At 46.3% G+C, this 68,959-nt stretch overlaps 8 protein-coding genes and 1 pseudogene across 9 annotated transcripts; 6 read left to right on the top strand and 3 right to left on the bottom strand.

The window, feature by feature from the left end:
* Window positions 1-3,183: 3,183 nt before the first annotated feature.
* LOC120684022 lies at window positions 3,184-3,800 on the top strand. Its single transcript, XM_039966107.1, has one exon. The coding sequence runs from the start codon at window positions 3,305-3,307 to the stop codon at window positions 3,557-3,559; it is 255 nt and encodes an 84-aa protein (XP_039822041.1). The 5' UTR covers window positions 3,184-3,304; the 3' UTR covers window positions 3,560-3,800.
* Window positions 3,801-28,751: 24,951 nt separating this feature from the next.
* LOC120683411 (short-chain dehydrogenase PC-15-like) lies at window positions 28,752-31,599 on the top strand. The gene is made up of 3 exons (XM_039965488.1): window positions 28,752-29,440; window positions 30,324-30,483; window positions 31,040-31,599. Exons 1-3 carry the CDS (start codon window positions 28,945-28,947, stop codon window positions 31,374-31,376), a joined length of 993 nt encoding a protein of 330 aa, XP_039821422.1. The 5' UTR covers window positions 28,752-28,944; the 3' UTR covers window positions 31,377-31,599.
* A 334-nt stretch (window positions 31,600-31,933) lies between these two features.
* Window positions 31,934-33,280, top strand: LOC120681940 (chlorophyll a-b binding protein CP24 10B, chloroplastic-like). Its single transcript, XM_039963630.1, has 2 exons — window positions 31,934-32,282; window positions 32,371-33,280. Exons 1-2 carry the CDS (start codon window positions 32,068-32,070, stop codon window positions 32,918-32,920), a joined length of 765 nt encoding a protein of 254 aa, XP_039819564.1. The 5' UTR covers window positions 31,934-32,067; the 3' UTR covers window positions 32,921-33,280.
* A 3,962-nt stretch (window positions 33,281-37,242) lies between these two features.
* Window positions 37,243-39,211, bottom strand: LOC120683991 (ETHYLENE INSENSITIVE 3-like 5 protein). Of its 2 annotated transcripts, XM_039966076.1 has the most exons (2): window positions 37,995-39,210; window positions 37,243-37,847 (listed from the first exon to the last, which is right to left on the bottom strand). In XM_039966076.1, exons 1-2 carry the CDS (start codon window positions 39,105-39,107, stop codon window positions 37,557-37,559), a joined length of 1,404 nt encoding a protein of 467 aa, XP_039822010.1. In that variant the 5' UTR covers window positions 39,108-39,210; the 3' UTR covers window positions 37,243-37,556. The 2 variants fall into 2 exon arrangements, with proteins under 2 accessions (XP_039822010.1, XP_039822009.1); XM_039966075.1 differs by having other exon boundaries at window positions 37,243-39,211.
* Window positions 39,212-41,650: 2,439 nt separating this feature from the next.
* On the bottom strand, window positions 41,651-42,958 carry LOC120683994 (PLAT domain-containing protein 1-like). The gene is made up of 2 exons (XM_039966080.1): window positions 42,636-42,958; window positions 41,651-42,484 (listed from the first exon to the last, which is right to left on the bottom strand). Exons 1-2 carry the CDS (start codon window positions 42,684-42,686, stop codon window positions 41,948-41,950), a joined length of 588 nt encoding a protein of 195 aa, XP_039822014.1. The 5' UTR covers window positions 42,687-42,958; the 3' UTR covers window positions 41,651-41,947.
* A 482-nt stretch (window positions 42,959-43,440) lies between these two features.
* LOC120683995 (PLAT domain-containing protein 3-like) lies at window positions 43,441-44,350 on the bottom strand. Its single transcript, XM_039966081.1, has 2 exons — window positions 44,235-44,350; window positions 43,441-44,121 (listed from the first exon to the last, which is right to left on the bottom strand). The coding sequence occupies exons 1-2, from the start codon at window positions 44,283-44,285 to the stop codon at window positions 43,624-43,626; spliced, it is 549 nt and encodes a 182-aa protein (XP_039822015.1). The 5' UTR covers window positions 44,286-44,350; the 3' UTR covers window positions 43,441-43,623.
* A 2,091-nt stretch (window positions 44,351-46,441) lies between these two features.
* LOC120683992 (endoplasmic reticulum-Golgi intermediate compartment protein 3-like) lies at window positions 46,442-51,869 on the top strand. Its single transcript, XM_039966077.1, has 13 exons — window positions 46,442-46,788; window positions 47,326-47,399; window positions 47,695-47,778; window positions 47,925-48,005; window positions 48,330-48,410; window positions 48,991-49,083; window positions 49,208-49,387; window positions 49,497-49,564; window positions 49,714-49,765; window positions 49,899-49,952; window positions 50,069-50,161; window positions 50,364-50,430; window positions 51,312-51,869. The coding sequence occupies exons 1-13, from the start codon at window positions 46,647-46,649 to the stop codon at window positions 51,401-51,403; spliced, it is 1,161 nt and encodes a 386-aa protein (XP_039822011.1). The 5' UTR covers window positions 46,442-46,646; the 3' UTR covers window positions 51,404-51,869.
* A 484-nt stretch (window positions 51,870-52,353) lies between these two features.
* On the top strand, window positions 52,354-55,151 carry LOC120683993 (lipoyl synthase, mitochondrial-like). The gene is made up of 4 exons (XM_039966079.1): window positions 52,354-52,893; window positions 53,537-53,748; window positions 53,866-54,245; window positions 54,733-55,151. The coding sequence occupies exons 1-4, from the start codon at window positions 52,451-52,453 to the stop codon at window positions 54,853-54,855; spliced, it is 1,158 nt and encodes a 385-aa protein (XP_039822013.1). The 5' UTR covers window positions 52,354-52,450; the 3' UTR covers window positions 54,856-55,151.
* Window positions 55,152-55,961: 810 nt separating this feature from the next.
* On the top strand, window positions 55,962-57,685 carry LOC120680579 (annotated as a pseudogene).
* The last annotated feature ends 11,274 nt before the right edge of the window (window positions 57,686-68,959 follow it).

Genomic DNA, 68,959 nt, shown 5'->3' with positions numbered 1-68,959 from the left:
ACGCTGCTTCTATCTCAAGCTAAGTACGCTAGTGAAATTCTTGATCGAGTTGGCATGAGCAAGTGTAAGCCGTCACCTACTCCACTTTCAGCTTCAGAAAAATTGTCTATACATGAAGGGGTTTCTCTTGGAACTGAAGATAGCACCAAGTATAGAAGTATTGTAGGGGCACTACAATATCTTACATTGACTAGACCAGATCTCGCTTTCGCAGTAAATAAGGTGTGTCAGTTTCTTCATGCGCCTACTTCTGAGCATTGGACGACTGTGAAGCGAATCTTGAGATATGTCAAACATACTTTGGAAGTAGGGCTGAGTTTTGAAAGATCAAAGACAGCTACGTTGAGTGCATTTTCAGATGCAGATTGGGCCGGTAGTGTTGATGATAGAAGATCTACCGGTGGTTTTGCTGTATTCTTTGGACCTAATCTTGGTCTTGTTTCGTGGAGTGCTAGAAAACAAGCTACTGTTTCAAGATCAAGCACTGGAGCTGGGTATAAATCAATGGCAAATGCAACTGCTGAGTTAATCTGGTTGGAGTCATTACTAGCTGAGTTGAAGGTACAGCTACATCAACCACCCATACTTTGGTGTGATAATTTTGGAGCTACCTATTTATCAGCCAATCCAGTTTTTCATGCTCGAGCAAAGCATATATAGAAATAGATTTTTCACTTTGTAAGAGAACCAGTTACAATGAAGCAGCTGCAGGTTCGGTTGATACTTTCCAAGGATCAGCTAGCAGATGGGTTTACAAAAGCTTTACCAGTCGGCAAATTTGAAGATTTCAAGAGCAATCTAAATCTCAAAAGGAAGAGAACTTTAGATTGAGGGAGGCTGTTAGAAAGGCTGTTACTCATATATTGTGTTTTACACGCTTTGGTCTCTATATTTGTGTGGGACTCGGATAGTATAGAGATAGATTTTACTCTGTGTTTAAATATTTGTAACCGAGTCCTAAACATATACTAGCCACATCTTTGTAATGTTGTGGTCTCTTTTGGGGCCTATATAAACATGCAGCCGTGATATGTCAAGATAGGCAATCACGTTACCTCAATTTCTTTCAAGTGGGTCCAGTTCCATGCGTAAGTGACGCGGCAGTACGTCAGAGGAACCTCAGGAACTACAGCTCCCAAACCATCAAATGAGTCAACTGATCAAAACCTCCACAATAGTTAATCAACACGTTACCCGCAAAAAAAAAGTTAATAGACACGTTGCCGCAGCTGATCAAAACTGATCAAAACCTCCACTATCTGTGATTTTTTCCTGTGCTTGGAGTTTTATTGAACGGTCGAGGTCTTACGATCCAATGGTTTAAAATGGGAGGAACCAGTTATGAATAACCAAACATGTGGACTAGGAACTGTTATGTTATGGGCAAGGAACTACTTATGAAAATGATGTTAAGGGTATTGTAGTACTTTTCATATTCCTTTATCCTTTCGACAGTCATTAAATCAAAGCTTCATCGCGTCGTATGTCGCCGCCTCCGCCGCCGCCGGAGGCTAGGGCCTTGCCGGCGCATGTCCCTGGTCCGGGGATGGCGGCGCGGCACGGGCGAGGCCCTGGGCCGTCTAGGGGATGCAGCACGGGCATCATGTTCTTCGCTGTCGCCGTCGCTGCCACAGAAGGCCAGCCCGGCATCGGCCGGCGGCGGCCGGCGTCGTCGACTAGTCGAGTCGAGCGGGGAGACGCGAGGCTTGGGTGCTTGGCCAAGGACGACTCCGCGTTGATGGGCTGACCGGGCGGCCCATACTGGATACTCGTATTTACACTCCCACCCGCCCACCCCATGGCCCAAAAACGGTTCGTTGATGTACCACGATAGCCATATTGATATAGTGCAACAAATTGAAGTCAGGAGTATAATTATTAACAATGGATCGAGGACTCACCTGTGTGGTCTTCTAAGCCTCGCCGGTGCAATGTACGCGATTCCCTACTGCTCGGCGTTGGATTCCACGCCACCTAGGGACTGCTTCACGCTTGAGAGCGCCTCGCAGCCAAACCCTAGGCCCGCCGCGAGCGCCTGGGTCCCGAGCCTCTGCTGCGCGTCGATGCCGCGCAGCTGTCCGGCGACGGGTGATTGCGCAACGACGCCCTAGCCTGCGGCAACTCAGATTGGCGGATGGGCGATGAGGGAGGGGCTGTGCACTGGCCGTCGTAGTTGGCGAGACCCGCGCCGCCGGCCGTCGCAGGGAACGTCTGTGTTCTTGCCGCCGCCGCCGGCCGTCGCAGGTTGGCTGTTGTGGATGAGATGGGCATCGATGGTCTAACTAGTCAAAGAAATTTGTGCTAAGAGCTAATGACTAAACTACCCCTGACCAAAATAAAACACATGCGGCTAAAATCAAAGATCCTGATTTTTTTGACGGGGAGGAACCACTGGTTGCTCTCAAGCACCGTAACAAAGCTCCCACTATCTTAACTCACAAGCGCCACCGAAGCAGACCGCGAGTGGCAGCTGCTGTCGCAGTTCAGAGTTCGCAAGAGATTCCGGCACCATAGACGGCGGCCAGGGCTCGCAGGGCAGCAGGAGTGCAGGCCAGAGCGGATCGCAAATTTGCAGGCCACAGGCCACAGCTAATACCTCACTACGTTAGTGCACTGCACGATCAGTCATCCGTACTCATCAGCAGACAGCAGGGTCGTCGTCGTTTCACTGAAATCACGACGTGATCGCTGCTGAGGCTGTGTTTAGATTCAAAATTTCTCTCTCCAAACTTTACTATTCACCTATCACATTAAATCTTTTGTCTCATGTATGGAGCATTAAATATAGGTAAATAAAAAAATTAATTGCATAATTTTGATGTACACGACGAGACGAATCTTTTGAGTCTAGTTAGGTCACGATAGGACAACAATTACCACAAACAGACGAAAATTACTACAGTGTGCTATAGTGTCCGATGTGACCCTTTTTACCACTGTTTTACAAATCTAAACGCAGCCTGAATTGCATAGGAAAAGTTTCTCACTCCGGGTCGATTCCTGCCTTGACTGCAGGCAGTGACAGTGGGAAGCGAGTGAACGCCTTCGTCAATCATGCTGTGGTGGCATGGCATCTCACCAACCTCTGCAGTGCACGCCAAGGAAACCGTGAACTCAACCGAAGCTACAAGTCAGTTTACCTGCCTTGGATACCAAGCGTCTCCTCCTCTCTCGCTATATATACACAAGCTCTTGCCACGCTCAACACGGTGTACACAGACAGGAGAGGGTAAACGGGGCGAAAAAAACTACGGTCTTTGCTCTTTGGGAGAACCCAGGTCCGGGGCAGAGATCGAGCAAGAACATGGCGTCCATGATCAGCGGAGACTTCGCCGAGGCCTACGTGCGGAAGAACGCCTGCAGGGAGGAGGAGAGGAGGGCAGAAGCGAAGACCGCCGCCGATGGCGGCTCGGCGGTACAAGGGGAGAAGACGGAGAAGGCCGGCGGTGGAGCATCAGGGAAGAAGACTGCTGCGGAAGAAACTGGCGGCAAGGAAGACGGGGGAGGCCTCTTTGGGTTGATCAGGAAGAAGGTGCATCCCAAAGCTGCTGCTTCTTGAGGCCGTTTGAGCTGCTGCTGCTGCTGCTAGTAGGTACTACGTAGTAGCATGATCAAGCAGTACCACGGTAGGTACTTGCAGGTCACTGCAACTGCAAGCATGCAAGGAAGAATTAATTCATTCCTGGCCATCTTGTAACAATCACCCGGATTCAGCGCTCTTCCTTGTGGAATAAACCTGTATGCAAGGCAACTATGTGCGGATGTGTTTGCTTGTTTGTTGAACAAACTTTGTCCATCAATGGTCGTTTGGGAAAGAAACGGAAGAGAAATCTTTAGTGAAAGAAAAAACGAATTAAGCAGCTCACCGTTATTGATTTGAGTTTCATCTTCATCCACTGAAAAGCAGCTTAGGATTAGGCTCCAGTACAAAGTGCAACCAAGTATGCAGTCATGCTTGCTCCTGATGACTGGATTCCTCCCCCTGTACACCAATTAACTGGATGCAAATAATTCTTGATCCCCTCTCCATGCTTGCTGGAACGCTGGACCTCCTGGTTCAGCTGAAAACTAACGCGCTGTCTCACAAGTTCCAACCAGGATGCAGTGTTTGACACTTGGACAGGGCGAGACGGTGTCTTGGTGCGGCGAGATCTGTCCTCTGCGCTGGTGACCTTTCCGGGCGAGGACAGGGCAGGAGCACTCAGGACTTAAAACTACTCGGTACCTCATCGCTCACATACGCTTAGGGGGTTAAATTAAGCTAAGAAAATCACCCGATAGAGATAGAGAAATGTACCCAGGTTGTTACGCTGTCGGCCGCTTCATACAGCGCTCGCGACAGGCGTCGGCAGCAGCGGAAACGATTGATATCTGCCTCCTGCCTGCTTTGCGCGCTTAGCTTAAGCATGGAGACGTCTGCAGTGATCTAATCGCAGTGTGTGTGCCTGCGGTCTCTCCGCACTCGAGGTCTCGAGCCCGGTTGTGACTTGTGGGTGCCATCATGTGGTGGGTGCCAAGCGATGGGGCTCCTCAGGGTCGCCAACTATGCATTACTGCGCGATGTATTTATTATTTATTTATTTTCCTCTTTTTCTTTTTTTATTCTAAAGCTCATATACAATCAAATGTTCCGTGACATGATCTATTTGTTTGTTTTGTAGATTAAATTGTTCCGTAACATTTATCCATTTGTTCGCGATATTTATTTTCTGTTACTTATTCTATATAATCAAATGTTCGCAATATTTAATATTTCATTCATTGTACATAATTATTTGTTCGTTTTATTTACTTTTGTATTCGTCAAAATAATTATTTGTTCGTGTTGTTAAATTATTTATTCTCAGGATACGAAATTAATTATTTAGCATAAAAGAAAATATTTTTAAAAAATATCGTGCAAACATAGACAGTTGTGGTCTTATTTTGAAAATCTTGTCATAAGAAATATAATGGTGCAATCCAAATTTAATATAGATGCTTTGTTTAAAAGTTATAACTTTTAATTTCAGATTTGCATGCATACGAGTGATGTCAGCACTTTTATCTCTTCTGCATGCATACAAAAGTTCTATCCTATTTTGCAAGCGACATGCACAACAATCTCTATTACTAATGGATCGGCCTAATATAATTTAACACAAGAATCTATATGCTTCAGGCAATAGTTTGCTGAAGGACCGAAGCCGGCGACCAGAGGGGGGGTGAATGGGAGCCGATCAAAATTTCTTCGAAATTCGAATCGTCGGCTTATGTCCCAAAATCACCCAAACCATCAAGCGTTCTGACCCAAGGTTTGGAGTAGCTATTGAACAGCTAAACCAACACAAAAGGTCTCGAACGAACGAGCGAAAACACAAAGCTAATCGGAAGCGAATCGGGGAAACTGCAGAACTGATCTGCCAGAACCGGTCTGACCGGTGTACTAGACCGGTCTGACCGGTCGCGGCAGTTCAAAAACAAGCAGACCGGTCTGACCGGTCTCGCCTACCGGTCTGACCGGTGGCACCCAGAAAACCCCCGAAAACTTGGATTCAAACGGTGAAACTCGATCAAACGACCACGAAAATCGATGAAACTTGGGGGATTGCTTCGCCCCTACCCCGTGAACATATCCCCAAAAGATCTCGTCCCAAAGATCAACGAATCGTGAGAATTATGGGGGAGATCAAAAGAGATTGGGGTTTTCTCAAACACTCAAGAACTTCAATTCAAAAAGCTCGTGATTCCAGAGGGTTTAGAACAGGGTTAAAAATACGGGAATCACAGCAAGGAACTCGTAGCCTCCTCACAATCAAGTGCACCAAAAACGAAATCAAAATCCATCACACAAGGGCACAAAACGAGGAGATGGGATTGATTCAAAAAGCCCAGAGGGCACTAGGAGGTTAGGGACTCCTTTCCCAATCAAATCCACACAAGGTTTCACAAATCCATCAACCAAATCTATTCTAAAGAGAAGAACAGAGGGAGAGGAACACAGGGGCGGCGGCCTGGGAGAGAGAACAATTCACGGACGAGTTACAAAAGCCGCACTTGACCTAACACAAGTGAAGGGGTATTTATACCCGCGGGACCGGTCAGACCGGTACGCTGGACCGGTCAGACCGGTTGGTTAGACCGGTCAGACCGGTACCAGGGACCGGTCAGACCGGTTGGCCTGCAGCACCCCCTGTACAACGATCTCATCCGACGGCCGAGGTTCTTTCTTCGAAACGAAGTCTTCTCCGCGATGCCGCCGTCTTGATGAAGATCCAGTCCGCGGTTTTTGAGGGTCCGCGAAACCCGGGTAGGTGGCCGGTTTTGAGAAAACCGCCAAAACCTCACGCGCGGGAAGATTCCCGCCTCCACGCCGTGGCCCTAGACGCCGTTCCCGCCTCAGCCTTCTGACGGCCCTAGACGCAGCCCGACGCCCATCACCTCCTCGCCCTGCAGCGAGGCCCTAGACGCCGTCGACGCCCGTCGCCTCCGTCAGTCCCGAGACCGACGCCCGTGCCTCCACAACTTGGCGTCTTCAACCGCCGTCCGCCTCCTTGGTTTTGTGGCGCAAACCAAGAAACCCGCCTTCCGTCGCCGCTTGAGCCCTCGATCCAGGAGTGGACGCCACAGCTGCCGCCCGGTCCAAACTCCGGTCCCGGCTGCCCTTCACCGCCGTCCACCGCACGGTCCATCGGCCACAGCACCTCCACGGCAGCTCCCCGTCCACACTCGACGCCCGTGTACCTGCAATCCAAAGAACAAGCGCACGATCACACCGCACGGTTGACAATTCACTCATCACAAGCAGGATAGAGTACTCTCGTTCCTCAATCTCCCCCTTGATGAGTGCATTGTCAACACACCACAAACGAACCAAGAGAAGTGAAACCAAAGAAGCAGAAGTGAAGAACTCAAGCAAGTGACAAAAAGCTCAGAAAGGCAAGAACAGTCACTTACTCAAGCAAAGATCGATCCCCTAAGATAAGGGCAAATGCTCGACGCAATCGATCAAAAGCCAAAACATGACTCCTCAAAGACAGAGGTAACGCTCGACGCGGACATGGTGGTACAATCGCAATGGGACGCCTGATATTTAAAAATATTAAATAAAATTTAAATATTAGACTAATTCGTGAAACGAATCTAATCAGAATAATTAATGATTAATAGATATTCACTATAGCAAATTAAAGATTAATTCATCTTACAAATTAGCACCTTCATTGCAAAAAACTTTATAATCAAATTTTATTAAATACTTAGCGAGATGATAGGGCTAAACTAATCCGTGGAAACAACAGCCCTTTAGACCAAAATAAAAGTTACTTTACAATGTTTTCTCTCTTAAATTAAGGGTGTGTTTAGTTGGTGAAAAAAGTTTGGATTTTGATACTGTAGCATATTTCATTGTTACTTGACAAATAATGTATAATTATGAGCTAATTAGGCTTAAAAGATTCAGCTCATGCTAATCAGTTAGACTGTGTAATTAATTATTTTTTTAACTGTATTTAATGCTCCATGTATGTGTTCAAAGATTCGATGTGATAGGTACTGTGCAAAAAAAAATTTGGAGGCCTAAGGCAGTGGATGCCATCGGCTCTACTCACACGTACTCCTGACACTACGGTCGATGTCCCTCGAGTCCCCATATTCTTCGCTGCTCTGCGGTAGCTGCACCGCCGGCACTACGGTCGTCGGCGCCATTTGCACCATTGCCTCCGCAGTAGCACCCTCGTCCCCGGCCCTCGCAGGCTCCGGGACACGGGTATCTTCCACCACTGGCGCCCCTGGCGCCTACTCCTCCTCCGTGGCACCCTCGACCCCAGCCCTCGAGGGCTCGGGGGCGGGGGTCTCCTCCTCTCTCTGGCCGGCGGGGCGCTCTTGTGCGTCCCCACCAGCTCCTCCTTCTCCTACTCCCGGCAGGGCGGTGCTCTCCGCGTCACCCCGACTGGCTTCCTCCTCGGCGTTGGCCTGGGCGGCCGCCGCAGCACCGTCCTGACCGGCGCCGCCTCCTTCCTCCTGTGCTCGGGCCTGTTGGGCCTCCAGGGCCCCCCCGAGCCACTACTTCTCGGAGCTTTACAGCCCCCGCCTCTAAGACCGGGTCCACTATTTCATGAAGTGCGTACTCATCTTCGAAATCACGTTGAAAGGGATCCATCTCGATCCCTATGCAAACATATTGATGTAGGCGCGGCCCGATCTTCCGAGAGGTAGAGTAAATTCGATTGATAGAGTACGTGACGTTGGCGATCCGACTTCTAATCAAACACGAATTCGAAGCCTGCAACCGTTACACCACAGCTCTGCTGGTTATCAACCAAGCACAACTTGATTGACCTCACCGAGAAAGCTTTTCCTGCAAGCCAATCGAAGGACACTAATCGACAAAGTCGAGGAGAGCAAGAACAGGGGCCTTTGATCAATGTGTAAGGACTTGTCGCCACAGATACAGCGATGCAATCTCTGTTTCTCGAAGAAAAACACAAGAACTAAACAAAACCCAAGTCTAAGCGACGGCGGCTACTGAGTTAATGGAAGAACTAGGGCGACCTAGGGTTGGGGGCGGCTAGGGGGCGCCCACAACATGGGCTGAAGGCCCAACACGATACACGGGCCACTGGCCCAAAAGAGGTGGCGCAGCACCTTTCCAGATTCTGGACGTCGATTTGTTTTGTGAATTTCCGTTGACTCCGAGTAGCTATGGACCTTAATCTGGCGGCGTTCGAAAGGTTATGAAATTATATTTCCAACCATATAAAGATCTCCTTAAACGGACTCTATTTGTGGCCGTGGTGTCATTTTTGGTGCAGACTGTTTCTGAAATCCGAGAAGGAAACGAAGTCCAAGTTGTAGATGAGTCGGACTTCAACGTGTACGTATCCGATGCAGCGATGTCCTCATCATCCTCCCCTTCTTGAATTGGAGTCGTTCTCGACTCGATCCCATTATCAATCTCCTGCAAAAGGTTAGTGACAGCAAGATGCATGGTGCAAGACATAGGAGCATTTGGAAAAGATTTATATCGACAAAGTATAGTATAGTAAGGTGCATCATGATTATCACAAAGCTCAGTAGCAGCAGATGTAGTAGCAATATAAACTCCTTCTTTCAATTTAACTCCATTTGTTTTAGCATCCGAAGATTCATTGCTAACAATTTCAGCAAGCTCTTTAAAATGTTTCCTAATATCAGCCGGCGATAAAGGAAGCAAAGTAATTTTTTTGTCCTTATGCATGAGAGTATATGTATTAGTTCTACCATGGTGTGTAGCATCAGTATCAAATTCCCATGGTCGTCCTAACAATAATGATGATGATTGCATAGGTACAACATCAAAATCAGCATAGTCACGATAAGAACCAACAGAAAAGTGTATGCGTGCTGATTTAGTTACCTTAGTCTTACCACAATTGTTGAACCATTCTAGGTAGTAGGGGTGAGGGATAGAACGAGTGGTCAAGCCAAGCTTCTTGACCAAATCTGAACTCACCAAATTGCTGCAACTTCCGCTATCAATTATGGTGAGAACACAACAATCCTGAACAATGAGAAATATGTGGAACAAATTTTTGCGTTGGAGCTTCTCCTCAACCTCATGTTCTGCTTTAGAAGTCAACACACGCTGCACAAGAAGACTAGGAAAATCTGCCGTTGCAGCTATGGAATCAATTGCCTCACCCTATCTTCCTCCGAATCTGCAACAATGTTAGCTGCAAGAACAAAATCATCCTCAACATCACTAGAACTTACATATCTATTACCATCAGGTGCAGCGATGAAAGCACGAGTACTTGGATAATCCTTCATGACATGTCCCATTCCCTTGCAGCGGTGGCACACGATGTTTGCAGATCTACTCGAAGAACCCTTTTCCAAAGTAGTATGCTTCTTGTGTTGTTGGGTCTGCACAGTAGACACGTTGCTTACCTCAGAAGCGAGCGCAGGAGCTGGTGGTGTTGCTGGTGGCTTAGCAACTAGCGTCTTGGGCTTCTCAACGTCGGAACGCTGCTGAAACGATCTCCCAGTCTTGGACTTGAAAGTTGGTCTTGGCGGCGTCCCTATACTTCTCGTTCTGCCTTAAGAGCAAGATGATACAATTGGGAAAAATGAGTCCATTCTTTGTAATCGAGAATATTTTGAATAGCACAATTTAAACTACCAAAGAATCTAGCACTAGTTTCCTCATCATCCTCACGAATACCACAATGTGCTAGATCAATAAGCAATTCCTGGTAATATTCCTCTACTCCCTTATCACCTTGTTTTAAAGTTTGCAATTTTAAACGTAAATCACGTTGGTAATAAGAGGAACAAAATGAGACTTCATGTGATGTTTTAAAATAGGCCAAGTTTGAGGCATGGCAGCAGCATTACCAGCATTGCAAAGATCATTCCACCAAAACAGAGAAAAGCTAGTAAATTCACTAGTAGCAAGTCTAACTCTGTGCTCAAGAGGAACTAAATGAGAATTAAATTTTTGTTCAACAGCAAGTTCCCAATCTAAATAAGCCTCAGGATCAGCAGTGCCAGCAAAAAAAAATTATAGTAAATTTGGCTTTAGCAAAAGGATCATTATTACCATGATTTTGATTACCTCCAATACCTTGACGATTGCGCCGAAGACGGTCCGCAACACGAGCATCAGCATCGAGGTCGGCGTCCTCATCCTCGTCGTCGGCATCCTCATAAGGTTGGCGTCGGTGTCGCCGTGGAGGGGGACGTTGTTCAACATGTTCAACCCGGGTGACCAGGTTGTTGTTAGTGCGCATCAGCTCATCGAACTTCCCGTCGATGTAGGTGCGCTGGTCATCAACAAGTATCTGCAGTTCATTCTTTGACACACACTCATTGAAGTCCGTAGGTGACTCTCCTCCTGTCCCTGACATGGTTAGCAGATAGCAAAAGACAACACCAAAGTATTATCCCTATCAACTAAAAGGTACAGGGTGGTGGTGACAGTGGAGCACAAAATCTCAAACGGCTTACCACCGTCTTGCAAGTGTTCTTACCAAAGCCAAATAGGATGGTACAATTTGTTGTCGAGCTGGGTGTAACAGTTGTAAGATGAACCTGTGCTGATCAGAAGAATATGTGTAGCTTGGGCAGGCACAATATGGTAGCAAGGGATTAGCAATAAACACAACAGAGTAGCAAAGTTCAATAAGTATCCAAGGCACAAGTAACAATTGCTAGCTAAGATATGTCCCTAGGCGTAGCACAACAAGTTGGAACAAAGAAAGATGGATAAAGCTCAAAGAACAAGCAAAACAGCACTTGCGCGATTGTTTTTATTCTTTTTACCAATTTCCCTCCAGCACTAGTAGGAATAAAAATTTCTTATTTTCTCAACTATTTTTTTTATATTTCTCTCTGAATAAGGATCACATGAGATGGAACCACAAAAATTTTCACCTTAAACAGAGGTGGGATGTGGCCTACACAAAATCAGGAATGTTTCCTGAAAATCTGAAAACAACTTCGGAGGCTCAAAACTCTATGTTTGTGAATTTTTTTGGAATTTCTGAGATCGGCCCGAAATGGCAAAGCGATTTTATCGTACGTGCAAAATTTTGTCACCTTTCTGATGTAAAAAATTGAGCCAAAACGAAGCACCGAGCGAAAAGTTATGCCCGTTTTACCGAAGGTAACTCAAGTTATGGTTTTTATTCTTCACAACTTGGCAGATCGGGTGACGGCGGCTAGGGCAAAGCTTCCCTATTCTCCAACACAGAACCACGGCTGAGCAAAGCTTCTCAGCAAGCGAACAACCTAGGGCAAAGCGTCCCTGGTGTATGCAGCAAGGGTATCGCCAGATGAAATCAAGAAGGGCTGTGATGCAAGGAGAAAATACAAGGCAGCTTGCAACCTATATAGGGCTTGCGCGGCTAGCGAGGACAAGTCAAGTAGCATGAGGGCTCGACTTGTTGGTTGGGTAAAGGTGGATGGGACGGCGGCGGAAACAAAAACAACGACGGGCGGTTGACTAGGACTACGAACAAAATAAACCAGCAACAAAACTCGACCACGGACACGAACTCAACTAAGCGAAACTGAAACGAAAATTGCAGAGGCTAAAATAGGTTATAGGACAGCGGAAAGTGTAAATTTTTTGGGCTTTTTGTGGACTCTAGGTAAAGGAACAAGATGAATCTAAAGGGGAACACGAAATTATACCTCACTGTAAACCTGAATCCTGATACCACTTGATGTAGACTAGACCCGATCTTCCGAGAAGTAGGGTAAATTTGATTGATAGAGTACGTGATGTTGGCGATCCGACTTCTAATTAGACACAAATTCGAAGCCTGCAACTGTTACACCACCGCTCCGCTAGTTATCAACCAAGCACAACTTGATTGACCTCGCCGAGAAGGCTTTTCCTGCAAGCGAATCGAAGGACACAAGCAAGAAGAGGTAAACACGCAATCTGATAATTGCAAATATGGATTAAGCGAATCACAAGAGGGGTTCAAGCACTCGAATCAAAAGGACTACTCGACACAGTCGAGGAGAGTAAGAACAGGGGCCTTGGATCAATGTATACGGACTTGTCGCCACAGATACAACGATGCAATCTCTGTTTGTCGAAGGAAAACACAAGAACTAAACAAAACCCAAGTCTAAGCGGCGGCGGCTACTGAGTTTATAGAAGAACTAGGGCGACCTAGGGTTGGGGGCGACCAGGGGGGCGCCCACAACATGGGCTGAAGGCCCAACACGATACACGGGCCATTGGACCAAAAGAGGTGTGTAGCACCTTTCTAGATTCTGGACGTCGAATTGTTTTGTGAATTGCTGTTGACTCCGAATAGCTATGGACCTGAATCTGGTGGCGTTGGAAAGGTTATGAAATTATCTTTCCAACCATATAAAGATCACCTCAAACAGACTATTTCTGGAACCCGAGAAGAAAACAAAGTCCAAGTTGTAGACGAGTCGAACTTCAACATGTACGTATCCGATGCAGCGATGTCCTCATTACATATATAATACGCGGAGTTATGTGTGATACGTGAAATTACATAAGATGCGGAGTTTTGTCAATCAGAAAGTATATCATAAATAAGTATGGAATTACGTGTTCATGATAATATTAATACATCAGAAATATATCAGAAAGTCCATCAGAAAGTACATCAGAAATACATATGGAATTACGTGTCATGATAATATGAATACATCAGATAATATGAAATTTTCAACAATAAATACATGAGTCCCCGATTTTCCATCTAATTTCTATGATTTTCCATAATTCTCCAACAATGTTCATCAATAAGTACATGATTCTATGATTTTCCATGATTCTCCAACAATTTTCAACAATAAATACATGATTCTACCATTTTCCATCTAATTTTTACGATTTTCCATGATTCTCCAAAAATTCTCAACAACAAGTACATGATTCTACGATTTTCCATATAATTTCTATGATTTTCTAGAAAATCATGCAATTTTTCCTTAAATTTCTACAAGCCTCTAAAACTTTCCTATAATATTCAAATATTTTCTACAATTTTTTACAATTTTCTATAATTTCCAACCAATTTCTACAATTTTCATATAATTTCCAACCATTTTCTAACTATGTCTACCATTTTCTAACTATTTCTAACCATTTCCTATTAAAAAAATGTGTTGATGTTGGCACTAGTTGTGCTGACGTCAGCAGAGAGCTTACGTCAGCCCTCTGCGTGCAGTGCGCGGGTGGCGGGACGGCGGGGATGGTCGAGGGCGGGACGGCGGCGGCGGTGGAGGGCAGGACGGCGCCGACGGTCGAGGGCGGGCGGCGGTCGAGGGCGAGCTTCTGCGGTGGCGCGTGACGGCGGGGCGGGACGGCGGTCGAGGGACGCCGAGCGCGGGCGGCGCGGTCGATGGGCGCCGGTCGAGGGGCGCCGGGCAAGGGGCGGCGCGGACGTGCGGCGCGGACGGGCGGCGGCGGGCCGGGGTCGAGGACAATCGGCAGTGGGCCGCCGCGGTCGAGGATGACGTCGGGCCGGTGGAGGGACGTGTCGCGCGTGGCGAGGGCCGGCCGGGGTCGAGGACGCGCGGCGGTGGCGGCGGTCTTGGACGGCAGTGGCGTGGGGCGGGACGGTGGTGCGCGAGGGGTGGCCGGCGACGACAACGAGGGCGGGGATCGATCAAATGAAATCGATCTAAGTCCCCGGGGGTTATATAGGGCGGCCACTTAAGTATCGGGTCTTGGCTCTGCCCGGTACTAAACTGCCTCGTGAGACAGTTAGTACCGGGCCTTGGCTCTGCCCGGTACTAAACTGCCTGCACCAGAATTTTCCCGCCGGTGGAGGCAGTTTAGTACGGTGCAAAACCTTGGCCCGGTACTAAAACAATAATTTTAATATTTTACTGCCATTGTTTTTGGTAATGAATTATGCATTTCTAATGGGTAAAACAATTGATAAATGAAATTAAAATAGAAGGATATAATATTTTGAACATGCAAAATTATTGTATAATACTTTTCATTAACAAAAAATTGTAGAATATAGGTATATGCGTATAAAATTTGTTTCATTTTCCTTTTATATGTTTCTGGTGTGTGACATATTTAAAAATTCATGAAAATGCTAATATATGTTATTTAGATCAAGAAAAATGGTAACATCCCTTTGCTACTATATATTACTTATGGTAACATTCTTTGGCTACTAATTGATATTACTTATGACCAAAAAAATATATTACTACATAGATCATTTGATCAAATGAACAATAAAGTCTTCTGACTTGTGCTAATATATGTAATTTAGATTAAGAAAAATGGTAATAGTGGAGTAGACAATGAAGGAGATAATATTAATGATTCAAACACAAAACGAGTAATTAATACATAGGTAGACAATACTAATTTATATTATTTATGATCACAAAATGAAAATATATATTAAAAAATCACTTCATGAAATAAATAATAAAGTAAAACATAATGGATACACAATACTATTACTCAACATTATTTAATGGAACATTTACAATTTTCTTTTTGACAAACGTCCCTTGGTCGTGATCGCGGCGTAAATAAGGAGCGTCCTCTTTGGCTAACAAGATGCTTGGGTCAACATCAACCGTGAACAGAAGATGGTCATCAAACTGATCAAAGTCTTCTGACTTGTCCGAATTATCCTCAACTCCAATGATTTTTCGTTTTCCTGGAAGAACTATGTGGCGTTTTGGCTTGTTGTCGGAGTTGGCTGAATTTTTCCTAGGCTTGCTTGACATGTCCTTCACGTAGAATACCTGTGTGACATCTTTGGCTAGGACGAATGGTTCGTCTTTATATTCATTTTTTTTAAATCCACAATTGTCATCCCGTACCGGACTATCGTTATGCCGCCTCCAGCTCTGTTCACCCATTGACACCGAAACAAAGGAATCATCAAAGGCCCATATTCTAGTTCTCATATCTCCTCTATGACTCCGAAGTAGCTGTCCTTATTTCCATCATTGCCTATTGCGTCTATACGCACACCACTATTTTGGTTGGTGCTCTTTTCGTCTTGAGCTCTTGTGTAAAATGTATACACATTAATCTCGTACCCTTGGTACTGCATGATTGTCATTGATGGGCCCCTTGCCAGCCATTGAAGTTGCTCTGCAATCATGCCGTCACCCATCAACTTTTCTCTAAGCCAAACAGCAAAGTTATCAATGTGATGCCTAGTAATCCAGGCCTCAGGCTTCCCTGGGTTTTCAGATTTTACGATATTCATGTGCTCATCCATATATAGAGCCACGAGGGATGAATTTTGTAGAACTGTGAAGTTTACTTTGCGGATTTCACTCTCTGGGATGTGCATATTAGATTTCTTCCCTAGTATGCCCTTTCCCTTCAGTCTCCCCTCGTGGCATGATATGGGGACCCCTATTGTATTAAGATCATCAATAAAGTCAACACAAAACTCAATGACCTCCTCTGTTCCATAGCCCTTGGCGATACATCCTTCTGGTCGAGAACGATTGCGAACATACTTCTTAAGAACTGACATGTATCTCTCGAAAGGGAACATGTTGTGCAGGAATACAGGTCCCAGAATATTTATCTCTTTGATAATATGAACCAAGAGATATGTCATAATATTAAAGAATGAAGGTGGAAACACCATCTCAAAGCTGACAAGGCATTGCACAATGTCATTATGTAGTTGTATGAGCTTCTTCGGATCGATTGCCTTCTGTGAAATTTCGTTGAGAAAGCACATAACTTCACGATTGCCAATCTAACATTCTCCGGTAGAATATCCCTCAACACAACTAGAAGCAATTGTGTCATCAGGACATGATAGTCATGAGATTTTAAATTTGTGAACTTTTTTTTTCTTCATGTTTAATCTTCCTTGTATATTTGACGAGTACCTAGATGGTACCTTTATACTGTTCAAGCAATCAAACATGCTTTGCTTCTCCTCTTTACTGAGAGTGTAGCTACCAGGACGTAAGTAGTGTTGTCCCTTCTCTCTTTTCTCAGGTTGAAGATCTTCTCGTTGTTTCATTTCTTTCAGGTCGCCTCTTGCTTCGAGTGTATCTTTTCCCTGACCATAAGTACCAAGGAAACCTAATACATTCACGCAAAGATTCTTTGTCAGGTGCATGACGTCAATTGCATTGCGGACCTCCAAGGCTTCCCAATAAGGTAGCTCCCACAATATAGGCTTCTTCTTCCACATCGGTGCATGTCCGTTTTCATCATTCGGAACTGGTTGGCTGCCGCGACCCTTTTCGAACACTACATGAACATCCTTTATCATCGAGAAAACATGCTTTTCGTCACGGAACATAGGCTTAGCACGAGTTTCCGATTCCCCTTTGAAATGTTTTCCTTTTCTTCTCAAGGGGTGTTTGAGGGGCAGAAATCGACGATGACCCATATAGACGACCTTCCGAGAATTTTTCAGGTACAAGCTGTCAGTTTCATCTAAGCAATGGGTGCAGGCCTGATATCCCTTGTTCAACTGTCAGGACAGGTTGCTTCGTGCAGGCCTATCGTTGATGGTTACGAAAAGCAAAGCTCGGAGGTCGAAATTTTCTTGTTTGTACTCGTCCCGCACACGTACACCTTCTGGCTTCCACAATAATAAAAGCTCATCAACCAACGGTCTTAGGTACACATCAATATCATTGCCAGGTTGTTTAGGGCTTTGGATAAGCGCCGGCATCAATATATACTTCCTCTTCATGCATAGCCATGAAGGAAGGTTAAACATACAAAGGGTCACAGGCCATGTACTGTGACTGCTCCCCCACTCACCGAATGGATTCATTCCATCTATACTTAAACCAAACCTTATGTTCCTTGGGTCGCTGTCAAAATATGGGAATTGTCTATCCACGTTTCTCCACTGAGACCCATCTGCAGGGTGTCTTATCAGCTGACCTTGCTTACGCTCTTCTTTGTGCCACCGCATCAACTTAGCGTTTGTTTTGTTTCTGAACAAGCGCTTCAAATGTGGTATTATCGGGAAATACCACATCACCTTAGCCGGTACTTTTTTCCTTGCGAGCTCACCGTCAACATCACCAGGATCATTTTGCCTAATCTTATACCGCTTTGCATCACAGACAGGACATGCATCCAGTTCCTCGTATTCACCGCGATAGAGAATACAATCATTAGGACATGCGTGAATCTTCTGTACGTCCAACCCAAGAGGGAAAACAACTTTTTTGGCTTCGTAAGTTGTCGGGGGCAGTTCGTTCCCCTCTGGAAGCATCTTCTTTACAAGTCCTAATAGCTCCTCAAATCCCTTGTCTGAAACACCGTTGGCTGCCTTCCACTGCAGCATTTCCAGTGTGGTGCCTAATTTTTTTAACCCCTGCTTGCAATCTGGATACAATATTTTAATGTGATCCTCCAACATCTTCTCAAATTTCTTTAACTCCTTCAAAGTTTCAGCGTCTCTGTGTGCATCGACCAAAACCTGACCTAGTTCGTCAGGTGGTTGTTGTTCTTCTGCAGCATTTGCTTCTGCCTCATGTATTGGTTCATCTTCAAAGACACCCGCTTCATACAAGTGAGCCCAGTCTGTGTTATCATCATTATTATCTTCTTCATTGTCTTCCATGGGAACTCCAGGTTCACCGTACTTGGTCCAAAGAGTATAGTTATCCATGAAACCCTTCTCAAAAAGGTGGACATGTAGAGTATGTCTTTTTTAGTACTCTTTTTTATTTCTGCAAATGCGGTATGGACACAACATGAAATCTTTCGACGACTTGTGGGTCTCAGCAGCATCGAGAAAAGATTTAAGACCGTTAATCCACGCCATTGTGCACCGCTGGCCGTACATCCATTGTCGATCCATCTACAAATAATATATTCTCGTTCGATAAGCAATTTCATTCAGTGGAAAAGAACTTGACAATTTTTTAATAACAAACATTTTAATTACATCCAACACAATTTATTCAATAACACATACATAGATTGCATTCGAAAACTAACACAAACATCCCAAAAACAAACATGCAACTTAAAAATTCGCACAACAACACATAGGTTTTCAACCATCCTTGCGTGGGAATGCAGAATGCTTTGACGGATTTCTAGCTGGCCCAAAAGAAGATGGCGGAGCTGGAACCTCTAGATTTGGTGGTGAGGAACCGTAACTCCGCAACAAATCCTCAAGATCAAACGGAGGTTCCTCGCCTCTTGCTACACATTCTCTATTTTTTTTCTAAATAACGGAGCACTACTCTATGAAAAGCGCTAGGTTTCTTGCACCGACGACCTACTGGAGTTGTGCCTTTCTCTCTATAAGGACAATGATCACCCCCACCGGCACCACTCCCTCCAGCTGCTGAAGCCATATTTTACTGGAAAATACTATTATTTTTCACAACATTATAAATTCTTACAATTACAATAAAATCTGAATAAATTAATTAAAATAAATCACATTAATTTGTAAATTGATTAAAAAACTCTTACAATTACAATGCAAATATTAATTACTATTACAATTACAATGATCAGACTAATTACTCTTACAAATAACAATGAAAACATATAAAAAAGGCGAAGAATTACACTCACAATTACAATTAAAATATGTACATCATTATATCCTCATATTCGAATTGCACAGGTACTTACAATGAAGTCTGAAATGTAATCAAATTAGAGTTGTTATTGAGGCATTAGTCATCATTGTGTGCCGTGCTATGTCACAGCTCTGTCTAAGCCCTTATTCTTCGTTGGTCCTGACCTCACCCTATCTACATAATGAAGGGTCTAGAAAGAGCTGTGACAGAGCAAGCACAATGTGACTAATGTCCCAATAGCAACACTACTTCGTTTACATTTCACACTTGCTGGTAAGTGTCTGTGAACTACAATGCAAAATCACATTAATTCTCAATCAGAAAAACCTGAATAAATTAATTGAAATAAATATCTAATTAATTGAAATAAATATCTAATTAATTGAAATAAATCTCTATATCTCCTTTTTATTTTGACACCCTTCAGTTTCAGGCGAACACTCTTTTCAATATCCAGAAATCATCTAGTAGAAAAAAAAATATTTCAGAAAATGTATATGTCAGTAACCTCGGCCCTGCGGTGATGAGAATGCCTTTCGGGGAGACACGGTGTGGTACAAGGATGTCACCAATCGGCCAGTCGCAGCACCAATATTTCCGGTTAATAGGAACACAGCACTTGGCACAGGCAGCGTGCTCGTTGATATGCTCTCAGTGCAACAACGGTGAAAGAGCATCTAGGTTTCTAGTGGGTTTTGGAGTATTGATTGACAACACGATTAAAGAACTAACTTATTTGCATGAGTTTATGAGCAGGAATTTAGTTATGAAATTGGTATTAAATGAGATGGCTCATGTGTTGCAAGCAAGTGTGTTTATCCCATTGGTATAATGTGTATGTGACAAGCAAAACAAGAAAAGTAAAATAGAGCAAGGTATTCATGGTTGATATAAAGGCTCTAATATTTGTGAAGGCTTGTTAGACTTATGATGGGACTCAAAGTGACAAGTAAAGGTCTTGAGAATGAGATATGATATGTTGTTGCATAGTCTCAAATTGGAAAGAACTTGTCACTTGTGATAAATAGTTGTTAACAAAAGAAGCAAGTAAGGCAAAAGTGAATGAGACATGAATTTATGCATAGATGATGTCTCAAAATGGAAAGCTTGCATATGCAATTGAATTGAGAATTCAAATTGATAAAGAAGATTTCATGATTGACACAAATCAACATGAGTTCAAGATGAACGGCTAGGATAAAGGTAGAGGACCGAGAGGCGTATTTCAAGAGGCTACGCAACCGACGGCTTGGGGGGGACAAAGAAACCGATACGGGTCAAAGGCCGGAGATCCTAGAGTCATGGAGAGCTCTATGTTGAAGAGTGTCATTATTCAAGTGAAGAAGGTGACTTGTGAATCAAGATGGTTTTCACTCCTATGCAAATTGAAGATTCAAAATCACTAGCTCAAAGCGGGTATGCTCAAAAGAATGAAGATGTTGATGCCCTCACGGTATTGATCGAAGAAAGGATGGCATGATCAAAGTGTGAAGCTCAAGTTGTGATTGTGGTAATTGTATATTTCATTTATGCACTTGAGTATAGGTAAAGAAAGGATGGCATGATCAGAGTGTGAAGCTCAAGTTGTGATTGTGGTAATTGTATATTTCATTTATGCACTTGAGTATAGGTATGTCGTACTATCAAAAAGGATGCAACATCAGTAGGTTTAGACAATACCAAAAGTGCTCAAATAGTCTCTAGAGAGAATAGCCAAAGTGAGAGAGAGCTAACTGCAGAAAACAGTGAGGGACCGGTCTGACCGGTCTGGGCAGAAAAACCTCCCAACGGCTATAATTTCAAAGTGACCGGGGTGAGGGACCGGTCTGACCGGTATGACACAGACAGGGGCAACGGCTAGTTTTTGTGAGAGGGGTATTTATACTCCATGACTTCACCCATTCATGGGTGCTGATGCCTTAACTTCCAAAACACATTTGAGAGCCTTGTGAGCACTTGGAGAGTCCTCCCCAACCTCTCTTTGTGAGAGTTGCTTGATTCAAAGTGAATCCTTGAGTTGGGTTGAGTGAATCCATTCCTAGAGAGTCATTTGAGCAAGAGAGAAACATCCCGAGCTTTGAGCACTTGAGGTTGCGTCGGCCAACTTGATTGAAGCATTTGTTACTCTTGGAGCATCGGCTCCTAGATGGCTAGGCGTCGCCGGCTAGCTCCCAAGCTTGTGGTGAGCAGCGGCAAGTTTGTTGCGGCTTCAATCGTGTGCCAAGAAGGCGCATTATCATATAGTGGAGAAGAGGAGATAGCTTGATCTTGGAGTCACTACGAGCTTCCTCAACGGAGAGTAGGGTTCACACGTGGGTGCACGGGGTGAATCCGAACTTCGGTCAAACAAACCACTGTGTCTCTTGCATCATCTTCATTCTGGTTTGATTTACTTACCTTGCATTTATAGTCTTTGAGTTTGAATTGTGCTTCCGCTCGATCTACTTGGTTGTGTTCTACTTGTGTGTAGGCAACTCTTTATTTTGTTAGAAATACTCTGCAAAAGATACACTCCAAGTTTCATATAGGTTCAAGCTCAAGAAGGGGAGTTTTCCTTGCTGCAGGCCTGTCTGCCTGATCAGACCGGTCTAACCGGTCTGGTGGACCGGTCTGACCGGTCCAGGCAGTCCCAGCAGGGATTAAGTGCCGAATTTTGAAGAAATGCCTATTCACCCCCCCCCCTCTAGGCTACGACTTCGTGTGATCAAGATCCTTTCAAACGGCCAAGCTGACTGTGTCAAATGCTGTCTTCATATTAATCGGAAGTGCTGGTGATGCGACCAGCCGATTCGCGACTTCCATATAGTGCATCGTGTATCTCCGAAAGGTAGTGCCATCACTGTTGGATGAAGATTAACGACGTATACTTGTTTCGAAATAAAGATTTTTTTAGCTTCTAGATGGTTTCAATGTGAGCCTGAATAAATACATCACTAGAGTGTCAAAATAATCAATTCATAATAAAAAAATCTATTATAATTCTTTCATTAATTCATTATAAAAAAATTAACTATCCACATTATGGTCATATCTGCTACAATCACATGAAGTGTCTACACTCATTCTAAAAATTTCTACTATCCACATGCTCATCTGAATCTAAAAATAAAAAATATACTACGGTCATTTCTAATATATAGAAAATAATTGAAAAATATGTCTATAAATTATCCATATTCAACCTAGCCAATAAATCTACTCTCACATTCAAGTCATCGGTTCTATATATCTCAAATCATTGCATAAATCAAAGAAATCATGCTCATCCTCACTACTTCCAAAAGTCAAAAAATTTCTCTAACTATGGAGCATAAAACGAAGAATAAAGACAATCAATGAAAAGCGGATGAAGTTGCAAACCTTTGGCGCACTTGGATGACTAGAACACTCACTAAAACTAGAAAAAATGGCGGCAACTCTCTAAGGGCTAGTTTGGAAGCCCATTTCCCCACCGGGATCCCTGTGATTTCCCGAGGTGTGAAACCCATGGGGCAAGCTTTCCTGGGGCAATCTGGCACAGCCTTTGGAAGCCCGCGGGGCGAGGAATTGCAGCCCACTTCCCTGCGTTTTCCACGGGGAAGATATCCACGACACGTGAGGCCGGGAGTGCTTCCCCGGTTCCTCGACCCCTCGCTTCTCGTCGTCACTGTCTTCACTCGTGAGTCGCGATGCCGCCGCCGCTGCCTCCCAAGCGACCTCCCCCTCCGTCTCCCAAGCACCCCCCCCTCCGCTGTCGTGTCCGCGAGCAAGACCCCCACCCCGACGCCAGCACTTCGGCCTTCGTCCGCATCTCCTCCCGAACTCCGCCGTGAATGAGATCCCCGCCGCCGCTGTTGTGGATCCACCCTCCGCCCCTCTATCATGGCCTTTGCTGTGCCTCTCTTGCGAGCCTGCACCTCCTCCTCTACTTGGTGAGTCCGGCACCTTCGCCTCCGCTCGCATCTCCTTGGCCGCTAGGGTTTCTTCTCACATCACCTCCCGGTTCTTGTAGATATTGGAGAGGAAGAATCGCAGGCATGCATCCACTAGCGGAGATGACCTGATGGATTTGGTCCTAGGTGTGGATAATTCAAGGATCTTGTCCTTCTGTAGCACTTGAGCGCGGCCGGTGGATCGTCAAGATCCACAAGGTAAGCTTGCTGCTCCCTCGAGTCACATTGTTTGTTTGCTTTTCAAATTGCTGCTTGTGATTCATGTTCATATCTGCTTCTCCTCTCGTTTATTTGATGCATTCAGATCTGCTCGTGATTTTGTTCCTTTTATTTATTTGTTCAAGCATATGTGCTTGATTTACTTGCTCATGGACACCACCAACGCTACCACTAAATCAGAAGAAAATGCCAAGATCTATTTCTATAATATTATTTTTTGTCCATGAGTCTGTTATCAACTTGGGGACCAATTTATATGTGTTTGTACACCAAGTTATTACCAATTCAATGGCCTGAAGAAGGCTAGTACTTACTAATTTTGACACATACAATTTCTTTTTTACTTATTAAATGACTCTACTCTTCACCAACAGTACACTAGAACAATCCTTTTTTGTGTGCATAATTGTTTGCACATTAGCAGGTTGTCATCCTTGCACTGCAAATCGCAGTTTCCTTGAACTAAATTCACAAACTATTTTTCTGTCATATATCAAGTACAATGGCTGTCCTATCATCTTGGCTGTGGTTATGTGAGTCTGCAGCTATGTTACACTGATACGGATACACCACACTGTTGGCGTATCCGTGCAACGAAGGTCTGCAGTATCAACATTTCATACAAAAAAAATACAGTACTAACTACTGAAAACAGAGGCTGCAAGATCGGTTTTCTGGAACCCAGTTGACATTTGTTGATGTCTTTCTGTAATAAAAAGAAAAATTGGTTCATACAAAGAAGCTGCAAGTTGTTGACTAGTTATTGGACAGATCCATTTTGCCTGATTATTAGATGTAGCAGTAATTATTTTCAAGTTTATGAATTGTTTAGTATATCTGCAGTTTTTTGTTGCTTGTCACATGCCGACTTTGGCTCTTATAAGTTCACAGTACATTTTGACTACTAAACACCTTGTTTTGTACAAACTGGTTATTGGCAATTGTTATGAATGCATACATTTAGATATCTAATTTTTGAAAGTGGAGTTTAAAAGGAGCCAAACAAGCAAAACTTTGGAAGCTCTGAATGAAAAGCTGTGATGAGGAATTTTGTTTTGAGAAGTGTGCTGAACAAGTGGATTCTATGAATTAATTAACAAATGAGAAGTCATGCTGTGGAGCTATTTGAATCTGATACAAACATAGAAGTATTAATGAAGACCAAAAATCCTGATGTTCAACTAATTTGGCCAAATAGAAAAATCAGGTATGTCTCTTTGAATATGCTCCATGTACTTAATTAAACTGAGCCATGTGTCAATTTGGGTAGAAACAATAATGTCTGTTCTTTATAAAGATTCTGTTTAGTTGCAGTGATTAAGCTTCTTGATACATATTCAGTTCAGTCGTACTTTGGAGCAGTGTGTAGCTGTTCTTGTCTCCATGATAGCATGGATGATATAGCAGTAGCGGTTCATGCTTTTAATTGTTAGCGTTTTGATTAGTTGAATGCATAACCATTCTTTGAAGCTTTGTATCATTACTTCTTCACCAGTGCTTTGGGAATTATTTAATTAAAGAAAATTTTCTTTGTGTTACTTTGCAGATTGGTGAAAGTTGATTATTGTGTTGCGGGTGACTTTGGGTTCACAGATATTGGTGCTTGAGTTCTTCCTAGTGTCTGAATTTTGTTCCAGTTTGAAAATGGTCAAATAAATGGCTCATGTCTCATTTTATTTTGTATTATCTATCTGGGTATGTGCATGGACATGGCCATATGTATTCCATTCATCTTGGTTGGGTAGTATATCCTGCTATTATGAAGGACACGTGATCATATTGTTGCTCTGTTTCTCCCCTGAATTTTTCTTAATTTTCTGAATCTTTCTAATGTTCCTATACATGGAATTGTTTAGAAAAAAGTGAGAAGCAAGCAAATGGTATCTGTTCTGGAACTGGAATTGTATATAGCGGAAAGTGAGCTGCAAGTAAATATATGCTATATTTATATAGCAAATGCTGGATAGTGCAAAACAACGGGGGAGGGGGACGTCTGAACGCTGCCAAACAACGACGGGGACGTGGGGAGCGGCACCCAGGGAAGCACAGGGAATTAACTAACCACAAAAATCCCCCTTGGGGGTTATATTCCCTGGGTTACTAGCCCTTTACTCCCAAACTAAGCCTAAGGGGAAGAACAACCCCGAGCTCGAGCCTCTCTGGTGAAATGGCATTGGTTCAGACTCGGGGAGGAAGAAGACGCCAATTTATAGTGTGCGCATTAGTACTGGCTGGTGGCTCGAGCCGGTACTAACGCGCCACATTTAGTACCGGCTGGAGCCACCAGCCGGTACTAAGTTTCCTGGCGGCAATTTAGTACCGGCTGGTGGCTCCAGCCGGTACTAAATTGTCACTAGCCGTTGCAGGCGGAGGTCGGAGCCTGGCGGTGGTGCACTTTAGTACCGGCTGGAGCCACCAGCTGGTACTAAATACTAATAGGCTCCCGTGGCCACTGTTCCTTTGGCCCGGTACTAAAATTGTACGTTAGTACCGGCCAAAGCCGTGACCGGTACTAACGGCCGCAGACGAATGTGCGTTTTTCCGGTAGTATGCATGATAGTGTTTTTGCGTTAGTACTATCCCTCTAGTGTATTCTACCTCTCTTATCCATTTCTCTCTCTTACTAGCACCATCAAAAACACATGCTGAAGCTGCCCAATAGTGTCACGGGTGCTAGTTTAGCAAAATTTGGTCCAGCTTATTGCACATTTGCACCCCAAACTGTAGGACCCACTAAATATCATTTTCACTCTCCTCACCACTACACCTGCACACATGCAGTGCAGCCACATACTACTTCTTTATACAAAGCACCGGGTGCCAAACCACATGTGCTTAAAGGTGCTAGCCTAGAATCTGCGCTCTTTTCTCTCTCATCTCAGCGTCACCTTAGTAGACATATTGCAGCTGCCCTAAGTGTCGTGCTGAATCTTCCTATTACTAGTGTGTGTATCAGAGTATGTATTAGAATATTTAGGCCATGTTTAGTTCTAAAAAATTTTCAAGTTTCTTCATCACATCGAATTTTTGAATATATCCATGGAGCATTAAATGTAGTTTAAAAAATAATTAATTGCATAGTTTAGCTATAAATGATGAGATGAATTTTTTAAACATAATTAGTCCATAATTGGACACTAATTACCAAATAAAAACGAAAATGCTACCGTAGCCAAATCCAAAAAAAATTTGGGCCTAAACACGCCCTTAATAGTTTAAAGTGGATGTGCGATAAATAATTATAATTATTATCTATAAATTTATTTTTTATTAATCATAATTAGCATGTGCTTCATGCCGCTCGCTTATTTATCCTTCCGCTCTATCCAAGTAAAAGCTATACTTATAATTATTATCTATAAATTTATTTTTGTATTAATTATAGTTAGCATGTGCTGGAGTAGAGGTTGATAGGGTAGTATCCAGAATAAGAGGAAAACCATATTTTCGGTAGTGAAATATCGTCACACTTTCAAGAGGGTGGCAGTGGAGGAGTTGAAGTTTAACATTTTTTTATTTTTTTTGAAGCGGAATAACTTCATTCCATTAAACCAAGGACACGGCAAGGCCGCCAGCTACCAATTCATCTATTCCAGGAGGTACTACCTCCCAATTAAGGTAGGCATCTTCGGAGCTATTAACAACCGATGGCAGCTAAAGCATGCGCAACACGATTACAAGACTGATAACAATGATGAAAGGAAATGGAACTAAAACTGCACGCTGCCATCGTCTTGATCTCCCATATAAGACCTACTAGTGGTGATAATCTGAAACTGTCATTCTGCATAGCGAACTTGACCAGCATCGCGTCTGTTTCCAAAATCACATGCCCCATCCCAGCTTCTGCAGCCAGACGAATACCCTCCCGAGCTGCTACCATCTCAGCATGGAAGGCGTCCATGATGTGCGAGATGTTGCCTGACTCTTCTTTCACCACCTCTCCTTCTTCATTTCTGATAACTGCACCCCAACCTCCCTGTCCCGTTTCATTTTTGAAAGCTCCATCAACATTTATTTTCATGACGCCTTCTGGCGGGCGAACCCATTACTGGACCCTCTCAAGATTGATGCTAGTATGGACCTGCTTCTCCTTCAGAAACTCTTCATTGACTGAACAATGAAGCTCAACTAGATCGGATTCCTCCCCCCTTTCTCCTTCTCTCACCCTATTTCTTTCTCTCCACCATTGGTACAGCAGAACACAAGTTTTCATCTGTTGCCCTTTTTCCAAAGCCATCAACTTACGAATCAAATCCTGAGAAGATTAAATTTGCACCAAATTAGCTCTAACATGTTCCAGTCCCAACTCTCTCCATAGTTTCTTACTAAGGGCCTGTTTGGCAGGGCTCCGGCTCCGGCTCCTCAGATGGAGCGGCTTCTCTGGTGGAGTTGGAGCCGTTTTAGAAAATATTTGGCAAAACAGCTTCACTTGTTAGATTGATGTGTAAACCGCGTGAAGCCACGATTTCATGGCTTCATCTTGCCTGTGTAAGCCGCCGATGGCTTCAGGACCAGCTTCACACGTGAAACCGGTTACAAAACAAACGTTTGGGAGGGCTTCACCTGGAGCCGCTCGTGAAGCTGCTGGTGAAGCCCTCCCAAACGGGGCCTAACTTCACTTGAAAAACAGGTGGGCACCATCTTCGTCCAATCTGTTACACAAGACACACCCAGTATCTAGCTTCATTCCTCTCCTTTTCAGGTTCATTCGGACCGCTAGGCTATTATGAGCCAAATGCCAAAGGAACTGTTTAATCTTTCCTGGACAATTCAGGGACCAAAATTCCTTCCAATGCCCAGCCTGCAAATTAGTACCCGACGAGCTGCCCTGAACACCTCTGATAAGTCCCTCCTCTGCTCCTCTGCTAACACCTTATATGCCGATCTCACTGAGAACACTCCTTTTCTGTCATATTGCGAAGACACAGTCATCCAGGTCCAAATGCACTGGTAAAGCCAAAATCAGACTAGCATCTTCTTTACTGAAAATTTGTTCAACTAACTGAACATCCCAGCCACCAGTAACAGGATTGATTAGTTCATCAACTTTCTGTATCAAATTTGCTCCCCTGGGTAGCACCGGCAGCCTTGTCCAATTCTTAGGAAGCCACGGGTCTTTCCAAATCCTGATGGTTTCACCGTTGCCCACTCTCCAGATTATCCCTTTCTTTAACGCCTGTACACCTTTGAGAATACTTCTCCAAGTTTTTTGGTAGCTTTGGCTACAGGCGCTCACCTACCAGTAGCCGGGGCTGGGATTCTCCTCCGTCTTCTCTGCCCGCGTTAAGATATTTTCTTCTTTTTCTCCCGATCATCTTATCTACATAGCACGTGCAACATTAAAAACGTAATTGAACAGTGAACACAGAGTAGTATAGATCTAGATACTCCTTTTCTAACTGTTTCAATATCACACTCGTATACAAATCGCCCTATTATACTGCTGCTGCCGGCGACGGCGAGGAGTCCTACTGTACGTCTGTACTGACGGCGAGGAGTCCTTCACAGTTCACAGACTCTGTTTCATAACAACACCTCCGCCGTCTGTGTCATGGAGGACGGAGCAATCTATCAAGTAATCCGACAAGAATCCGTTAACACCGCTGTGAGTCGACAAGAACACTTTCCTCCTTCCCGGCGGGCCGGGCGGCTGATCTATAAATCCACGGGATTTGCCTTCTTCTCTTCATCAAAATCAAAATGCACGGTCCTTCCAAAAAAAATCGAAATCCACGGGATTTCTAGCTGAATGCGACTACGCGAATCTGGTACGCAGCGACAGCTCGGCGAAATCGGCGCTCAACTCCTCGCGCCGCCCAGCAAAGAGTCCACACAGCCAGCCAAGAAACCGGATCCCGAACCAAGAATCCCACCCCACCCCCCGGCGATGTCGGCGTCAGGCGGCGAGGAAAGGGACCGGTGTCGGCCGGTGGTGCTGGTGACGGGGTGCTCGGCTGGCGGCATCGGGCACGCGATGGCGCGCGCCTTCGCGGCGGCCGGGTGCGCCGTCGTCGCCACGGCGCGGTCGCGCGGCTCCATGCGCGACCTCCAGGTCGACCCGCGGTTCCTGCTGCTGGAACTGGACGTGCGGTCCGAAGAGAGCGCGCGCGCCGCCGTGGCGGACGCGCTGCGGGAGCACGGCCGCATCGACGTGCTCGTCAACAACGCCGGGGTCCACCTCGTCGCGCCGCTCGCCGAGGTGCCCATGGATGCCTTCCACCAGGTCTTCGACACCAATGTCTATGGTAAGTTTTAAGGGAAAAAATGCTTCTTTTGTTCTGCTTGCTGTCTAGAACTGCATTGTTTACTGGTAAGCCGTGATTGCGATGTTGTCTAAGGAAGACAGAATTTTAGATCCTGGAATCTGAACCGGCGATTAAAAATTCATGGACTGCAAAGTTTTGTTTTATTGGATCTACCTAAGTAAAGAGGGAGGGATAGCTATCTGAACATTATTTATATGAATGATTTTATAACTTCAGGAAACAATGAATTTTATTTCATCACTTGGGAACTGGACAGTGTGCTATATAATTGAGTGTTTGAATTGGTTAAGATTTATGTCATCCCTGTGTCTAGTTGTGTATGGTCCAATTTCAGATCATATTAAAGAGTCATGTGGCTAGATCTCCTTTGACTACGGAAAGGAATATTGGAGTTCATAAACACAGCATTCAGTAAAATCTGGACCAGTATAGTTAGGGGTTCATCCAGTAAAATCTGAACCAGTATAGTAAGGGGTTCAATTAGAACCCCTCTTCTGTCATCACTGGCAAAACTTGTGCTAAAGATGCAGCCAGGTCAATATGAAGATGTTTGTTTTAAACGGAGAATAAAATTGTCTCTCAGGCTATAAGCTCCCTGGATCTCTTTTCTAATGGTGGAAAGGATAACCTCTTAAACTTCAAAAAAATTTAAAGCACAAGAATTGCCAACTACTAGTTTTTGCTATCTCATCATGGAGGTTAATTTTATCAACCAAAGTTGAGCTGTTGAAGAGTTGATAGTTTGTTGACTTCAATTGATGTGTTGGATGGCTCGCACTTTACTTCTTTTGAGATACTGTTCACAAGTTCTGATACAATACTTGTTTGACTGCAAGATAACTTTTGCCCATTTTTGCTGTAGGTACAATGAGGATGATTCAAGCTGTTATTCCTCACATGATGGAAACAAGGAAAGGTACAATTGTGAATGTTGGAAGTATTACTGCTTTGGCACCTGGACCATGGGCTGGTGTGTATTCAGCATCAAAAGCTGCTCTTCATGCATTGAGCGATTCAATGAGGTACCTATTCTTATATTGACATCTTCATTTCAACCTCAAAACCTGGAGCCAAGGATCACAGGAATCTAATTTGCTGTGCTGTGTGTGTGAGTCTTGGGGTGGGGGGCTAGTAATTGCACAGTCAGTTGTGTATAGGCATAAGAATTGGGATATTGCTTCTGAATGCCCTGTTTTAATCTCTAATAACTCTGAATTTAACTGCTGGGAAATAAATAACAGTGACAACTAGTAGCATTGGGTATTATTTTTAGTATTACTAATGATGTCTTTATGTGATTGCTTTATCGCTGCTCTCAAGTATCACATCAGATGATTTGATCATATGGCAAGACACCCAATACAATACATGCAACATGCGTCTGTTTCCAATATTCTATCACTTGTTCTTATGTGGTTAAGTCTTTTTTGTTTATTTGCGAAAAGAAATCTTTTTTGTTTAAATTTCTAAGAAGAGTCTTTTCAATTTGCTACCTGATGGTTTGGATTCTGTTTCCGTACTTCTTTCTTTCTTTCATAGTTGTCATCCTAACTTGATATAAACTCGACTTCACTGTAGGGTTGAACTAAGAAGCTTCGGCATAAATGTGATGATTGTTGCCCCTGGAGGAACAAAATCGAATCTTGGGAATAAATCTGCAGCTAAGTATGATCAAATCAATGAGTGGAAGTATTACAAGAAGTACGAGGAGTCGCTCCGAGCCAGGACTGATGTTTCCCAGGGCCCTGGGTCTACTCCAGCCGAAGAGCTTGCAAAGAAGGTGGTTGCGCTGGCCCTGAAGAAGAACCCTCCCGCTCTGTTTGCTTACGGCCAGTTCACTGCTATTCTGTCCATGCTGTATTACGCGCCGCTATGGTTTAGAGACTACTTCTACAGGCTGGTCATGAAATGCTAGTGCCTGAGGCCCAGTTCAGTCCGTAGTTCTCACATACAGTATAGTATTTAGTATATTTGTAACAGAAATTTATACACGTTGATATGGACAGCTCTTCTTTTTTTTGGTTGCAAGTGAAAAGCTCTCCTGGTTTCTGTGTCATGGCTGTGACAATGAGAACATGGTTAATGTAGATTCGTAGCTGCACAAGTAGCTGCTTTAATATGCTGATACTCTTGAATTTATTTCCTTGAAGTTTTGCGATAAGCTTTTCTTGTACAGAAAGAACACTGTTGGTTCTTCAAATTCAAGGAAAATATTGCAAAAGATCTGACTGACTCTGTCCCACGCTGAAGCCGGCGGGAGTAACGGGCAGTCCCACGAGTCCATCCCTCTCGCCAGAGATACAGAGGCAGTGACACCGCCCCCTCGCCCCCCCAAGTCCGAATCACGAGTGGGAGGCTGCCGTCCACGTGGCGCCAGAATCCGGTAGCGCGCGCTCCCCATTGGCCGGCGCTCTATCCATCCTAGCGCCCCGGAGATTTCCGGCGCCGGGAGGCGGATCCCTCTTGTGGCTGCCCCCGCGCCGCGCGCGCCACGATTAAATATCAAACCGCCGTGACGTCTCCAGCAGAGCACCGCCGCCAGCCAGCCACAAACTCCGCCACGGGAAGGACCTGACCTGACTTGCTCGCTCGTCACAAGGCAGGCTATGGCGCTCGCGTCCACCTCCGCCGCCGCCCCTGCGGCCGTGCTCAAGACCCCGTTCCTCGGGGCCCGGCGCGCGCTTGCCAATGCCGCCTCCGTCGCCGCCAGGCCCGCGCCGCGCCGCGCGCTCGTCGTCGCCGCGGCCGCCGCCAAGAAGTCGTGGATCCCCGCCTTCAAGAGCGACGCCGAGTTCATCAACCCGCCGTGGCTCGATGGCTCGTAAGTCACATCTCTCTGTCTCTTCTTCCTTTCCTAGCTTGTGTGAGACAAAGAGAAGCTGGAACCGACGCCGTGATTTCGCGCGCAGGCTCCCCGGCGACTTCGGCTTCGACCCGCTGGGCCTGGGCAAGGACCCGGCGTTCCTCAAGTGGTACCGCGAGGCGGAGCTGATCCACGGGCGGTGGGCGATGGCCGCCGTGCTGGGCATCTTCGTTGGCCAGGCGTGGAGCGGCATCCCGTGGTTCGAGGCCGGCGCCGACCCGGGCGCCATCGCGCCCTTCTCCTTCGGCTCCCTCCTCGGCACGCAGCTGCTGCTCATGGGGTGGGTGGAGTCGAAGCGGTGGGTGGACTTCTTCAACCCGGACTCGCAGGCCGTCGAGTGGGCCACCCCCTGGTCGCGCACCGCCGAGAACTTCGCCAACTTCACCGGCGAGCAGGGCTACCCCGGCGGCAAGTTCTTCGACCCGCTCAGCCTCGCCGGCACCATCAAGGACGGCGTCTACATCCCCGACACCGAGAAGCTCGAGCGGCTCAAGCTGGCCGAGATCAAGCACGCCCGCCTCGCCATGCTCGCCATGCTCATCTTCTACTTCGAGGCCGGGCAGGGCAAGACGCCGCTCGGTGCGCTCGGCCTATAATCTGCCGGCGACGACGACTGTGCCGCGTGTACTTGTACGCATCGATAGATGATTCGACCCAGCTAGCTCACGATTGCGCGCGTGCTGAGGGTCTCGACGTTAAGGCTGCATCAGATCGGTCAGGCGCATGTGTCAATGGACATTGCAGTGGATCGATTGGATTATTGGAGGTGAAAGAAGAGCGCGTAGCAGCAAACGTATCTGTGTTCGTGGTTTCTTTTGGCCTTTTTGGGTGGTGTGCGTGAATTGAATGGGGAGTTTTTGTTTTCATGTATGTACCATGCATGTAATGTATAGTCTGGATCGATCTCTGGAATCAATTAAGGCAGGATAAAGTGAGAACATTTCCTTGATCTCTTAGAACAATGGTAGGTGTTTGCTATTGTTTTCTGGAACAATGCTAGATGCATGCCGATTGATTTAGGGAGGCAAAATTTGTTGAATTTCATACCTTTGGATTTGATTGTAAGTTCATTCATCTTTTTCTCGCACGATCATCCGATTTCATCGTGTGGCCTGTTTCTTTTTTCAAATGATTTAGGGAGGCAAAATCTGTTGAATTTCATACCTTTAGATTTGATTGTAAGTTCATTCCATCTTTTTCTCGGACGACTAGCCCATTTCATCGTGTGATCTTTTTTTTTCATGAAACACTATAGATATGTGAAAGCGCGCGTAGCGCGTTGGCAAGGCTGCTCGGTGGAGCGCCTGCCGCCCGCGTTCGAGCGCTGCTCGGCGCGGTTTCGCACCCGGGAACAATGTTCCCTTGTTTAAATCTACAGTCTTTCATGCGTGGAGCCACAAAGTGGGTGCGACGCGCCCGTCGCTTACGGAGTCATCTGGTGATCTCGAGAAGGATGCGGTCTTCGGTTCTAAGTGCAGTTGTAGGGCTGTTTGTACATGTATAGTGGTGTGAGTGAGGTGTGCGTGTGTAGGGTGGGTGTGCGTGTACATATATGAACAGATACTACAGCTGTACCCAGATGAAAGGCGTAAAAAACACTATAGATACAAACACTCATATACACATATAAAGATTGAGCATCCTCAAGATTGACAGAGTCACGATAGACACATCGCTATCAACGATCATATAGCCTATCATTAAAAAAATAGTGCATGTTAAATTCTAGAAAATAATTCAAGAAAATATGAGCATCCATGCCAAGAGGACTTGAACTTGAGTGGGCAGATTTGATCGTAAAGAATCCTAGAAGCTGTACACTCAGTTCATGTGTAGCATGTTGAGTGAATTGCACCCATCATACAACAACTTGCCAGGTGGGTGTAAATTGGTCCAACAACTTGTAAATTGCTCAATTTAGTACCATAACTAGATAGATAGGTGCAGATTGATGCAATAACTTAGAAAATACTTAATTTAATGCAATAACTTGGTAAATTGGTGCATTCACAGTCCAAACATTACACGACAATATATTTACTAACGTCAAGTCACAATAAAATAAAGAGTATATTCATGTCGGAACGTATTAGTTGACCGTAGATTTTTGTGTGGCAATAGACACCAATAGTTTTATTCTCAGAATAAATTAATTATGGTTTTACTAAAAATAATATATTATTTAATCATCATTACAACATCAATATATTATGCAAAGTAGATGAACATCAATAATTCTTAAATTTTATAAACGAAAATTATTGATGGTGATCTGGTTGTCGCTTTTCAACTATGTACAATTTTTATTAGTTTAAATGCAAACAAATTTTAGAATTACACCATTAGCATCACTCAAACACTGAAGTCGATAAGAGAGACCCTGAAACTTTAGGTTTCTTCTGCGCTTTTGCTCATGTATTCAATCGTGCTTATGTTTGTTTCTGTTTATTTAGCTCATTTTTCCTTTCTAAGGAATATATGAGGCTTTAAAAATATATGTACCAAGCTCCTAGAAGGTATCAATAGTTTGTATCAACTTATTGGCTTTTTTTAGTTTAATAGTGATATAATCCGACATATGGAAAACAATTAGGGTGAATTTTTCAATATTAAATAACAAATTAAATATTTTTAATTAAAATTAAGTCACAATAAAAAATAATTAATGTAAAGACATAATATTAATTTCTAAACAGTGAGGCTTTTTATCCTGGCCAGATACATTGCCATGCAGGCGCAGCACAAAAATCAATGGTCAAATAATACTTAATAATTTTTCCTAACATGAATATACTCTTTATTGAGACTTTACGTTAGTTACATTGCCGTGTAATATTTGGACTATGATTGCACCTATTTGCTAAATTATTGCATCAAGTTAGGCATTTTATAAGTTGTTAGATCGATCTGCACCCACCTGTCAACTTATTGCACTAAATTGAGTATTTTACAAGTTATTGAACCAATTTGCACCCATCTGACAAATTATTGTATGGTGGGTGTAATTTACTCTAGCATGTTTCTCCTACAACTATCTCATCTTCATTATTTGACCAGCTCCATAAAATACGATGAAGTTAATTGTTTTGATCCGGTGTTTGAAGGATTTCTGGCTTCCAGCTATAGAGGGGTAGCCGGGGAAGTTGCTTGATCAGCAACGGTGGTGGGCTGGTGGCTTCCAAGTAGAACAGAACAGTGAGGAGCGCGTGAGAGGTGGAATGGCCGCGGTGTTGGAGGGCAGCTGGTTGGGTAATGCTAATGGAAGTCACCGGAGGCAAAAGGGAGGACGGTGGAAGCGCGGAACAGGGGGTGGTAGAACGTTGAATTGAAGAAGGTAAAATTCGTAAGGGTCAAATTGTCTCTCAATTTTTCGGCTCTAAGGACTTTCTGCATAAAAATATAATATAGCATAAGAATGAGTTTGACTAAAAACGAAAGTCGGCGAAACGACCGGGAATATGGAAGCAGGCGTGGTGATTGGGGGTGGCCGATTGGATCAAGACGTGCAAGCAATGGCTGCAGTAGAAAAGGGAAAAGAAATATAGATTGTAGGACCTTCATTTGCGTACAAGATCAGAAATATTTATACTTAATAATATTCCCTCCCTTCTAAAATGTAAGATATTTTATTTTTCCGTAAGTTAAAGTAGTCCAATTTTGACTAAATTTATAGTGAAGAATGTTAGCATCTACATATCAAATAAGTAAATTATGAAAATATACATCATAATGGTTTTAGTTATTCTCATTTGACATTCAAAATATTATCACTCTTTTCTATAAATTTGATCAATTAGAATAGTTTGACTTTGGACAAACCAAAATATCTTATATTTTCGGACGGAGTGAATATGTCAGTATTTGAATCGATAGGTCTTTTCTTACCTTTTCTTATTAAATTTGGCCTCTTATCCAGTTCTAGCAAAGGTTGGGGGGAGCGACGGAGGTTTCTCTAAAAAGTTCAGGTTGAAGTTCGGACTTCGGAGGGGGATTTATCCAATGATGTTGGGTGGGATAGGAAGTTATCAATGTTTTACAGTCATCCAACTAATCGCGATTAGTCGTGATTAGTCGGGTTTATCGTTCCCTTGGCACTGATAAGTAGCAATGACTAGGACTGGGCGACTGGAATTCTAGTCAGTCGTCGATTAAGCGCGATTAGTCGTTCGACTAGACAGGAAAACGATCAAAATTGCAGTAACGAGCCGCATCCACTGTGTGGTTGGGCTACTGGGCTTGCATTAGGCCCATTAGGTTTTTAGAAAAAACGATCAAATTCTGCTTTAGTAGCAAATCAGCAAGGCTATGGAGTATAGGAATGGGATAGAAATATGGAGTTCTAGACAGCTCACTCATCAAATCTCACAAATACGTGACCAACTGACCATCATTGTAGTGTTCATGTTTGATATATATATAGGGGTGGTAATGGGCCATAGCCCTAATGCTCTCTTCATAATTTTACGTGGCTCTTAATTTTTTTAGCTCAAAATTGAATAAGATTAGAGTCCGATCCTTTTAGGATCCGATTCTTAGATTATGTAGACAAAAATTTAAGACCCTTTATCACCCCTATATATACTATGTAATGTATAGTATACATATCATATTCATCCTGGTATGATAGGATGACTATACAGACGACTAGGCTCGACTAATTTCTACTAATCACTTTATCGGTGCCATAGAGACTAGGTTCGACTAGACGACCGTAAAATATTGGAAGTTACACTGCTGGTCACGGTCCGGGCGGTGAAAGACACAGGGAGTGATTGAGCGCGGCTCGAGAGGAGAAACGGAAAACACTGGAGCAAGGCGTACAGCGATGAATCGTCTGCTTTCCTTCTGGTGGCCCTATATATATTTATCTGACAGGCTGACACCTTGGAACGAACAAACTAAATACTATACTGTTATGTACATGTTGCATGCAGCATCAGTTTGCTTTACTCTGCATTAACTTATATGCACAACACACCACCGGTAGTTACAGTTACAAGCGTCGGAATCTTCACCGTGCAGACTGCAGAGGTGTATGTGTAGGATTCATACGCTGCAGAGTTTCTTCCATCATCTCCAAGACGATAGAGCTCCAAATGAACAACAAACTTAGTAGCCTGCTTACCGCTCACCAAAATAAGATCAAAAGAACTCGAGGAATTAAACAGACATAAGTAATTAACATATAGCACATTAGCACTCCACCTAGTCTTATCATTCTAACTCACCACTCTAGTCAGTGTCAGTCGTAAACCCCCACTGCCAGATCGGGTTGTTCGGGAAGTCACTCATGTCCACGACGTCAGCGACTCCCAGCAGGCTGCGGAGGAGCACGTCGTCTTCGTGCACCGGCGCGCCGCCGCCGTGCTGCAGGAGACCATGGGGGAGCATGTCGTCGTGGTGCGCCATCTGCGGCGCGGCCTCGGCGGCCGCGCCGCCGCCGTGCTGCCTCTGCCCTCCGTCGTCGTCCCCGACGACCGCCACCGCGCCCTTCACCTCGTGCTCTCCGTCGTCGTCGGGCCCCTGCAGGCATCGGTAATAGAGCCTCATGAGCTCATCGATCGAGCTGCGGTCGGCATCGGGGACACAATCTATGTCCGGCAGCGCCAGCAACGCCTTGCCGACGTCGACGCCGGCGCCGACGCCCCTGCCGACGCCCTCGCGTCCGACCTGGCGCTTGCGCTTGTCGACGTGCGCCGCCGCAAGCGGGGAATCGCCGCCGGCGTCGTCGGGCCCGTCATCGTCCTCCTCCTCGATCGGCGTGATCCGCAGGGCGCGCTGCGCGTGGCGGTCGAGGGCCTCCTCCTGCGCGATGACCCTGGACCACGTCTCGGCGTCCCTGGCGCTCATCTTGTGCTGCAGCCGCTTGGACTGCCACACGAGCTTGCGCATCTGGTCGAAGCGCGGGGACAGGTGCTTGATCACCGCGCTGAGCAGCGAGATCTTCCAGGCTTTCTTGAGGTCGTGCGGCTTCCGGTACGGCGGCGCTCCCTGGTGCGCCTGCGCCTCGCCCTGCGTGCCCCACCAGGGCTCCTGCCCCGTCGGCCACCACGGCGGCGCCAGGCCCCGGTCCAGCGGGAAGCTCCGCTGCGGGGGCTCGCAGTGCTGGATGAGCGCCGACAGCAGCGACCCCAGCGTGCTGTCCTGGATGTCGTGGAGGCCGTGCAGGAACGAGGCCGCCATCGGGCTCCCCGGCTCCTGGTGGCCGGCGAGGAGCGCCAGCGGGCCCGCGCGGTCGAAGCCGACGTCGTCCTTCCACCAGCCGCGGAGGCTGTCGGAGGAGCCGGAGACGGGGACGCCGTCCTCGCCCACGACGCCGTACACGAACCCGCGCGCGTTGCAGGCCTCCATCATCTTGAGCATGTGGCGGATGACGCCGTCCTGCGCCCGGAGCATCGCCTTGCGCCGGTACCGGTTCTCCGGCGACTCCTCCATGTCCTTGCTGGACGCCGACGCCAGCATCTGGTCCTGAGCAGGCTGCTGGTGCTGCTGGTGGTGGCCGTCGCCGGGGTGGGGGCCCCGGTCGCGGCCCGAGCGGCCCTCGAGCTTCATGAGCAGCAGCTGGTCCTTCCACATGCGCTTCTTGAGGTCGGCGATCTCGATGGACTCGGAGCCCGACTCGGAGTCGCTGAAGAACTCCTCCTGGCTTGTTTCCGGCTCCGGCTCGGCGGTGGGGTGGCCAGCCTTGCCCTTGGCGCGGGCCTCCTCTTCGTCCATGGTTGGCCTGCTGGCAGCGTGAGCAGCGGGCTTCTGGTAGTAGTCGATGCCCTCGCCGTTTTCCATGGACTCTAGCTCAGATGTGGCTGCTGTCGGTGTGTCACGACGGTGCAGTGATGCTAGTGACGACTGTTGTTGATGGAGAAAGGTGGTGGGGAGCGATCGAGCCCGGCTTAAAAAGGTCCGGCCGAATCTCTGCGTGGTGCGGAGAAGGTTGTAGAAGAACGCTCGCCGTGGCAGCGCCTCGGGGCCGGAGGGGCCGCCGGTGGTCGTCGTCTTCTTAGTTCTTACTTGTTAGGTAGGAGTACGCACCGATCGGTAAATCAGCGTGCACGTGCAAGGCACTCGCTCGCTAGCTCTCGCTCCACTTTGCGCCCTCCCTACTGCAAACGCTTGGCACTTTTAACCGAGGCCTGTGCACGGCGAGAGGCGAGAAAAGATGGACCACGACAGGCAAGTCCGAGCATGGGTACAGACGTACGCCGTCGGCGACGTGATCGATCAACCTCAGCGACGAAGGAGAGCGGCGGCGGCAGGCCGGCAGCACTAGAAGCTTCGTACGGCAGGCAACCAACCATCCAACGATTCATGTGCTGATGGTCACGAATGGAAGAACGTGGATGAGATTCTCCATGTCCGCGCGCGCGATCCCGGAGATGGAGCTCGCCCGGCCCGGTGCATGCGAGCCATTTGTGACGGCTCCATGCGCCATTGGCGTCGTCCCTGACGCAGGGGGAGGAGGTTGCTTGCAGAGTAGTACTAAGAATGGAAGCCTGGCTTGGGCGTTGACTTGTTTACTAGCTCCGCGTCGGGCGTCGCGACAGATCTCGCCGGCGAGACTGATGCCGGACGCACATGAGCATTTTGCCTTCGGACTTCTTGGTTGGTGTCAAGCCGTTGCTGCTGGCCACCCGTTCTCTTTCCAAATCGTTGTCTGAACGGGAAGGCGAAGCATTATTGTTGCTCCGGTTATGACTTATGGATTACGTGGCCGAACGGTGAACCCCTCCATTGCTAAATCTATTGTTATACCCTCGACCTTCCACAATGTGCTAGTGAAGCCTAAAAATAAATTGACCCATAGCGAGAAAACAAGCATTGTTCTCCAAAGCTCTAGCGTGCGAAAAAAAAAATTAGCATGTACTAGGACCCACAGGAAATAAAATATCGTTGTCTTTTCCCCAGAATCAGGCATTAGGGAGTTCAAGTTGCAACCGCGTAGAAAATCATTGTTTAGGAATGGAGCATCACTTAAACTTAGCAATAGAACCACAACACAACAGAGGAGTGATACTAGCTCCGATTCTTTCTCTCTCCTCTGGGTATCACTCTAGCCACACATTTTGGAGGACTTTATATGATCTAATCCAAGTAAAGACATGTTTTGTAGATGGAAGGAGTAAATGCTAACACCATTGATCTAATCCAAGCAATGCATTCATGTTTCCAGTCTTCGTAATGAAAAGTGGCCTGCCGGATTTTGGGTCGTCGTACCTTGTTGGCTCGGTGGCCACATGGACGACGATGTGTGGAGCTCCTCCTCCAGTCGGCGGCGGCGCCACCACTCCTCCGGCCACCGTGACGCCTCTGCCCTCGCCGCGAGGGGCAGTGGCGGATCTAGAGGGTGGACCGGGTGGGCCGCGGCCCACCCTAAGATCCAGCCCAACAAGCTCATTTACTGTATTTTCTTTTTCTTCTAAAAGAAATTAACTATATTTTCAGTCTCACAACTAGTTAAAAAAATTTTGTTTGCATTGGACCACCCTAACATTGACATCTAGATTCGCCACTGGCGAGGGGTGAAGCTAAATATTAATTGGGGGGGGGCATATGCACCCACGGAAAATTGCAAATATAGTTCTAATTTTTCACCAAATATGCACCTCTCAAGGTTGAATTCCATGCATCCACGAGATAAACGTACTTCCTTTCAATTTGCTCTAGCTTCGCCATTGCTTGCCGCCCTCTTCAGCGACCACCGCAACTGCAACGCCTCGCCGTCCCCTCTAGCCATCACCGCTGCCATGACTCCCTCCTCTCTTTTTGTTCAACGACAGCGTGTGGAGCAAGCTGCGCAGCGGCCTACTTTGCGTAAGCTGGAGCAGCGGATGATCGAGCAGCTGGTGTACGCCTTATATAACACCATGGGTGGCATGGAAAAATTCTAGGGATAGATGGAAACTTTTGTAGTGATATTATAATGCTCAATAATATAAAAGTGATCATATATATGAAAGCGTTTTCAAATACAAATTCATTGGTACCAATTTTCCGCATGATATAGCATACACTTCTACAAGTCAACCGGTGGTGCTAAAAAATTGAAAGTTTGAATTTCGAAATTGCGTGCGTGCCTTGTCCTTATGTAAAAGACGAAAAGAAATGGAGCGAGTAGTGTACGTGAAAACCATTTCTCTCCCAGGCAGGGAAGGCCGGATTTTATCCAAAATCTAAAATAAAAAAAATCTCGCCCAGGCTCCATCGCCACTGGAAGGTACATGTATATCGAGCCGGCCCACTGAAGTTCTGTTGTTCAGTTCCATGCGCTGCGCATTGATCGATTCCGCCGACACGACCAAAAAATCGCAATCACAATAGCTAGACACGGAGAAACCAATGCCAAGTGGCAGGAGACCGCATCCAAAGGCAAATCAACTGACGCAGACATACAAACAACCTCATCAGCAGAGTCAAACACGACCTCCCAGCACGGCAGCAGCGATGGGAGCCCGAAGAAAAGGTGGCTGGTTTTATTCTCCCGGTACTAGCAAGCACTACGTGCAGAGATCGATCCATGTCGTCCTCATCGCAGAAACGCAATCCGATGAGCGAGATCACAATAATTACATAGGGGGCGCAGGGCAGAGGCAGCAGGTGATCGAAGCCATGGAGGCTGGAGCATCGGTTCACAGCGCCGCCGCGGCGGCGGCGGCGGCGGCGGCGGCGTCCTCGCGGCGCTTCTTCTTGCTGCACTTGTCGACGGTGGAGTAGAGGCGGTAGGGCGAGGCGTCGGTGGCGAGCCACTGCTCGACGGTGAAGAGCTGCTGCGCGCACCCGAGGTGGGGCCCCGTGGCCGTGACCTCGACGTAGTTGCAGTACCAGCCGTGGTGCGGGCCGGTGCCGTCGGAGGTGAGGTTCATGGCGCAGGGGGCCTGGCGCATGCAGGGGCCCCGGCCGCTGAAGATGTCCAGGTTGCCGCGCTCGTAGTAGTCGTGGCCGGCGCCCATGAGGCCGCCCCACCGCTCCAGGTCCGCGATCCGGATGCCGGACCCGTCGCCGCCGAGCAGCGTCACCCCGATCTTCGAGTCCGTGCCGCCCTTCCAGATGGAACCCGTGCGCACGTACACCGTGTACACGCACTTGTCCTCCGGGTCCGACGACGACACCGCCGCCACCGACATGCCCGTCGCGGTGGCGCCCGCCGCCGCCGGCGACGCGTACGCCTGTCGAGTACCGAGTGGCGGTGACTAATAATTAAGTAACGACGCGCGCGCGGGCGGCGAGTTGCGGGGATCAAGCGAAGCGACGACTTGCTGCTTGAGATGATGTGCAGAGAGCGTGATAGCAGCAGGTGCATGGTGATGACGAGCTTACCGCGGAGGCGAGGAAGAAGACGAGGAGCAGGCAGGGGGGGAGCTTCGCCATGGCCGGGCGTGGCTAGTCCCGGACCGGACCCCGGAGGCTTCGATCGGAAGGGGGGAAGCTGACGAGGCTGAGAGATACAGGTGGTGGGAACTGGGAAGAGACACGGTCACAGGCTCACAGCACCGGAGCGAGTGTTGGGCGGGTCCGTCCGCCGGTGGCCGGCCTGGTGGCCGGTGGGGAACTATTATATGGGGCCATGGGGGCAGGGAGGACGAGACCACCGGACGTTGACACTTTGGGGGAGCTTAGCTGGACGACGACGAGTTGGTTTCGATCATGGGCAGGCCGCAGGCAGCTAGGATCCAAGGCGGCATATTCCACGGCTTCTGTTTAGCAATCTACGAGACTGCGAGAAGGCCAGGGTCCCCGCCTCCCCGGTCGACCGATGAGATCCGGGCGGGCGCGTGCACGTGAACCACGACGCTGCCGGTAGCTAGCATCCGCGGCTCCCGGCGCTGCGTTGGCTTTGGCTGCCAGATGCCACGCTCCTCACAGATCGAGTCGGGGTCAGCCGGGGAACGAGAAGCCTCGGCATTATTTTGGCCGGCCGGAGTAGTTGGCGGAGAGCGATCGACGGCGACGCAGGCACCGGGGGATGGGATTAATAATTATCCGGGGCCGCGCGCCAGTCACTCGGTCAGGTAGCCGGAGTCCGGGACCGGGAGAAGAGCTGAGCGGGCCGACGTGCGTAGAGTGCCAGTGCCTGCCTGGTGAGCACAGAATGGTGAAGCAACCGCAGACGACGACCGAGGCAGACAGCAGACATGCCGATTGAGCCATTCAGCCAGCACACTACCTCGGCAAAACTACAAGAACGCCGCGAGCGAGAGCACCAACACAACAAAGAAGAAACAAGCACGACGCGGAAACTACAAGTCCCCCTCACTGCATCTGCGTCCGGCCCCGAGACACCACGCACGCACACACACGCACGGCATCACTCCTCAGCCGCGCCACTCTTTTTGGCGCAGGCGCCCCGCTCGGCGTAGAGCCGGTACGGCGGCGCGTCCGTGGCGAGCCACTGCTCCACGCCGAACGCGGCCCTGGCGCAGGCCTGGTGCAGCCCGGCGGCGGTGACCTCGACGGACTTGCAGTACCAGCCGTGGTGCGGGCCGGAGCCGTCGGAGGTCAGGTTCATCGCGCACGGCGGGGACGACAGGCAGGGCCCCCGCCCGCTGAAGATGTCCACGCTGCCGCGCTCGTAGTAGTCGTGGCCGGCGCCCATGAGCCCGCCCCAGCGGGCCAGGTCCGGAATGGTGAAGCCGGGGCCGTCGGCGGCGCGGAGCCCCAGCCCGATCACTGAGTCCGTCCTGGCCTTCCAGATCCACCCGGTCCGCACGTAGATCGTGTACACGCACGCGTTGTCGCCGCCGCCGTAGCTCCCCGCGGATGTCGCGACCTGGACGACGTCGGCCGGCGATCTTCCCCCGGCGACCTGTAAGGCTGTACCCGCCGCGGGACGGCAGGCGGAAGGGAGACGGTGAGGAGAAGATGCGCGAGAGTGACATTGTCAGGGCAATGCAATTATGCAAAGAGAGTGAAACGTACCAGGATCACCAAGGAGAGGAAGACCGCGGAGGAGAGTGCCTTGGCGGCCATACTGAACACTGCAGACCTCGCAAAGTTTGACAGTGTGAGCTGAAGAGGCTGATGAACTAGGGTGATATACTCCCTCCGTTCCAAATTATAAGTCATTCTAAAAATCTTGAAGAATCAAAGTTTTTAAAGTTTGATCAAATTTATATAATAAGATAATAACATTTATGATATCAATTAAGTATCATTAGATTTTTTATTAGCTATATTTTCATAGTATACCTATTTGATGTCATAAATTTTTGTGTTTCTCTCTATAATTTTGGTCAAACTTTGAGATGATTTGACTCTCCAAAATTTTTGGAATGACTTATAATTTGGAACGGAGGGAGTATATAGAAAGCGGATTCAGATTTCAGAAACCAGAACACTGTGGGTTGCTAATTATTTTTTTCTTAATTAGAGGGAGGGTTTGAGCACGATGCTGGCACATGCTGGTCTAGAACATGAACATGTATTTATTCTGCCGATAAAATTAACTAGGTAGTTGCAGGAATGATGCAGGGGATCAGAAACAGGCATCAGGTTTCGTTCGGATCAGAACTGAAGCAGGTGACCATCGATCGTCCACGTGGTGGCGCGCGCTCACACGGAGAACGGGGATCTAAATCTAAGTTAGACTAGACAAAGAAAAAGGGATCACGCTTGGTCATGCGCTTATTGGACGATTTAAGTATGCATTAGCCTCTCTGATTCTCTGAGAAAGTGGTGGACAAGTGCACGGAAGTAAAGTAAGAGTCAATGAGTCATCCATGTGATAGCCAGACTTGTTAAAGTCGAGTTTGTTCTCTGAAAACTGTCACGACATACCCTCTCTAAAAAAAATTATAAACATATTTCATTTAATACTTCTAAATGGTAAAATTCTCTTTCAAAAAAATTTGAAGGAAAAACTAAACATTGATCGATCAGAGGTTGTATATCTACTCTCACTTGCTTAACATGTAAAGGCAGGCCAAGCTGAGGTCTTTACTGCGACTGAAAAGCTTCCATAATATAATGCACATCTAATCCTTCACAATCAAAACCACACAGAATATTATTGACCATTTGTACTACTGCGTGGCATGTAAGAGCTCGTTTAGGAGAGCTTCGCCGGAAACGTTCGGCTCCATGTTATAGCAAACGGTACTGTAGTGATACTATTTCACTGTTGCAAGAAGAAGCTGGAACACAAATCAAGGTCTAAAATGAACTAGACAAGAGATGGAGCAGGTGGAGCTAGAAAACATTGATCCACCGGCTTCAGCTCTAGGGTAAAGTGAGCCAAAGCACCTCAGAGCTCTTCCAAATAGGCTCTAAGCATTGAGCACCTCAGAGCTCCATGCTCATATTTGCTAAACATGCATTTTAATAATGCATAATACCCATGGAATTATTTGATGTATTTTTACAAAGTTTCACCTTATACTCTATGAGTGTGTTTCTTCACGAGTTGCATTCTCAGATAAAAATAATTTTGCAACAGGTTAATTAATTCGGCGGATTCAGATTGATAAAAAGAGTGTACTCCCTCTATCTAATGAAAAAATGCTATCATGATGTTTGATTTTTTTTTAAAAAAAATCAATTTTAGGAATTAGATCTTAACTATCTGCCTAACTAAGTGATTATATTTGGTTTGCATGTTAAAACTACTGCATAAGGCTAACCAAGAAATATGAGAATTTTTACGTCACCACTAATCTATCAAAAAAAATTAGAATTTTATTTTTCATGACACTAAAGGAATAGACTACTGCATATGCTGGTGATCTTAACATCCTGGATCATTTGGAAAGAACATAATCGGCGAACTTTTGATTATGTCAACAACACGGTTGAGGACATTGTTAGTTTGGTTTTCGATGAGGCCACTGCTTGGGTTCGGGCAGGCTAATGTACTCTTGAGTTTTTCCTACTAAATTGTAGGGTACTGTTCCGTCGCCCTATAGGTCGAAAGTCTTATCGTGTAATTTTTTTTTCACTGTATCTCCGGGAACAGCGGTTCTCGTAGTTCCTACTTGTATTCTCTTCTCCTCTTAATGAAATACGTGCCCAGGCACATTCGCTAAATTTTTTTTAAAAAAATGGTAAAAGGATGGTGGAAAATCGTTTTCTGATTTTGATAAGATGAAGAAACAAGCAGATACGCGAAGTTTTTGCTCTTTTTGGGTAAAAAAAAAACCCGCCTAACTCCTTCGAAGGCGAAACCCCCTCGAACCAGGCGCAATCTGGAAAAAAAAACCCGGTATCAACACCATGCTCCATTCCCGTTTCGATCGAGCAAATCCGAGAAAATAAAGCGAAAATAGGGAGAGGCAAGGCCGGTCTCGTCTCCCCCGGTTCCGCGGCGCCGGCAATTCCCCCGAGATCCCGTCAGCCATGGACGGGCTCCTGACCAAGCTCCGCAGCCTGGACGCCTACCCCAAGGTGAACGAGGACTTCTACAGCCGCACCCTCTCCGGCGGCATCATCACGCTCGCCTCCTCCGTCGTCATGCTCCTCCTCTTCGTCTCCGAGCTCCGTACGCCTCTCGCTCTCCCCCCCTCTCCTTCCCCCCCTGAGCATCGAATCCCGAATTCCCGATCCAGTCCAGACAGTTAGGTTTTGACCGTCGCTAATGCTAGATGCGGGCGCGCCAGCGGATGTGTCGACCACTTTTCGCTTTAGGATTGTTTGGCGTTCTCCCCTGGATGTGTCGGGATCTCTCGACGCGGTTAGAGGGTCAATGGATCAAACGAGCATGGCAACGCGTAATTCGGTTGCCGAGAGTGAAATTGAGCTGTTTTACAGGAAACGTGCGAAATTTCTGATCCATCTGTGTTGATGCAACTTGCAACATGTTGAAACTCGCCACTACCAACTCCATTTTTGCACACGCAATGCTTGGCTTCATTAGAATGTTGAGGTTAGAAGCAGCCTTTCTTATGTGTTTGTGGTTGGTTGCTTTGCTAAATTTGACTCCGTTTTTCTCCCACTGGAATGGATCATGCTAACCAGAGTATGTTAGCTACTTAGTATGCACTACTTGATTGTGACATGTTAGTGTTTTGTCGTGCAGGATTATATCTTCATGCAGTTACAGAGACAACACTAAGGGTGGATACCTCAAGGGGTGAAATGCTTCGCATAAATGTAATGTATAGCTTTAATTAGATATTCTATGGTTCCCTGTAATTCTAGTTATATCTTCAAACTGTTTCATTGTCTTTTTTACCAACTGTTCACAAACAGCCAAAGAGCTACTTTTTTATTTACTTGCAAATTGTTCATCCCTTTCTTGTATTTTGCTGTTGGTTATCGTATTTTCCAACCTTGAACCTTGTCTTTCAACAACTTAATTCTTACTGATAATTTTGACCTCCTATTCTGTCTAATTTAAGTTGGACATGTGCTGACATCTACCTTTGCCTGATGTCAAAAAATGCAGTTTGATGTCACCTTCCCAGCCCTTCAGTGTTCTATAATTAGCCTTGATGCAATGGACATCAGTGGGCAAGAGCACCTTGATGTGGTAAGCTTTTGTGTATTATCATTGTCACTTGAGATATTTCTTTCTAAATACCTTGTATTGACTTGTAGCTGTCATAAGTTATGTATAAATGATATGGTTGTTCACTTGCAGTAACTAACTTATTCCGGTGTAATGCTCTTATGTAGAAACATGATATATTCAAGCAACGAATTGATGCCCATGGCAATGTTATTGCTACTAGACAAGATGCTGTTGGTGGGATGAAGGTCAGATTAATGCTTGTGCTGTTAATAGTTGCAATTTAAAGTCTGTGGAGTATAGAACTATAGAACAACATTCTTTTGAAGTCACATGTGTCGAAACAATCACAAATCAATAAGTGTGATGAATATTTGTTCTATACATGGAACTATCCTAGTTTCATTGCATGCCAATGATGATTTGTTCTGCACCTGTTATCTGATTTAGAACCTTGATATGTCAGATAGTATATATTGGGTTCATCAGAAACTTGTCTAAGTGCTTTGTGTTCAAATTCCAACAGGTTTTGTCATAACTAAAGATGCATCTTTCCCTCCCTTTTGTAACAGATGGAAAAGCCCTTACAACATCATGGTGGGCGGCTTGAACATAATGAAACCTATTGTGGTTCTTGCTATGGTGCCCAAGAAGTATGTCTTAATTGCATGATAAAAATTTCATCTCTGACCATATATACAATTGCATGGACTACTTTTGGACTTCACTTTGCATGGATTTATTTTCTGTAGTTTACCTTTCTACCTGTAAATGAGTTTCTTAACCGTTTCTAAGTTTTCATTGGAAAGAAGGCTTCATGTCAGTTGATTCCAACTAGTTACCATGTTATAACTGTTGTCGTGTGAATAATGCAGCCCCATGTTTTAGTCCTATACTCTTATTGATTGCAGAGCAAGAAGTACCTGATGTCACATATATTTGTGTGGGTCTAATCATTTTCAATTTTGTTAGAGCACCTTATCATTTCGCTTACTCAAAAACAAAATTAATGGACTGCTCTGAAACATGTCGCCTTTACTCCATTTGGATGATATTTTCTGGGGGATGTCATTTAAGAGTTATAATCTAACCAATGACTTACGTTGACTCATGTTTTCCTTTCCGTTGTAAGAATTTTGAAGCCTTTTCTTCTCTTAGTTGTTATTTTATTCAGATGAATCAAATTGTTATGTGATGCTACCTGGACTGAATACATCTCCTAATTGAATGTAGTCTGATGATCAATGTTGTAACACATGTGAAGATGTTCGGGAAGCATACAGGAAAAAAGGTTGGGGTGTATCGAATCCAGATCTGCTTGACCAGGTACAGCCATGTATTCTAAGTTATATTTACCTGTAACAAGTGTAACGTAAGATGCACTTTGTGAAACCCCTTGTTTCCTTTACCTTCGAGGCAATTATCTTGTCTAATGTGCATTGTTCTGTAGTGCAAAAGGGAGGGCTTCCTTCAAAGCATAAAGGATGAAGAAGGTGAAGGATGCAATATTTATGGTTTCATTGAAGTTAACAAGGTTGCTGGCAATTTCCACTTTGCTCCTGGGAAAAGCTTCCAGCAGTCAAATGTGCATGTGCACGACTTGCTTCCATTCCAGAAGGACAGCTTCAATGTAATCATACTTGAGGAAATCCATAAATGGTTCCTATAGCTGTGAATGATGACAGCAAAATTATTGTTTTCTCGCCACCATAATATTTTATTTTGTTTTACAATGCCAGGTTAGCCATAAGATAAATAAGTTAAGTTTTGGAGAATACTTTCCTGGTGTGGTTAATCCCCTTGATGGGTAGGTTCCTTCCCATGTTTTTAACTTCCTCATTTTCTTCAAAAATATTAACTCCCTCGTATGCTTTTTCCTGGGTTTCTTAAGTGAGACAGTATCCCCCAAGAAAACCTTAGTGGCAATCTAACATTGTGTACATGTAAAATGCATAGGGCGCAATGGGTGCAGCATTCATCATATGGAATGTATCAATACTTCATCAAGGTTTTTCCTATCCTTTGATTAATTAGAACAAGTATATATTTTTTTTTGTGTTGCATCCATTGCTCTTTTTTCTTTTAATTCTTCTACTTGCAGCATGACTGAAGTATGAGTAATTATATTTTTTCCTTTCCAGGTTGTTCCCACTGTCTACACTGACATAAATGATCACATCATCCTCTCAAATCAGGTAATTTCTTTCTCTTTTCCCTTGTCTGGATAAGCATTCTCATGATAGCTGATGCGCATATATGTATTTGTATGATTTTAAAATGTTCCTTAAGATGCTGTTACTCATTGCCGCAGTTCTCTGTGACGGAACATTTTAGAAGTAGTGAAAGTGGTCGCATACAAGCTCTTCCTGGCGTGTTTTTCTTTTATGACCTTTCCCCAATCAAGGTACCTATTTAAATTCAACAGTTCTATTGAATAGATCATGCTGGGCGGACCTGGTTTTCTTGATTACTCCAGTTGTTTGATTTTCTCTTATTGCCCTTTTAGTGATGGGAAAATTACTTTTACGACTTTAGTATTTAAACATGCATTTTGCATTGGCACTTTTTTGTACACGAATATAATTTGGTACCAATGGCTTTTGCAGGTCACATTCACAGAGCAACATGTGTCATTCTTGCACTTCTTAACCAATGTTTGCGCAATTGTTGGTGGTAATGTTCCTTATGTCCTTTTTTTCATTTATGCTTACTAGCAATTCTCTTGTGCGCCTTTTCCTTTGTTTATTAACTGCTAAAGGTTCAGTCTTTGACATCTTAAACATGGTTTTTTTCTGCTTCGACCGAGTACCTTCTAAACCTGTGTTGCATCACTAAATGTGGTTGCTGATATAGGCATATAGCTGAAGCTTGTACACAACAGCTGAAATTAGACACAAATCTGGCTGCTGATTCTTCTATCCATATTTATTTAGACTATTCCTGACTTGTTCCCAAGCTTCTTGCGGTGGACAGGCCAGAGCCTTGAAATCTAGGAGTTGTTGAGACTCCCTTCCCGACCTGGTTGGATGGGTTCAAAGCATGGCCTTCTTATAAACTCAACCTGCAAGGGGCAAGCCGTCCCCCGAGCATTAATGTAAGAAGACCTCTCACGAAGATCGAGAAAATCCCGAACCTCTACCCCACCCTTACACAGGGGCGTCGTAACCCATACCGTAACCCGTGTGAGAGCGGGCTGGGATGAACCAGGACCTATTTCCATGAGATTTGGCGTGTAGGCAAGCGAGGGGATTTTTTTAAACCTAAGCTTGAAATTCGCTCCCACGGGAGTCAAACCTAGGACCTGAGGAGTGCTAATGAGCCACCTAACCAATCCGGCTAGGCACCTGTTTGCAGCATGGCCTTCTTATAACAAAGCCCGGGGGGAGTCTAGCCCATGGCCGAGTTTTTTTTTTTTAATCCCTGACTTGTTTCTTATTAAACATAAAGATTATTCTTGAATCGTGAGCTGGATATGCAAAATTTGTTGTAGTCATGCCTTGAGGTTATCTAAAGTAGGAACTTCTAGGATTGAACAAAATCTTCTTGATGTGCAGGTGTGTTCACAGTTTCTGGAATCATAGATTCATTTGTATACCATGGCCAGAGAGCAATCAAGAAGAAGATGGAGATTGGTAAATTCAACTGAGTGTTGCCTTCCTATTGCTGCCACTTATTCCATCTTCAGGGCTTCCTTTGGAAGAACTCTAGCCGTGGTAAAGCAAGACTGCAAGCTTTTGGTGCACTTGCATAGTCTGGAAACACCTGCTCATTGAATATCGCATGGTGTGCTTGCTTGCTTCCTGCAGAAGATGCCAGGAAGCAAAATGATCAGCTTGTACACTTATTCCGCTGTCAAATGGAACATTTCAGAGGCGCTCCATTTTTGTACGCTCTAGTCTAACAGGAAAACATTTTTCTTCTGTGAGATGGTGTTTGTATCATTGTAAATCTGTGGAAGGGGGCACAAGCCTCTTTGTAGGATTTTTTTTGGGGTTGCAATTCTGTTATCTGTGACAGATTCTTTTTCTCGGATGTTTGTAGACTTCACAGATAAAGAGTAAAAAAAATGTAAAGACCATTTCAAGGAAAGACAATTTTTCTTCTTTGGTTTTCGTTCTGTACTGAGTTCAGCAGGCAAGACTAGAGGTCACCAAGTCCATGGACATTGCATTAGATACTCAAGCTGACTAGGTAATGACGTGGATGGCAATAGGATACCGTAAAGTGTTCCCGTTAGCTCTTATATTTAGGGCGTGTTTAGTTCACAAAATGTTTTATTTGGTAATCATGAACTAATTAGATTCAAAAGATTTATCTTATCATTTACAGTTAAACTGTGCAATTGATTATTTTGTTAAATTACATTTAGTGTTCCATGCATGTGTCCAAAAATTTGATGTGACGAAGAATCTTGAAAATTTTTGGGAACTAAACATGACCTTACATCGATTGAAATTTACATTGTAATTTGAGTTGACCAACGATGGTTTAAGTTTCAGGTCTTCAGACGCCAGCTGACCGCCAAGTGGTGCTCCAAGATCGGAAGCAAAATACGTCTTCCAGTGCCCAAAACGCTCTACGATATTTCGCTTCCATCGAATCCTCTCTTCAACGTCCTCACTAAACAACTCCATCTCGTCTCCCACCGCGGCCGTCCCCACACCGCACCACGGCCGCCGCCGGCGCTGCAGCCATGCACGGCCGCCGCCACCTCGCGGCCTCCCTGGCGCGGGCCCTGACCCAAGCCCCCTCCCGCTGCATCTCCTCCACCCCGTCGCTCCTCCAAACCCTCGACTCGTCCGTGTCCTCGCCTCCGTCCGCGCCTCCGTCGGCGGGGCGGCTCGCGGAGCTGCGCACGCGGCTGCAGGCGGACGCGCCGTCGCTGGGGGACTTCACGTACTCGGTGGAGGTGGGGACGCGGAAGCGCCCGCTGCCCAAGCCCAAGTGGATGAAGGAGACCGTGCCGGGGGGCGCCAAGTACGCGGCCATCAAGGCCAAGCTGCGGGAGCTGAAGCTGCACACCGTCTGCGAGGAGGCGCGGTGCCCCAACCTCGGCGAGTGCTGGTCCGGCGGCGAGACCGGAACCGCCACCGCCACAATTATGATCCTCGGGGACACCTGCACGCGCGGCTGCAGGTAAGGAGATCCGTCATGCTCATTTTACTGCTTGTTTCCGGTATCGTGTACATATGCTTATGGTATTTACAGGAGTGCAGTTCAGAACTTATTTGTGCTATATTCGGATTCTGTGTATTAGAAATTGATGTTCACAATTCTCTTGCTTCTGTATGCTAGACATTTAGACTAACAAGCTGCAGTGCAAATCTTGGGCTGTTTGAATTCATATAACTTGATTTCTTCTGGATCTTTTAGATACTTTTGTACTGCTTATGATGTGAATTAATAGATCTTAGCTTCTTTGTTGCAATGATGTTATCAACAAGACAATATCTAAATTTACAAACTCTTAGCACTGTGTAGTTCTATTTAGTGATAGACCGGTAAGAACGGATGATTTCTCTATGAAGCAATTCTACAGGAAATCTGTTTATTCTATTGTGTGTTTGGTGTCCATTTTAGGGAACCTGCACGTTTTATGATTTAGGCCACATAAGTACATAAATTTTAGCCTTTTTCATCAAAACTTTTGTTTTGTGTGGGTTTGCATCTGCATGACAAGGATGTGATTTCTTGCTGTTTGTGATGTCACCTTTTGGAGAAATGAGCTTAAGGCCCATCTCTTAGATGCTTATGAATTTGATAAGTTAACAATTTTCAGATTCTGCAATGTCAAGACATCTCGAACTCCCCCTCCACCGGATCCTGATGAGCCTTCCAATGTTGCTCAAGCTATTGCCTCATGGGGCCTTGAATATATAGTCATCACGAGTGTTGACCGTGATGATTTACCTGATCAGGGTAGTGGTCACTTTGCCGAAACAGTACAGAAGTTAAAGGCTTTAAAGCCAGAAATGCTTATTGAAGCACTTGGTAAGAGACATGTTTCACTCTGAATTGCTTAATCACTTGCATGTTAGCATGTAGTTGATCATCTGCCCTCTGTCAATTACTGTCATATCTTGTAACCTTATTCTACTAATTTTGCAGTACCTGATTTCCGTGGAGATCCAAGCTGTGTAGAGAAGGTTGCAACTTCTGGGTTGCATGTTTTTGCACACAACATTGAAACAGTGGAGGAGCTGCAAAGAAGTGTTCGAGACTATCGTGCAAATTTCAAACAATCTATAGATGTTCTGAAAATGGCAAAAGAGTATGCTCCTCCTGGTACCCTTACAAAGACATCAATAATGCTGGGTTGCGGGGAGACTCCCGATCAAGTTATTAGCACCATGGAAAAAGTGTGGGATGCTGGTGTTGATGTTATAACATTTGGTCAGTACATGAGGCCATCAAAACGCCACATGCCTGTTTCTGAGTATGTTACACCTGAAGCTTTTGAGAAGTATCGGGCCCTTGGTGTTGAAATGGTATTGCCCATCTGCCCCACTTGCATTCCTGTTAACCTTTTGCATTATGCAACACATTTATCCCCCAAAAAGTTCTTATGCTACATATTATACATGACAAACTTGTTTTCAACCTTCACAGTGTCATTATTATACATGGCAGTGTTCCTACGCTATTCTTGACCCTACCGTCTCTTTTGTGCGGATTATTGGTTTGCATAAGAACATAGAAAGATCTCATAAATAGAATGTTCTTCCTTCTTGTGATTCTATAATTGGTAACCAAAACTTTGTTGCGCTAGAGTAATGAAGATCTCGGAATGTCAAGTGTCATTTATGCTGCAGCAGTGCTTTTGTTGCAAAATGGATTACACTTGTTGCCCTTTTGGTTTCTAGAATCTTTCCCCACTTTTAACGAGCTTCAAGCAGACCATGAATCATATTTTGCGTTGTGCTTGTTTGCTGGGGTTGGTGACTAAATTTTCATGGCCTTAATTCTTAATGGCAGGGTTTCCGTTATGTCGCATCTGGGCCGATGGTTCGGTCATCCTACAAGGCTGGTGAATTCTACATCAAAGCTATGATTGAAGCCGATCGAGCAAAAGGATCTACTGCAGAGTCAATTGCATAATCGACGTTGCCTCCACCCCTTGACATCGCTATGCTGCAAATAAGCTCCCCACTGCTTCGTTGCCGGAAAGCCATGCTGATTTCAGCCACCAATGCAACCACACATTCCTTTCTCTCTTTTTTTAAATCATAGAATAACTCCTGCGTCCTTTGTGGCACTCCGCATTGCTTCGCGCTCCCTTGCGAGTTGAAACACTTGTGCTCAGATTCATTTGTTGTAACATCACTTAGGCCATCGCCCCCTGTGTATTTTGATTGTACAGAATGTGAATACAGGGCTTGGAACTTGCCGTGTCAGTGGTGGATCCAATCGTCCAATCTGCTGCCGATCGTAACAGGAGATGGATACCCTGCAGCAGCGCACAAATAATCCTGCTGGTACACGCACTGCTGGGAGTCAACTGGGCTGGGCCATCCTTTGTGCGGTCAACATGGCAAGGCCGTGCCATTGGCCCGTGGATGAGCGCTTGGTGCCTGTGGGGGGGGGGGGGGGGGGGGGGGGGGGGGGTGGGTTGGAGTATGGTTCATTCGTCGGATCAGTTGGCATGCCCTGCCCCGGTGGAAAAGGAGCTGACCACCGCTGCAATGATGCTAGGAGTATGTGGCGGAATGTGGTGTCGTTGTTAACTGAATTCGTCAACATCCCATTCAGGGTGAGTGTATGCAGGTACCCCACCATCGTGCTCGCCAAGTGGCTCCTGGGTCAACCGAGCACTAGCAGGAGCGCTCGCCCCCAGCGTATGCGTGTTCCCTGCGTGCAGCTCTTGGACCCTACTCGGTGCTGAATCTTCCGAGCACGAATCACCTGTAGGCTATAGCCAATAGCACACGTTTAACAATATCCCCGGGGATGAAAAAAGAGGGCGGCTAATCCGCGTCCAAATTGACCCGCCGGCTAGGAAACTACTACTGGGCACGCGTGAGCATCGGTCCGAGGTGTACTGCAACTAGCGCCCGCCCGTCCTCATCTGAAACTCTGAATCCGATTCAGACGCGCGCAGGCTTTCCCTTCTCCCGTGCGTCGACCAATCCGCTTGGCCACAAAGCGATCCGTCGTCGATGGCATCGGCTCAGGCTCAGTGCTGGTGGTTATCAGAGATTCAGAGAAGCAAAGCGCATGTGCTCTAGTGGGAAAAAGAAAAGCGTCATCGCTGCGTTCGAACCCAAAGTTAGCCATATCTGCCCGTCGATCAGGTGATCGGGTCACCGGGCTGCGCCGCTCTTACGGCTCCTCGACGGCCAGAGGCAAACCACCCTTGACGCTCCCAAGGGTTCACCCGGACCCGGAGCCGTCGGATGGATCGCTGCCGCGCCGAGGAGCCGGTACACCCCCACCCGGAAGTTAAAAGAGATCGCAGAGCCCACCACTGACTCGGCTCCCTCGACGAGCACCCAGCGGCCAGCGCCTGCTTGCTCTGCCTATATATCTGGGGATGCGCATGCAGCTCTGATCGTGTGCAAAACCAGGTAGAGCTCCACTGACCACTGCCTTCTGTTCTTGTTGACTCGCCGTCACTGGACGTCTGCGGTTCGATGGAGAGCGCGTACGGGCAGCCGAGCCTCGAGCTCGGCGTCAAGGTCGTCATGGTGGCCGGCCTGGACCCGGCGGATCACCGGCTGGAGGGCGGCGGCGGCTGCGCGTGGACACGCGGGAGGTTCCCTGCGGCGGGGACCCGTTCTGGGGCGAACTCGCGCGATTCGAGCGCTGGGGTGACCCGCCGAGCGTCGCCGGCGCCGCCGCGGCGCCGGGGCGAGGCGGGATCGCGTTCGAGCTGCGCTGGAGGCCGCGCCCGTCGCCGTCCGGGCTGGCGGCGCTGCTGGGGGCCGGCACAAGCGGAGCTCGCGTGGCCGGAGGACGCGGCGTCGCCGGAGAGGTGGCTCACGCTCGCGCCACCGGCGGGCCGCGGGCTGGGCGGGCGCAAGACGCCCGGGCTGCTGGTCGAGGTCGGCGCCGCCCGCGCCGCCGTCGCCGGGGGTGGAGGGAAGGGGGCGAGGGAACCAGGCGGCGCGAGCGGGGGCTGCTGCAGCGCCGGCGAGCGCTGCGGCCAGTGCGGGTGGGTCGGGAGCGAGGAGGACATGTTCCTCGCGGCAACGTTCATCAATCAGTTGGCCGCGGCAACGCTGCAAATTCCAAGGCGAGTGTATCTACTCCTGATTCTTGAATCTTGACTGCAAATTTTGAGGATTCGAGGCGAACTCAAGCATGCATGTGATTGTGAAGTTTTTTATTTGTGCTGTGCGCCGACGAAAGTGCCAATCCTGCGCGGCGTTCGCGGTGGCCGTTGCTATACGTGTAGCAGTAGCGGTGGCGGTGGCGGGCATGCCTCCCATCGCGTCGGCGTTGGTCTCGGGTACCTTTGCTCTCTATGCCGCCTTGACGCCGCCGGACATTATTAATTGCGGGAAAGGCCCACAAGGCCCACGAGGGTGACGGCGGCTTCCTGGGCCATGCCCATGACTGACTTTAGAGCCTCAACCAGATGGTGGGCCCTTAAATACGCGTCTTTTTCTTTTTTATATTTTTTAAAAATCAAAATTTCAAAAATATATTTATGTTTCGAAAAATTTCGAAAATATACCCCGGTCGCCGCGGGGGAGGGGGGTGGGGGCGACAGGGGTCCTGTCGCTCAAGCAACGGGCGACAGGACCTTAATGTAATTTTTTTTGAATTTGCAAAGAGGTCCCTGACGGGGGGTGCGGAGGGAAGGGGGCCTGTCGCCCCCCCACGGGCGACAGGTCCCCCCACGGGGGGTCTCCCACCCTATATAAGCCCTGGCCTACATTCCCTTCTCATTTGAGCCCAAAAATTGCACCAAAAATTCATAAAAAAAGAGAGGGGTGAGGAGAAGAAAAACGGCGAAGCTCTGCCGAATTGCGCACTTGTGATCTACCGGTAACTTCCATATGAATCCATTGATATTGTATAACAATTTAATTTAATTAGCGGATTAGCTGAATTAGATTTGGTGATTTAGAACACTCGTTTAGTATTACAATTTCAGTACTATTACAGACTTGTGTTTAAATTAATTATGAATTAGAATAGAATTATGACAGTACCTTATTGATATTGCAGCATAAGACAATGACTGCCTCCAATTGTGTAGGATTTTCATGGACCGAAAAAAAATCTAGTATAATACTTGATATCATGACCCATCTTGTTATTAGTAAGAAGTTGGATCCGTTAGCGGATGGTACGATAGAGCTAGTGTTGTCCAAAGTAGTAGAGTTTAAAGATTTCACATTATTTCGAGGTATTACAATGCAAGATGTAAAGGGACACCTGCTAGAACGTCTGAAGATATACATGAGAGTATGTGAACTAGCGAATCATCCTAATATCATTGGATTCTTACAAAGTTCTTGTAAGATATGGATGCGGCCAGAGGTGTATGAGATGCACATTAAGGTAACTCTCATTCAGTTCTAATCCCGTCCGTCATTTGGAATCTATATGAAACAGTAACATTGTTGTTTAATTATATGCTAGGATTACCCCGAGGACACGGAGTTGATTAACAAATCGATATCAAATTTCCGTAAATTGGTATGTATCTTCGGTGGACTTATGCCGCAAACTAGGCGAAGGAGGTGGAGAAGATCTTCGTGTGATAGTACTTGGCCTCCACAAGAACAGATGACCGGATGTTCGTCAATTCATGCTGCATCACCTCAAGCACCAAGTTGTGTTAACTTGGATGACGGCATGGATGACTCCATGCCCCCCAAACCATGGCCTCCAACACATGATGTTCCTTCCCCTGTACATGAACCTAGATCCAGAAAAGAGAGAAATGGAAAGGGAAGAGGTTCGTCAAGTCATGCTGCAGCACCTCAAGCACCAACTTGTGTTAACTGGGATGACGACATGGATGACTTTATGCCCCCAAACCATGGCCTCCAACACATGATGTGTCCTCCCCCTGTACATGAACGTAGATCCAGAAAAGAGAGAAAGGGAAAGGCAAGAGGTTCGCGAGCCATACTACACCACCTGCAGCACCACCATCTGTCAACTGGGATGACGACCTAGATGATTTCATGCCATGATCTATAACATATGATGTTCATAGGTTCAAGATGTATTCGCATTTAGTATTGTTAATGTTGTATTATGCTTGTATGTATATCTCGTACCTAACTTGCATTCAATGGACATATACATAATATCGAGTTTGAATCGTAGTTAGTCCTAATGGAGCATCGAAGCATAAACATACTATCTATCGTATGTAATGGAAACTACGAGAGTGATCAGAGGCGAACGTTGAAGTGTACAAATAAACATCAGATATACAAACATCGGATATATCTAACCACCCCTAGGGCGTCGGACCCTCTTAGACCTCTGCTGGGCACGGACATGGCCATTGGAGTAGGTGTGACGATCCGGAGACCTCACCTGTCGCTCAGGACGCAAAAGGGGCTGCGGTGTCTGCTGCTGAGAGATCCCAAGTGGTGCTCCTCCTAGCTGTGAATACCCCAAGACATCGGGGTCACCGTGCGTGCCAGGTGAGTCTGCAGTCAAGCTGTTGAGTTCATCTAAGATGACGCCCTCGTTATCTGGAACGAACGTACTCAAAACAAACCCTGCGTAACATATAAATGTAAACCAACATATGTTGCGTGGTAAATTAGTGAGTGTATTGAGAGAGTGTTTTGTACCAGGTCGAAAGGAGGAAGAAGGTCCGGCGCCCGCATCGGGGTAGAATCCTATGCATAAAATGCGGATGTTAGCGTACGCTCGTGTCTTTCGTCATGACATGTAGAAACCGAAATACGAAACATAAACTAACCTGTGTAGGCCGGTATCTGTGGCCCCGGTACCATCCCTGGATACGGTTCGCCAACTGGTGGTGTCCCTCTAAACATTCCAGTATGGTCGAACGCAGTAGCTGGATCGTATCCTATTTGTGATATTAGTAAATATGTAGCAACACTTGATCTAATTTTAAAGAGATATCGACGTCGACCTTCGGCAAGTGGTCGCCAAGTTGGGAAGGTGTAAGCATCTAGGCCCTCAAGGTATATTTCGGTGATTAATGACAATCATTATTGTGACTAATGAGTTTGTGTAGTTTAATGAATCATTACCGCTCATTTGGTCATATGTCAAAAGAGGCCCCTCATTTTTGTTATTTAAAAAGGCGATCTCGGTAATCAACTCAAATATATAACAAGACTAAGGATCTTTCTAGTCCTAAGTGTCGTAAGGTTGAGAAGGACACTTAGGTTAGTATAAGTTTTATAGTTTTGTTGTGATCGCACTATTAAGAGGGGTTAAGGTCAAGTAACTTGAGCATGGACATGATCAATCAAAAATGGATGCACACTATAGTCACTCAGGTTCTAAAGAAGTTCAAATAAGTGGTTTTCAACTTATATCTCAAGAATATTTGGATTTCACTCAAGACTCAAATCAGAAAAGGCAAAATAAGAAAAAGTCTATACACCGGTTTAACCGACGCTTCCATTTTCCTATACGTCGGTTAAACACAGTTATCAGAGTCTGGACAGGTTCTATACACCGGTTAAACCGACGATGTTTGAATTAACGTCGGTGCATTAGTCCAGAGTTGGTTTTTCCAGGGTATTTCAAGTTCTATACACCGGTTAAACCGACGATGTTTGAAATGAAACATCGGTGCAATTGACCAGTGAAATGGTTTTTCCAGGGATTTCAGAAGTTGTACTCACCGGTTAAACCGACGATGGATTTGAGTTAACGTCGGTGCAGTTGTCCAGAGACTTGGTTTTTCAGTTGATCAGTGGATAACTACACTCACCGGTTAAACCGATGATACGTCGGTTAATCTGCCCAAGTTGTAATGGCTAGTTTTCAGAATGAGCAGTTTACATTCATCGGTTAAACCGATGCTGGCTATTGGAGGTACGTAGGATTAACCGGCGCTAAGCAGTTTTCTGGCAGCTTTTCTCCAATGGCTCTATTCGTGTGAGCTGCCTATATATACCCCTCCAATTGGTCATTTTGTACTCTCTTGACACCAGGCAACATTCATACACTCATATATTGTTGAGAGCCATCTCGAGCTTCATCTTCCACACATTTGTTCATTCAATCATTCAAGAAGCAAGACTAAGGACTTGAGTAGAGAGAAGCTTGTGTGCATCCGTTCTTGGTGATCGGTTCTTGCTCAAGTGAAGGCCCTAGCTTGTTACTTTTGGTGATTGACAGCACCTAGGCGATCTTGGTGATTGAAGGTGTTTCTTCCGGAGCTTGCCAAGGATTGTGGGAGCCCGAAGAAGTTTGTATGTGGCTTGAGCTCCACCACGCCGGGATGGTGAACGGAGACTCTTAGTGAGCGCCCAAGTCTCGGTGACATGGGAGGTGACAAGACTCTTAGTGAGTGTCACAACGTGGATTAGGGGTGTGTGCCAACACATCGACACACGGGAAAAAAAATCCGGTTGTCTCTTGCCCACTCTTTCTTTTAAAGCACTTACTTTCTTGCAATTATTCATGTGCTTGACTTTAGAGATCATAACTTAACTCTACCTTGCTTAGTCTGTTATCTTGTTGTATCTTTGATAGTTTGTGTAGTTTGCTTAGTTAGCCGGTTGGTGAATTGAGCCTTACTAGCATAGCATAGGTTAAGGTTGCTTTAAATTATTTTAGAAATTTGAAAAAGGCCCAATTCACCCCCCCTCTTGGTCCATCGATCCTTACAATTGGTATCAGAGCCTCGTTGCTAATTTGGATCATTAGGCTTCACCGCCTAGAGCTATGGCCAAGATGGGAGGTTCGCCGCCTCACTTTGAGGGCAAAAACTTTGCCTATTGGAAAGTTCATATGGCCGCATACCTTGATGCGATTGCCCCCGAAGTGTGGTTGGCAACAAAGACCGGGTTCACCGGAACTCCCACATCGGAACAACTCAAGTGGAATGACAAGGCTAGAAATGCAATTTTCGAAGCCATTAGTGAGGAAGTCTTTGCTAGAGTAAATGACATGGACTTAGCAGGTGATATTTGGAAAGTGCTAATTGAAATTCATGAAGGCTCCACAAAAGTTCGTGAACAAAAATATCACTTGTTTAGAGCTAAATATGATTCTTTTAAGATGCTAGCTCATGAAAATTGCAATGATATGTATTCTCGCTTGAATGTTATTGTCAAGGACATTAATGCTCTTGAAGTTTCTAAAATTAACAGTGGCTCCATCAACCGCAAGATTCTCATGCTCTTTCCGAAGCCCAAGTACAACATCATCAATGCTATGCTTCAAAAGGAGAATCTTGACACGATGAAAGTGGGAGAGCTTGTGGGCGAAATCCGCGCTCATGAAATGGGTATCCTTGGTATGTCCGAAGAGCCAACTACAAGCAAGTCAATTGCTCTCAAAACCAAGGCAAACAAGCCCCGCAAGCTCAAGATGATCAAGCAAGAATCAAACTCAAGCAATGAAGAAGAGGATCATCATGAAAACTCATCCGATGATGAAGAAGATGGAGAACTTGCTCTCATGATGAGAAAGTTCACACGCTTGAGCAACAAGATAAACAAGAAGGGTTACAACTTTGACCCTAAAAGAAGGATGTTCCGGCCAAGGGAAGATGTCAAGTACAAAACATGCTACAATTGTGGAGAAAAAGGCCACATCTCTCCGAATTGCCCCAAGCCGGACAAAAGAAAGAAGAACAACAAAAGCAAACATCGCCATGATTCAAGCGATGATGAAGAGGATGAAAAGAAGAACAAGAACAAGAAGCTTGGGAAGAAGAAGAGCTATGACAAGAAGACCAAACTCTTCCCAAAGAAAAAAGGGCACACCAAGAGAAGCTTCTTGGTGGAAAAATAAGAATGCGTGACCGATGTCTCATCAAGTGAAGATTCAAGTGATGAAGAAGACATCGTCACCATCGCCCTCACCAATGAAGAACCACCGCTTCCTCCACCTCCCATGTGCCTCATGGCAAAAGGTAACACAAAGGTATGTGAGGTGGATAGCGACAATGATAGTAATGAAGAGTTTGACCCTTATGAGTTTACTAACCTCATTAATGAGTATGCATCCGTTATCAAAAAGGAAAAGGGCAAAGTCAAGGTTCTTGAGAGCACTCATGACAAGTTAGAGCTTGCCCACTCCGATTTGTTTGGCAAGTACAATGACTTGCTCAAAAAGTACAATGAGTCACTTGTACTTGCTAAGCAAGTGGAACAAAGCCACAAAAAGCTTAAACAAGAGCACAGGGAGTTGGCTCACAAGTATCAAGAACTTGAATTTGCCTATGAAGCAATTGACCCAAGTCTTGAGAACTTTGTCAATGAAACTATTGAAAAGGTCAATGCTTCTACCTCATGTGATGATCTACTCATTAATGCAAATGCCACTAATATCGTGCCCGAACTTGCTCCTTCTAGGGAAAAGGAATTGATGGATCAAGTGGCAAGCCTCAAGAGTAGTGTGGAGAAGCTCTCAAGAGGAGAATACATCCACAAGGAAATTCTCTTCAACAATGCACGTGACTATGACAAGAGAGGTCTTGGTTCATTTCCGGAGCCAAATCAAGGCACCACTCCTTCTCCGGAGATCAAGACTAGTTTCATCAAGGAAGTCACCGGGCACCACACTAGGGAGTGCACCTTACCATCACGTCCTCTTCCCACTTTACCAAAGAATTACTCATCAATGTTTCAAAATAACCATTTTCTTTTGAGTAAAGTGAAGGGCAAGGTGAAGGCCAAATTCATTGGCAAAATTGCTAATGAGTCAAAGAAGAAGCTCCACAAGCAACTTTGGGTCCCAAAAGCTCTTGTCACACATGTGCAAGGCCCAAAGCTTGTTTGGGTTCCAAAAACTCAAAAGTGAATTCTCATGTGTGTAGGTGAATTACAAAGTCGGTGGAAAACATTGGGTACTTGATAGCGGTTGCTCTCAACATATGACAGGCAATGATAGCCTGTTCACCACTCTTGAAGACCCCGGCGATCATGAACATGTCACCTACGGTGATAACTCAAGGGGGAAAGTCTTAGGTTTGGGTAGAATAGCTATTTCAAAAGATTTATCTATTTCTAATGTCTTGTTTGTAGAAGCACTTAGTTTTAATCTTATTTCTATTGCTCAATTATGTGATCTTGGAGTAATGTGTACCTTTGACAAGAATGGTGTTGTAGTATCTCTTGAAGAAGACAAGTCATTGGTATTCACGGGGTTTAGGCATGGCAACAATTACTTGGTGGATTTCTCTTCAAAGTAAACAAGCTCCATGACATGCCTCTTCACCAAGTCGTCGCTTGGGTGGCTTTGGCATAGAAGAATTGCTCATATTGGCATGAGCAACCTTAAGAAAGCCCACAAGAGAGGGATGATCACCGGCTTGAAGGACGTCACATTTGACAAGAACAAATTATATAAAGCATGTCAAGCCGGGAAGCAAGTTGCAACGCATCATTCCATCAAGACGATGTTGTCTACCTCCAAGCCACTCGAGCTACTACACATGGATCTCTTTGGTCCAACTACATACAAGAGCATTGGTGGTAACCTCTATTGCCTAGGAATTGTTGATGATTTTCACGTTATACTTGGGTCATGTTTCTAGGCGATAAGGGAGAAACTCCGGAAGTCTTCAAGACTTTTGCAAGAAGAGCTCAAAGGGAGTACAACTCCCCAATTGTGAAGATCCGAAGTGACAACGACACCGAGTTCAAAAATATGAAGATTGAAGAATGGTGCGATGAAAAGGGCATCAAGCATGAGTTCTCCGCCACCTACACGCCTCAACAAAATGGAGTGGTGCAAAGAAAGAACAAGACACTAATCACTCTAGCAAGAGCAATGTTGGATGATTATGGCACATCCGAGAAGTTTTAAGTGGAAGCAATCAATACGGCGTGTCATGCATCCAACCGAGTGTATCCCCACCGACTCTTCAAGAAAACTCCATATGAGCTCATCACCGGGAAGAAACCAAATATATCCTACTTTCGAGTCTTTGGTTGCGAATATTACTCGTTTGTTTCTTGTGTTGAACCCACTAGCATAGAGGAAGCGCTTGAGGACTCGGATTGGGTGATGGCCATGCAAGAAGAATTGAACAACTTCACCCGCAATGAAGTTTGGGTCCTCGAAGCTCCTCCGAAAGACAAGAACATCATCGGCACTAAGTGGGTCTTTCGGAACAAGCAAGATGAACATGGGGTGGTGATACGCAACAAAGCAAGACTTGTGGCAAAAGGGTTTTCTCAAGTCAAAGGTTTGGATTTTGGTGAAACTTTTGCTCCGGTCGCAAGACTTGAAGCTATCCGCATCCTTCTTGCTTACTCTTCACATCACAATATCAAGTTATATCAAATGGATGTGAAAAGTGCTTTCTTAAATGGCGTTATTAACGAACTTGTTTATGTTGAGCAACCTCCCGGGTTTGAAGATCCGAGGAATCATAACCATGTTTATAAGTTGCACAAGGCACTCTATGGGCTCAAACAAGCTCCAATGGCTTGGTATGAGAGGCTTCGTGACTTCCTAATCATGCAAGGCTTCAAGATCGGGAGGGTGGACACCACATTGTTCACAAAAGACGTCAACGGGGATCTTTTCATTTGTCAAATTTATGTTGATGATATTATCTTTGGCTCAACTAATGACTCACTAAGCCATGAGTTTGCTACCATGATGTCTAGGGAATTCGAGATGTCCATGATCGGCGAATTGACCTTCTTCCTTGGTTTTCAAGTCAAACAATTGAAGGAAGGGACATTCATCCATCAAGAAAAATATACTAAAGATATCTTGAAGAAGTTCAAGATGGATGAGTGCAAGCCGATCAAGACTCCTATGGCAACCAATGGGCATCTCGACTTGGATGTGGACGGTAAACCGGTTGATCAATCCCTCTATCGCTCTATGATAGGGTCTTTGCTTTACCTTACCGCATCTAGGCCCGATATAATGTTTAGTGTGTGCTTGTGTGCCCGCTTTCAAGCAAACCCAAAGGAATCACACCTCTCGGCTGTGAATAGGATCCTTCGGTATCTCAAGCACACCCCTAGCATAGGCTTGTGGTACCCCAAAGGTGCTAGCTTAGATCTCTTGGGATACTCGGATTCGGATTTTGCCGGAAGCCGTGTGGATCGCAAGAGTACCTCCGGGGGGTTGCCACTTGCTTGGGCGTTCTCTAGTGTGTTGGTCGAGTAAGAAGCAAAATTTCGTGGCTTTGTCCACCGCGGAAGCAGAATATATAGCGGCCGGTGCATGTTGTGCCCAAATCTTATATATGAAGCAAACCCTTTTGGACTTTGGTGTGAAACTAGATAGGATACCACTCCTTTGTGACAATGAATGTGCCGTAAAAATTGCCAAGAATCCGGTTCAATACTCTCGCACAAAGCACATTGATATTCGCCATCACTTCTTGCGTGATCACGAAGCTAAAGGAGACATATCTCTTCAAGGTGTGAGATCCGAGGAGCAATTGGCGGATATTTTCACAAAACCATTAGACGAGAGTACATTTGTTAGGCTAAGGAATGAGCTTAATGTATTAGATGCGGCAAACGTCATGTAAGTTGCCATGTCATATAGAAAAATGCATACATATAGTACACTTGTCTAACCATGGTAAGATAGTGATGAGCATGGGTTTAGCTAGAGGTGGTGGTCCACTTGTTTCCCTCTAGGCTTGTAGAAAGGCTCATCATGAAGAAGCTTCCTGTGGGTTCAAACTTGACAAGTAGAACTTAAATTATTGTTATGCATTTCTTGTCATATAGATGTGCACTTCATATTTACTCTTCTTTCGCATGTGGTTGTAGCTTACATCATCATTGCATGCGTAAGGGTCACAAAGGAGATCACTTGATGAAAATGAGACTTGTTTCATATGCAATATCTTAATTCATGAAAAGTGAAAAGAGCAAAGTGTTAGGTGCGTTATTGCCTAGTGAGTCATGTCATAATGAGTTTGAAGCTCTCTATCTTCAATATTCCTATGACAAGGCTCATACATTTTATTTGGCGCTTTGTCTCGCTTTGCGGCTTTCCTTGTATTTGAAAAGAAAACTATTTAAGCTAGTGTGCTATCCTAGTTCTTTTGAGGGGTAAAGTCGCCTATGCAAGTCCATTAACTTGAGTTTAGTTGAATTTTATAAGTTTAGTGGACTTAGCATAGAAGAGTGAGCTGAGTGAAGGTTTTTCGGGTTCACCGGTTAAACCGACGCTTAATGGATCTATACCCATCGGTTTAATCGGCGTTACTAAGTTTCTGTCTCAGCTCAGTCAAACCAGGCGTTCAACCGGCGTATACAAAAGTCACAACATCGGATCAACCGGTGAACGTAACACAGACCTGATCTATCAATCAACCGGTGTTAGCAGCGTTCAACCGGCGAGTTCAAAATGTAAATCATTGGATCAACCGGCGTTCAGATGAGTTTCAGCTGAAGTCTCGGGTGAACTGAACCGATGCAATCAACCGGCGCTCTAAACCTAAGCATCGGTTTAACTGGCGTTAAGAAAAACGCGGGGCCCACCTGTCATATATCTCTTGCCCGCGTCCTCTGCTCTCACTTTTCCGCGCCGCCGCTCGTTTTCTCCAGACTCGCGCCACCGCCGCTCGATCCGTCACGCCGCCGTCGCCGTTCCACACCACCAGCATGCACTAGCTCCACGCGCTGCCGCGTCCTCGCTCGTCCGCAGCCGCCGCCGCACGCAGACTGCGCCACCGCCGCTTGCACTCCGCCCGCGCGCGGTCACGCCGCCCGTGCGCCACCGCCGCCAGCACCGCCCGCGCCGCCCGTGCGCCGCCGCCACCGAGTGCCTCCGCGCCGCCACCACTGCCACTCCGCGCCACCGCCCACACAGCAGCACCCCACGCCGCAGCCGCAGTCGCAGTCGCAGCACCTTCTCGCCAAGTGCTCGCCAAGAGTTCGACCAATTGCTTGATCAAGATGGGTCGCGAGAAGAGGAAGGGAAAGGAAGTTGTGGTCGAGAAGCCCGTCCGCAAGCGGACTCGCGCAGAGAGAGAGGCCGAGAGGGCCGAGATGGTGGCCAAGGCCGCCGAGGAGCAGGCGTCAGGCCGTGCTCGTCCGTTCGCGATCAGGGAGCAGCAAGCCAGGGGCAGAGGCAGAGGTCGAGGTATGGGCAGGGTCAGAGGTGCCAGGGCCACCAGAGCCACGACTGAGGCAGCAGCAGAGTCAGATCACTCAGATGCAGCTGCAGATTCAGATGCAGATTCAGAGGCAGAGCAGTCTGAGCAGTCTCAGGGGCAGAGTACATAGGGGTCACCGACTCTACGACGTTCTGGCCGCACTCGGCAGACGTCCCCAGCAGGAGAGTCTTCTCCGGTGACCGAGCGTCGCACTGGACCGAGGACGCGAGGAGGTCACCAGCCACAGGAGCCTCGCAGGTCCGCAGCAGCAGCCCGTAGAGCTGAGGCCCTAGAGGCCGAGAGCGCAGTGTTCCGTATGGACACTGTTGTGCGTCTGGAGCCAGGTGTGCTGCTCCAGAACTTGACCAAGGCCAATGCAGCAAAGGTCAAGAGGCTCAGGTGGAGTGTTGGAGAGGAGGACTGGTTCCCCGTGACACGTGACAGCAGGGTCGACCGTAGATTCTGGACACTTCTTCAGGCCAGCTTCTACGAGACCTACCAGAGGCGAGGGCACAAGATCTTTCCGCACAGGGTGCTAGACTGGGTCTCACTGAGGACAGCTGCAGGGGGAGCAGATGTCAGAGAGCATTTTGCTCACTTCAGAGGCCTGCCCAAGTTACTTCAGATAGAGTAGAACAGGTATATCGAGGACTGGGTCAGAGTGTTTTATGCCACAGCCTGGATCGCTCCCGAGCGCAGAGCCGTACACTTCGTGTTTGGAGGCCAGGTCTTTGGTCTGTCGAGAGCGACGATTGCAGGGATTCTCATAGTCGATTTGGTCGATGTCTCCCTGCACGAGATGGTATACGGAGACGCAGATCCACCCCGCAGAGCGATGATTGGCGGGATTGCACCTTCTCACGAGGCGATCTCTCAGTGCTTCCGCCAGCCGTTTCCAGCGTCGTACGCCAGAGTCCCTAGCTTGCTGACCCCAGAGGCATACGCTGTTCACATGGCACTCCGGAGGACTCTGTTACCGAGGAGTGGCTA

The sequence above is a fragment of the Panicum virgatum genome, chromosome 7N (assembly GCF_016808335.1).
Source record: "Panicum virgatum strain AP13 chromosome 7N, P.virgatum_v5, whole genome shotgun sequence".
NCBI lineage: Eukaryota > Viridiplantae > Streptophyta > Magnoliopsida > Poales > Poaceae > Panicum > Panicum virgatum.
Note: the sequence above shows the minus strand (reverse complement) of the source record. Positions and strands in the feature narration are given on the sequence as shown.

Excerpts from the sequence above, each read along its gene's own strand:
- LOC120683992 (XM_039966077.1), top strand. The coding sequence starts at position 46,647 with ATGGACGGGCTCCTGACCAAGCTCCGCAGCCTGGACGCCTACCCCAAG. Across the intron at positions 47,400-47,694 it reads GTGAAATGCTTCGCATAAAT|TTTGATGTCACCTTCCCAGC; the intron begins GTAATGTATAGC and ends CAAAAAATGCAG. Across the intron at positions 50,431-51,311 it reads TGTTTGCGCAATTGTTGGTG|GTGTGTTCACAGTTTCTGGA; the intron begins GTAATGTTCCTT and ends CTTGATGTGCAG.
- LOC120683411 (XM_039965488.1), top strand. The coding sequence starts at position 28,945 with ATGCGACTACGCGAATCTGGTACGCAGCGACAGCTCGGCGAAATCGGC. Across the intron at positions 29,441-30,323 it reads CTTCGACACCAATGTCTATG|GTACAATGAGGATGATTCAA; the intron begins GTAAGTTTTAAG and ends TTTTTGCTGTAG. Across the intron at positions 30,484-31,039 it reads GCATTGAGCGATTCAATGAG|GGTTGAACTAAGAAGCTTCG; the intron begins GTACCTATTCTT and ends ACTTCACTGTAG.
- LOC120681940 (XM_039963630.1), top strand. The coding sequence starts at position 32,068 with ATGGCGCTCGCGTCCACCTCCGCCGCCGCCCCTGCGGCCGTGCTCAAG. Across the intron at positions 32,283-32,370 it reads CCGCCGTGGCTCGATGGCTC|GCTCCCCGGCGACTTCGGCT; the intron begins GTAAGTCACATC and ends TTTCGCGCGCAG.
- LOC120683995 (XM_039966081.1), bottom strand. The coding sequence starts at position 44,285 with ATGGCCGCCAAGGCACTCTCCTCCGCGGTCTTCCTCTCCTTGGTGATC. Across the intron at positions 44,122-44,234 it reads TCCTCTCCTTGGTGATCCTG|GTCGCCGGGGGAAGATCGCC; the intron begins GTACGTTTCACT and ends ACAGCCTTACAG.
- LOC120683994 (XM_039966080.1), bottom strand. The coding sequence starts at position 42,686 with ATGGCGAAGCTCCCCCCCTGCCTGCTCCTCGTCTTCTTCCTCGCCTCC. Across the intron at positions 42,485-42,635 it reads TCTTCTTCCTCGCCTCCGCG|GCGTACGCGTCGCCGGCGGC; the intron begins GTAAGCTCGTCA and ends GGTACTCGACAG.
- LOC120683993 (XM_039966079.1), top strand. The coding sequence starts at position 52,451 with ATGCACGGCCGCCGCCACCTCGCGGCCTCCCTGGCGCGGGCCCTGACC. Across the intron at positions 53,749-53,865 it reads AATGCTTATTGAAGCACTTG|TACCTGATTTCCGTGGAGAT; the intron begins GTAAGAGACATG and ends CTAATTTTGCAG. Across the intron at positions 54,246-54,732 it reads GGGCCCTTGGTGTTGAAATG|GGTTTCCGTTATGTCGCATC; the intron begins GTATTGCCCATC and ends TCTTAATGGCAG.
- LOC120683991 (XM_039966075.1), bottom strand. The coding sequence starts at position 39,107 with ATGGAAAACGGCGAGGGCATCGACTACTACCAGAAGCCCGCTGCTCAC.
- LOC120684022 (XM_039966107.1), top strand. The coding sequence starts at position 3,305 with ATGGCGTCCATGATCAGCGGAGACTTCGCCGAGGCCTACGTGCGGAAG.